Here is a 72,089-nt window from a genome sequence, read left to right as displayed (position 1 = left end):
TAAAAGTTATATATATTATCTAACATGCATGTGGACCAACACATGAATGCCAGAAGATTTGGCTGCTTTGAAGAATTAACTAGTTATATATATAAAAGAATTAACCACTCCATTTTATTTTTGCTTCTGAAACCACATGTATCCACTGTTACTTTACACGATGACCCTCTCTCCCTCTGTCACGACTTTCCACATTGACCCATTGATTCATGGAACAACCGAGACAGCTCATTCACATGGCTCTGTGGTTGCCCATGTGGACCCCATGCCCATATATTGCAGCCAAATCATAATATACAGTGTGTCAGTAAGTGCATCATAATTCATCTCTCTCTCTCTCTCTCTGTGCATCTCTGCCTCTCTCACTCGCGCACCATCTCTGTGGTACGTGTGTGAATGAAATATGTTTTTGAAAGAAAGAATAAGATGATCAAAAGTAACTAAACTAAATAAAGAGTATAAGGGATCAATTAAAGCTACCACTTGGAGAAGGAAAGTTTTGGCTCATTGGTGATTGTTGGAGTGGGCGATATCCAGAGAATGAGACTTCCACGGGTGTAGGATAGTACAGATAAGATGGTCCAGGTGATAGGCGATTTGCCTGGGGTGAGGAAAATGTGCTTCTTGGTGCTTGCACAGAGTAACCATAGTAATATGGGGTGCTCATGGTGGAAGATGATGCTCCATAGACTTGTTGATAGTATTGTGGTTGCTGAATCTGTGGATTGTACAATGTGGCCTGTTTTCATACAATCGATAATTAAGTTAGCATTATCCAACTGTTTTCCACTAATACTTGCTAAATTCAGATATGATAATTAAAATCTACATGTTGCCAATTAGTTAATGAGAGAGAAACAGACTTACTTGGTGGTGGTATCCATAATCAGGGGTGTAGGTTGTATAGCTGAGAGAGAGAGAGAGTAAAGTCGAAAGGAATTTAATCAGTGGGAAAATAAAAAAGGAAATGTGTAAATTGCATGCATTAGTGCATTTTTGTTTCAGAATAAAGTAATGATTCAAAATGGCATGCAGTTGTGAATTATGTAATGTTTTTAGGGTAACTTCAGTATACGTCGTATATTGTCGTGGGTCCCCCATTGATCAGAGAGAGAGAGAAATAAATGTTTGGCTGCTAAAATTGAGGCCTGGTACACATAGTTCCTAAGTTTAAATTTACTGTGACTTAATTGGGTGGTTGCTCTCTTTTAGATATAATGTGCATATTATGAACAATTGGTTGCCCAGTAAGCAGAAAAGGAAGGAGTATATAAAGAGAAGTAAGAAAGAAGGAATAGCTTTAATGTCAATATCTCAAGTATGTCAATAAGAATGACAAAGGTGGTATAGTAATTAATATATTCGCATACATGCATGAATATAGGAGCAAGTAAAATTCATAAGCTAAGCTAAGGTTAAGCTGATGACTCACCCTCTTTTTGAAGAAATGAAACTGTAATCACTGTCACTGTATATATGCAACTCATCAAATTGAATAACCCATTCAGAATCACAATAGTTGAGTATAATAGCTTTTCCTTTAGTGTAAAGCATCTAAAGTTAATATTAGCATTTTCTAGTCAAAGGTACCAGCTAGAAAAAGTCTGCATCTCTATACCTTTTATAAAATTTTCCCATGCCTAGTTTTGAACTTGAAGCTAAATTTTTACATTTATAGTATTTCAGAGCCCTGAAGTGTACATGGTGGTGTGAAAATGACTCAATGATCGAGAACATGCAAAAGTACCGAAACTGTGGGATTTATCTTGTACAAGATCATAAATTAAATTAATTGTTGAAGGACCACAGAGACATATATACACGTATACGCACTGTCAGGGGTCACATATATACTTAGCTGTTATCACTAGGACTTTTACTATTACGTAGTTGTATATCTATATCAATGATGCTACGTATGTAATTAAGTCTCCATACGCTTAATTCGCATTTACAAATTTAAAATTATTACTAACAGAGATGCTATACATACACAGATTTACTACAGAAAGATGAGGCCAAAAATAATAAAAGCATATGATTAATGAGGTAAGAAAATGCAGTTGATTAAGCATTAAGGAAGTGAGATGAGATTATGGAAAATAGAAGGAGAAATAATTAACGTTATGTGGATGTGGATGTGGATGGCAGAGCAACCTTTTGCCATTTGTACTTTATCTACGATATGATTTTTAGGCTGACACTGATGCCTACTATAACTGGTGAGGAGCAGTGAGCAACATATGCAGACAGTAAGATGTAGTGCGTCCACATGCACTTCACCATTAACATCATGGACCAGTTCCTTTTGACTATGAATGTGCTATCAAATTATGATTTATTATTGTCTCCACTGAATGAACAAAGCTAACTCAACTCACCCATATGGTGGATACAGAACAGCAGGTGCTGGCGGCAGCGACGGCGGCGGTCCCGCTCCCGGAACACTCTGTGCTGTTCCTCCTCCACCTTGAACTATATTCCTCCCTGCAATTCCACCCACCACAAACCTTGTCATACCAAATGACACAGAATATAATTTCTTATTTTCTTCTATTAAAAGTGGTGAACATATATTGATAAAAAAAAGTACTTGGATGTTCACATATCAAAAGACACACATGTATCAAATGATGCATTCCAAAAGAAAACTATGTACTAAATAACTCAGTTATACGTTAAGAGAGATACTAATATATCAAAGGATGTAAATTATAACCTCGAGGTGGTGAAGGTCGAGTCCTTCCCAGAGAAGCAATATTACAATTTGCTCTTCTGCCATCTATTATTGGATTTGGATCAGCACATGCTCTCCTTGCTGATTCTTGGTCGCAGAATGTTACCTGTTGTTTGATTCATATACAGTTCTGTTACTTGTAGATATATAAAGATGAAATAAATATTAACTTGGTGGCGTTGAAGGTATGTGAAGCGTAGAGATGAAGAGAAAGTGAGCACATACGAATCCGTAGCCTTTGGATTTTCCGGTGTTCTTGTCAGTGATTATGACAGCTTCAAGAATGTCGCCGAACTGCTGGAAATATTTGCGCATTTCTTCGGTGGGAGTCTCCCAGGCCAGTCCTCCCACGAACAGTTTGGTGAAGGTTGTGTCTCCGAAGGGTGACCGATAATGCGGGTGGTGATGGGCCATGGCTTCCAGAGAAGAAATGGGCCTTGTTTGTGCATGAAGACTTGCTGTCTCACTCATTGAAGCTCTTTCTTCTACTCTTCTGAAGGCCAAAATTCCATAAAAACTTTTTCCTATGTGCTATATATGTGTGCCTTCCTCCCTAGTCTCTTGGTTTTGGCAGCAGAGGAATCATTGCATTTGAAGAGGGTGAGAGAAGAAGGTGGGCATGGTTTATGATGAGGTATTATGGTTGTTATTTGATGGTTGTTTGGAACAGAGGCGTTGGTTGATTGCAACAAAAATATATAAGGAGAGTAAACAAATTTATTTTTAATAAAAGGGTGTGTGAGTGAGAGAGATCTGACAGGTGCCAACTCTAATTTGCTGGCAAAAAAAGAGAAGGAAGAAAGACAAGGGATTTGTGTTACTATATACTAACTATCTCACTACCAGTGTCAAGTGTGTCCTCACTGTCTTTGCATTAATATACTCACTCTTACTATCCTCTCACTTTTCCTTTTCCCCCACCTTACTACTCTTAATATGCTTCTCCTTCTCTTCTTCTCCCTTGTTGGATTTTTCGCTTCGCTTTTTCTGTAACTCAACCACATTTACCAAACTTCCTTTCTTTTTCTTTTCTCTTTGAAAATATTTTACAACCATTCCTCTCTACTACGCTCTTTTAAATTACCCTTTAACTCAAATAAAAGGAGATATGGACCCTCTCACCATAATTCAATTCAATGACTCATTTTACATTTTAAAGAGCTGGTGCAAATAATTGATTGGAAGGGCAAAGGTGCCTCTTTTTCTGATATAAGTAATTTTTTATTTTATGTTTGAACTTTTTATGTATGAATCTAAAAAATTCTTCTTAAACTATTCAGCCTTCTTGAGAGGACATTTTCCTTTGCTGAGTGAGTTGAAAAAATTAGATTGATGATAATAATATATCAAATCAAGCATTATTTGTCATTTGGTATATAAGCATGGATTGTTTCTCAAAGTTTTTATACTATCTGCATCTTTCCGTGTGGTTTGTTACCGGAGGAGTCAAAAGTTGTGCATGATAAGAAAAGTAAATATGATTTTAAATTTAAATTGAATCTCTTAAATTTCTTGTTCCTTACCAGTTTTGTATTATGTTTGATTATGGTAATAAGAAAGTACTACGGTTTTGAACTGCAGCAATCTAACACACCGTTTTCCTTTTATGTTGGGACCAAACATATCCCACATGATCCCATGTTCCTGTGGCTCAATCCGCAAGTCAAAAACTATCGGCAAATCAACCAAAACGAATAGGAACGGTAACAGTTGAGGTTTGATAGGAAGCAAAGAAAAGGATAGAGTTGAGTTGTAGATTAAGGGCAATGGAAAATGATGAGAAAACAAAATTAAATTCTGTTTTCATGAGTTATGTATATATGTAATATTGTATCTATCACCATCGTATCATTCCCTTGTCAATCGTGATTGGTGACAGTAACAATCTGTAATACCGACCATAACATAGCATAACATGGCACACATATATTTTATTAATAATGGTAGACCATTATGTTGTCCACAACCCCACGAGAAATGAGAAACACAATATTAAGAATACTTTTCGAGGATGATTCTCCTCCCACAGTTATAGTTGGATGATACATGTTTGGCACTCTGATGGTGTTGTTGTAGAACTTGGGTTTAATGATTATGCAGTGCATGACTTTTTTTACAAGTGAGCGTGAGCACACGCACACACACACATTGAGATAGACATATAAAGAGAAAAGAAGGAGTGATTATCTAAGTTGTTGGCAGCGTTAGGGACGAGGAGACAGCTATAAGGAGGCTTTAGTTTTATGTTAAAAACTCTGCAAAACAATAAGTTAGTCCGTGAACTGGCAGTCCTCTCCACATGGGGTCTTATCAGTGCTCAAGAACTATGAGCTGTATTTCCATCTACTTGCTTTTATACTCAAGGGATATTATTTTAGGAACATACACATTATATGTGACCCCCCAACCTAGCTTTCATCAACCAACACCCACCAATCAATCACCATTTAAGCTTGCAAAAACCCCTCTACCTTTCTCCATATAAACCTTCCTTTTCTAATCTTTTCTTCCACTTTCAGGGCCCTCTTTCACAAAACATGCTTCTTCTTCAACTCATCAACTCTCCCCCTTCTTCTACTCTCACTCTCACTCACTCTCACTGTCATTCAAACAAATTCCTTCTCTGTTTCTCGCAAACATAGATATGTAAACACCTTCACAATCTAATTAGTTAACATATTATATATATGTATAACATTTTTCTCTCAAATTCTTATTAATTCCCACATTTTACAATCTTTACACTAAAACATTTGTAACGTTAACTAACTCTACTTTTTTTTATACCTATTAGATGTAAGAAATTTTAGACTTTCACCTTATTTGTGTTGCCTGCTCCAACCAAAGAAAAAAAAGTAAGAAGACTTTGTATGTAGAAAAAAAATAGCTTCAAAATAGAGTTTTACAACCGTCATTTATCTTCCCTACAATGACAAGATGAGTAAGAAAGATAAAATAAATAATCATGTTTCTTCTATCCTTCTAGCTAGAATCATGATATCTACTCATTCTTCTTTAAATCTAAGCTCTTGCATTATTATATCTTTTTAGTTTTCTCTTTGGCTTGAGTCAAGAAAATTAAGAAAAAAAAAAATATGGTTATTCTCCCATTTAAGTCTTGGGCACAATATCTATGCATTATTCTTTAATGCTAAGTTCTTTATGTTTCTCTCTTGGGTTTGAGTTACTTCAAATTGAGGCTTCTCTTTCAATTTTAATAGATAATAATGTCTAGTGTTAGTGTTATGAAATTGTTTTCAATATTGGATAGAGTTTGATGACTTTTTACCGCAAGTGCACCGCGTTTGTCAGAAGTAATAATTGTCCCTAAGGACGGATATCGATCCCACAAAGAACAGTGAATCATTGAGTACAATATTCGCTAAATATAACAACAGAACAATAAAAAAGAGTGAAGTGATTATGTTGGCACTGATCAATAAGAAAACAAACAAAGAATTAGTTGCTTCAATTGGAAAAATTGGGATTAAGTTTCATCTCTCTCACTCTCATGTATTTTGATTAGCATGTTAATATTAAGTTCTTTAATTGAAATTGATGCCCGTATAAAAATCATTTATATCGATTCCTCGCATATAAAATCCTTAAGAATGTTCCCTACCTATCGATCCCTCGCATACTTATAAGAACAACTTAGAACGAAGCTCAGACGTTTAATAGCAATTAACATTTCAAGTCTATTCCTAGCACTCAAATATGTTAAGTATTGTTGTTTAGGTCCGAACCCTAAAAATACCTCCCGGTCAGATCGGAAAATTAAAAGTAAAACAACAATACCAATAATCAATCAAGAACTGAATATTAATATATAAAATATCACCTCAATACATAAGAGTTTGAGCAGATTACTCCCAATCCCAAAGGATAGAATTAGCCACGCATACTTCTATCACCTTCCCTTCTCCCAATTGGGTTACAATTCACTCTATGGTGTTTTCCTCTCAATCTGGCACGCTAAGGTTGAGCCTCTAGCCCTCTATTTATCCTAGTTTTCTAGGGTTAGGTTGTTTATTGTGTCGCGCTAATGGGCTAAATGATAAAACATAAAAAGGCCCAATCTTTCTTTCTTTCTTTTTTTCTTTCATTCTGGGACCTTCATAACATAAAAAATGTAAAAAGGTATAAATTCATAAATTATGGATTATTTTATATGTAAATTAGCAATAAATCCTCATAAGTGCCTATATTTTAATATGAAATATTACTGAAATTAGACACTTATCAACGAGGTTTGTTGAAATGACATCACTAGATTCAATCATTAAATTTGAGATATTGTCCACTTTAAAGTTTAAAACTCCGTCACAATTTTATTTTTAAAAGACACTTCAGAAGATTAAGGGAGGAAGATATATTTAAATTGTCATTGGTCTTGATTCCCAAGGGATGTGAGACTATTAGGTGTATCAGAACAAGACTAATGAAAAACATCTTTCTTAAAACACTCTTTAATAACTCTGTTTTATTTTCTTGATTTTAAAATTGTATACTCTCAAGGTCAATCTTTGAGGGTTTATCAAGATCTGGATTGCATTATGAGTTATGATTCCTCATTTTTATTTAAAGTCCTATAATAGATGGTTGGTGTTAGGGTGTGAGGATGGAAAAAAACATTTAAATTTAATTGGTATCTAATTAGTTAGCAAGGTTTTTGCTACCAAATTTAGAATATAAATAATTGGTAGTTAAAACATTGGTAGTAAAGTATATACCAATTTAGAAACTATTTATCAATAATAGAAACTGTAAGAACTAATTGAAGAAAATAACAGGAGGCAAAAAGTTGTAGCAACTGATTGAATATAATTGCACAAAATTGCAAAAATTGCAAATCTGCTGAACTGATCTCATTCATTTTGATTTACTTCAATAATATATATATATATATATATATATATATATATATAAATTACAAATACTGAAAGCTATAAAATAGGATACTAACTGCCCTGAGCATTAATGCAATAATAACAATGGACTCTAATTTAGTCACTATAGCAACTAATTATTTTTTTTTCTAAAATTAGTTTTTATTTAATAATTTTCTAGTAGTGATAAGTTAAAAAATATTGTACACATAATTGTTAATCTTTTCTTTATAAGCATTATATTAACTATTTTAATTTTTATAACAATTTGTTTGCCATTCATATCAATTACATGGAGTGAACTACAAATCTTTAAATTAAAGGTTCAAAGACTATTGAATTCTTGGTATTGTTGGTAGTTTTGTTGATTTGGATATTCTCATAAATTAACAAGAAAAAGTTTAAGTTACTCAACTACCTATAAGCTCTTAATCATGTACTAATACAATTTTCTCAGTTAGATCAAATTTTCTTACTTTTATTCATATTTTTAGCCTTAAAAAGTTTTACAAAGTCTTTATCCTTAAAAGAATGTTGAATTGTTAATTTTTACAACTACGATAAAAATTATGTTTTTTTGTTGTCACAATTGACAACTTTTTTGTAGAAAAATTAATGATGTTATTTTGTGCCTAAGAAGTGTAACATAAAGATACAAATTTCACCTTTACATGCCTTATTGACGAATACAATGAGAAATTTATTCTAAGATTTTCATGACTTTATATTTAGGATTTATTATATTAGTTACGGTTGGTTAACACTTGTATGATAATTTGTAAATGTGCAGATTGATAAATACAAGTTAGAGATAAATGTATATAACAAAAGATATAGTGAAAAGTTGATTTTTTTGGGATGACCAGTATATTTTTTTAATTTATATAAAAAAAAATTATTGAGCTTATATAATTAATGAAAGATGTCTATATTACAATTCTAACTCCTAATAGTTCATTTAAATGTGTTACTTGTTTTAACTTGCATATATGTGAAATGATTTTCTTAGAAAGGTGATGATGATCTTAATGTATCCAAATGTGCTAAACAAAATATTAACAAGTTAGTTATATATTAGACCAAATGAGGAACACACTTTAGTATAATCAATAAGACTTTTGTTGAATGCTCCAAATTTTATTGACCAAGTTTATGATTGGAAGAAAAATCATATTATCTTTCACATTTATGGGTGTAATTAGATATACATAATCAATTGTACTATCACACAGGATGTCTACTTATGGTCATGTTGTTTTTTTTTTACCCGTCACATATTATGGTCGAAAGTCCCGAAAGTCCAAATATTACTTGTTCCTCTACATTTAAAAGCTTCACCCAAACCTAACATATTGGCAAAATTATTCAAAATTAAGTTTTAAAAACCTTTAATTGATTTGAAAAAATAAATGTATAAGAGAAAATATTTACATATAAATAATATAACAATACTAATAGAATTAATCATGTTGAAATTTATTTCTTAATCAATGAATTTTCATTTATTAGTAATTATTTTTATCTTTGTGAAATTTTATATGTATACATTTATTTTTATCTTGTTGTTAATGTTATAGGGAAATAAAATCATTTCCACACAAATATCATAAATATCATGTGAATAAGACATTTTCGTCACACTTCACATAATACATAGTCTTTATGGTTTAACAAATAGATCTTCTATTTTTTTAGAACAACATATTTTTATAAAGAAAGGGGTTTCAAATTCATGTTTAATTTCTTTATTAGATTTTGAGTCCATTTCAAAAATTTGCTAACCTAATTAATTTTCCCATAACAAATTATACAAAAAAAAATTAAGAAAAATATTTTTAAATATGCAATTTTCACCTGGCTAAATAAATCCAACTTCAATATACAAATTTTTCATCATTTATTAACATATACTATAACTATATTATAATTTCTCAAGAGATTCTCTATAGACATTACACACTATATTTAAAGGTTTAAACATGCCAAACTTATAAAACTTTTGTGAATTAATACTCATAACTATTTTTACGTAAAAAAAATTGAGCTAATATAATCATATAAAACAATAAAATTTATCAAATATTTTTCTCTAATAAAGCTCAAAATAATAAAAGTAGTTATTTTATTTATTGTAGATACCAAATCAATTATTGAAAACCATTCACCCTCAAATCTCTATTCCTTTCCATTTCCACAGTAGAAAGAAAGACACGTTTTCTCCTCTTTTGCTTATTTTGTAGCATCAATGTCTTACTACACTAGAACCAATAAAAATGGACATCAACTATGTAACCATCAATAAATTTTCAGCTTAAGGAACCAATCCAATAATTTATTTGATAATTATTTAAATTTTTACATGTCAATTTATATTTATATTTATTTTACTAATATCTTCTATTTATTCTATTTACATGTAAATCTACATTTTTCTATATGCATGGTTAATTATATTTTTTTAGAATGTTATTAGATGTGGTTGACCTAGTCACTGTAAAGTCAAATTTCATTCACCATTACGTCGATGAAGAAAGGGTAAAATGTCTTTTGCTTTTGGAAATAACAAATAAGTATCTCTACTTTACTGTATAAACTAAGAACTAGTTTATAACTACGTTCTACTAACTACAAAGATTTCATATTTTATGGCAATGGTGTTTTTACAAAAATTGAAAAAAAAAGGTATAATTACCTTTTAAATCCCTATATTTAGGATCAACATTCAATTTAATATAGTGATTTTAAAAAAAATAATTTGGTCCTTTTTTGTTAAAGTTTCAACAAAGGCGTTAACTGTTGATGACGTAGCGCACACAGTGGTATTAGTTTGCACATGTGGATTTAACAAAATTTTAAAGTTTGGATATTGGGAAAACAAGATTAGGGAGAGGGAGGCAGAGGTGGCGGCGACTGTGGTGGTAGAGCCAAGGAAGAGACGACAGCGACTATAGTAATAGAGTTAAGGAAGGGACAGTGACCAAGGACTAACTGTTCTAGTTATTTATGATTTCTTGAAGGATGTATGCAACCATTCTTTCCATTTTTCTTGTATTTCAAAACGGGCAGATTCTTCTTGTCCTGTAAGTGGTTTCATCCAATCATTCTATGCAAGTTCAAACAATTCAAATTAATTATATGCTTTATAATTTATAATAATAATAACAATAATAATTCTTCCTTTTTCCTTTTAGTTTGTATTTGATTACAACCATATGGATCTTATGAAACTCTAGAAAATCTTGTTTCAGATATAAGGGAGGTCATGCTATAATACACTGGAAAGAGACACAACATTGCTACTCCCTAGAAGTGGAAACCAAACGTGTGTGGAATTATGTGGGAGATAACTATGTTCATAGACTTATTCAGTCCAAAACTTATGAGAATTTGGTTGAGCTGAACGCTCACTGCAATGGATGCGGAAGTTGCAGCTGTGAAGATAATGCCATGAGTGAGTTTATTCTTAATAGTAAAGTTGAAGTTGAAATGTTTTATGACTATTAGATTTATGTACTTTTACAAGGAGTTTTAATTTTTCATACATTAAATAAATCCCTTTTCTTTTTACAAATTGTCAATGAGTACAATGAATTGCTGGCTACTCAACTTGAAAACCAAAAAATAGTAAGGAGACTTCATTTGTCATTTGCTATGAATTTGCTAATATCTCTAAAAAGTGTATTGATTAATTTTTTTTCTGTGTCGAACTAAATTAAATCTAGTATTTCAAATCCTTATTAGAATAAGTAAAATAAGAATTTAAAAGAAAAGTTTTCAAAGTTGTTTAGAAGGCTATCACTCTTAAACAACAGAAGATTCAGCCCAAGATTGACAAAGGTAAGAAAAAGAATAAATGTCTGGATGGAGGGGAAAGATGGTAGGAGAGTTATTGTTTCAGACTATGAGATTAAAGAAGGGATTGTCTTTCAAAAATTGAAATAATCATCTTCAATTAGTGCTTCTCAGCTCGAAAGAAAATACACGAATGCCTAACAAAAGAATGAGTTATTTCATTGAACACAAAAATAAGAGTGGATGGATGTATGAAAACTTCCTAGTCGTCGTTCCTCCCTTGGCTCCATTACTATAGTCATCGTCGCCCCTCTCTTGGCTCCACCACCACAGTTGTCGCCGCCTCCGTCTCTCTCTCCCTCAATCTTCTTTTCCCAATTTCAAACCCTAAAATTTTGTTCAGTTCACGTGTGCAAACTAATGTCACTGTGTACGCCACCTCATCAATATAGGGTTTAGGGTTTAATTTCGTTGGTGGAACCTTAACGGAAGGTACCAAATTAAACCATTTTATAAAACCTTGGGATCAAATTAATTTTTTTTAAAACCACTATATTAAATTGAATATTGACACCAAATATAGGAACCAAAAAGGTAATTATACAAAAAAATAATAACTTATTTCATTAATATTAAAAGAGAGATAAATACTTATGGTGGAGTACCCCTACATTAAAACACTTCAACTCATTTTTACATGTTTTTCCTATCATATTTACATGTTTTTCCTATCATACACTGCAAGAAAATCATTAAATAGAAAACAATTTTAGAAACAAAAAATAATTAGTTGCTATATTATTAAATTAGAGACCATTTTAGAGACTAAAAAAACTTTTGGTTTCTAAATTAGTTTTTATTATTAAATAGTTTCTAAATTGGTATCTAAATAGCTACAAAGGTTTTTGCTACCAAATTTAGAATATAATTAATTGGTAGTTAAAACATTGATAGTTTATTAGATACCAATTTAGAGACTATTTATCAATAATAGAAACTAATTTAGAAACCAATAATTTTTTTAGTCTCTAAAATAGTTTCTAATTTAATCACTATAACAACTAATTATTTTTTATCTCTAAAATTGATTTTTATTTAGTGATTTTCTTGTAGTGATAGTCTTGATCACTTTCTTGTGGTGAGACAAGTATTAAGATTATCCTTTGATTAATCACCTTATCCTCAATTTAAAGTTCACCAATTTAACTTTTACCAAATTAATTTTAATAAAATAAATATATTATTTTAGCAAAGTCATATAATTTATTTATAAAAAAAAATCTCAAACTAATTTGAATATCAAACTTACATAATTCATGGAGCTTCATTTCGGGCCTCAAAGTTCCACCTAAGATTCATTTTATTTTTGTTGAGATGCTTTAAATTCCTCCACAAAAGAAAACCTCATGAGGAAAGGTACTCAGTTCCAACACTGACAGATGCCCCCTTCATGGAGAAAAAGAAGAAATTTGTGCTAGTGCTCATATTTTGTTTAGGTGCTCATATCAAGTCTTATTGTTTGACATGTTAATTCTCGAACATGTTTGATTGAAGGGTGAGAATTTGACAAAATATAATATAATGTATTTGGGGGATAAAATGGATACGAGCCTACTAGAAGTTGAACCAAATAACAAAAATGGGAAGAGAAACTTTTACCTATTATGGAATATGTGAAGCTACTTCAAATTGCCAAAGATGATTGCAAAAGGGGACATCAAAATCTCATCATTTTGTTCATATGGAATATTTGTTTTGTTACTTGCCTTTAGTTTGTGTCCCAACACCTTGTCTCTATTGAGATTTCTAATTCTTTATCTTGTGTCCACTATATTCTTTCTTATTATTTTTGTTGTTCTTCTCTTTATATTTGAGGTTGTAGCCTTGTTATGCTATTTCTTATACCACATTTATGTTATTATAATATTTTTCTTTATTGATGAAAAAAAATAAAGGATGAGATCAATTTTGTGGTAGAATGTGGTCTCACTTAAAGAATAAGTTTGTGAAGGATTAGATGTCTTTAATACTTTCTAAGGATGTAATTTAAACTTTATTATTTTTTATTTTATTTCTACTGGTACTATAATGCTAATTAAATCTTGTGTATCTAATTTATGTATTGTGTTTTGCTTTAAAGTGATTGTTTTCTAATTTATAATTAACTTTTGCAATTATATTTTAATTATTTTTAAAATTATAATGGTGGACTAACTCGTTTCTTTTCTATGCACGGTTACTTATTAGTTATTCAAGATGAGAAAATACTTTTGGGTCAATAATATGTTTTTTTCGTCTTCATTTACTAAAAAAAAAATCATGAAATACAAATCAATTTTTAGAGACCAAAATAATTAGTTGCAATAGTAACTAAATTAGAAACCATTTTAGAAACTAAAAGAAAAATTGGTTTCTAAATTAGTTTCTATTATTGTTAAATAGTTTATAAATTGGTATCTAATTAGCAACCAAGGTTTAAACTACCAATTATTTAGTTTTTAAATTTGGTCTCTAAAACCTTGGTTGCTAATTAGATACCAATTTAGAAACTATTTAACAATAATAGAAACTAATTTAGAAACCAATTTTTTTTAGTTTATAAAATGGTCTCTAATTTAGTTACTATTGCAACTAATTATTTTAGTATCTAAAAATTGGTTTCTATTTCATGATTTTCTTGTAGTGATTTAATAGTTTAAGTTTTAATAATTAGCTAGGAAGATATCAGAAATAGTTGTCATAGGCACTTCATAAGTTTAGCTAGATATATTGTTCACAATATTTTTTTAATATTAGAATAATTAAATAATTCATAGAAACCTATTTTTTGAAAAATAGAAGAACAAGTAAATACCCTCCTTAAAACAATTAGAAAGAGGCAAATACATTGAAAAAAATAGATAAAGTATAAGCTAACAAATGGTGAAAATTTTCTCAAAAGCACAAGTAAATCCGGTGCAACCAATGAAAATCATAGAAGCTCATTTAAATGTACTTGTAATCTCTCAAAAGGTCATAAATTTTTTGTTAAATAAAACTTGAGTGTTAGAGATACATAAAGTATTTTTAATTTATCATATGCGCTGGCTTGGTAATGCAAATGAAAGTGATCTTACTCTTAATAAAAAAAAATATTAACGTGATTTCAATAAGTCACGAAATAAATAAGAAATAATTTAAAGAGATAATGAGTATACAAATAATCGTACCCTTAGAAATGAAAGCTTGAATTTGTTAGATTAAGGATAAAATATGTAACTCTTTTGTACTAATCCCCCTTATATAAAACCTTTGCGCCCACCCAATGTAAAATGAGGCCAAATAATACAATTTGAAGTTACCAATTGGATTTAAAAGCTTGGACCCAAAAAAGCTTAGAGATCTCGTATGATTCTTCTTGTAACTCCATATATTCTTCTCTCATTCCATATAAAACATGAAAATACTTTTTTATTCTTTTCGTGTCATCCTCATATTTCGGATTATATAATCTGGAAATTAATCTTGAATTCAGAAATAGCTTACGCATTATGTAATTTATAATATATTTTTAAAAAATGGTATTCTGAATTATATAATTTGGAAGTCTGGATTTGATATTAGCTTTCGGATTTGTAATCCATACACGTATTTGAAAAAAGGCTTCCGGATTATTAGAAAATACTTTTGGATTATGTAATTCAGAAACTAATCATGGATCTGAAAAAAAACTTCCGGATTATGTAATCCAGAAGCTAGTTACGAATTTGGAAAAAGACTTTTGGATTACATAATCTAGAATATTAAAGAGGGACATTTTTGAAAATACGAAAATTTATGGAGGTGAAAGAAAAACATATGAAGGTGTAGGAAGAAACAGTCCTAAAACATATGCCGAAATATATCTCATATTCTGGTTGGGCTTCAAATGGAACCCAATGAATTAATCTTAGGACTGACTTCCCACACCCCTATAAATTTCAGGCTTTTTCTTCTTGCATCCCCATGATTACTACCTTCACTTCCATACTAACAAAAGAAAGATTAAAATACTCTCCCTCATTGCACCTTGTCACATTTGTCACCACTGCAACCGCCATCCCCGTTGCACCTCCAATTACCCCTTCATTCTCCATCATCGTTATACTCTTTGAGAGGAGGAAGAAGAGTGTTTGTTCTTAAAAACTCTTTTTTAGAAGATATCATATATGTTATGAAAATTTTGTTATAAAAATCCTATTACAGAGTGCATCTCATATGTTATGAAAAACTTTTTCTAGTTCACTGTGAAAAACATCTCATACATTATGGAAAACTTATTTTGAATTTTTTGTTCCATAATGTATTTTGTTATTATAGAAAACATCTCATATGTTTCGAAAAGTTTGTTTTAAAAATATTTATATCTATATATCTATATATAAATGAGATTTTTCTCTTTAACCGTTTTCAATTATTTTCTTATTTTATCTTTATATCAATATTTAGTTTTATTTTATTTTCATGGATAATAAGCTATTTTTTATTTCTTTTAAAACATTTTGTATATGTGACGTGAAATAATTTTTTTTTATATCTTCATTTCTTAAAAATTATAATTTTTATCTCATATTATTATTTAATTAATTAATATATTTTATTTAATTTTTAATGTTAAATATAACTCTGTAAATGATAAAAATAAAAAGTAAAATTATAATTTTTATCTCATATTATTATTTGATTTAATTGATATTTTTTATTTAATTTTTAATATTAAATATAACTCTGTAAATTATAAAAATAAAAAAGTGTAAATGATCTAAAAACTCTAGAAAACTTGTTAAAAATATCCGAAAGTCACAATTACGAAATAAAAGCACAAACTTCTTCTAGCATCTTTTATTCATTATAGAATAAACTTTTCATAATGTAGAAACTAATTTAAAAAAAATTAATACAAAATGAATAGAAATATATGAGACGAAATACGAAATAAAAACACAAGCTTCTTCTAGCATCTTTTATTCATTATAGAATAAACTTTTCATAATGTAGAAACTAATTTAAAAAAAATTAAATAGGAATATATGAGACGAAATCCTGAATCTTTTGCAGTTAGTCTAGGATGATGGACCATTTACACTAAACATCCATATATTGTAGGAAAGAGACAACATAAACATGGTTCTTAAATAAAAAATTTATATATTTAAATTTTATATTTTAAAATTAAAAAAAAAAATATTATACGACAATTTCTAAAAATTAATATATGACATATTCTCATTATTTATGTAAATTACAATATGCGTTGTTTATGTTAATAATATTACTATTAAAAGAATTATTTTTATATTAAAAAATCATATTTGTTTTAAAAAAATTATTTTGTATTAAGTGGCTTACAAAGAATAAAAAATATTACTAAATTGTAATGGACATATCATTAGTTTGGTGGGAAACAAACGAGAGAATACCTGAACTAAAAAATGCTTCAAAAATACAAAAAACAAACTTTATTTAGCTTTTATATGGCTCGAACTCTCAATTGGGGTGGTGGCGCAGTTGGCTAGCGCGTAGGTCTCATAGCTTCTGAGTGATCCTGAGGTCGAGAGTTCGAGCCTCTCTCACCTCATATTGTTTTCATTTTAAACTTTTTTTTGTTAAATTAAAAACTGGGTCTGTTTCTTGAGTTATCGAAGTAATTTAGACTGAGTTATAGAAAAAGACAGTTTTGTAATTGAATTGTTTTGTATTTGAAGAATGTAATAAATACTCCAAGTGGTAGTAAATTGACTGGATTTGAGTAAAACAGATTATGCTTACCAACTCACTTTTTATACTCTTTATTGAACATATTATGTTGTATTAGTTAAAATTTATCAAACAAATTATTAGGGTCACATTTTATTTAATAACTATATAATTATCAATAAAATATAATCTGTAAAATGTTGTAAAACTGAATCTATAATATCGCAAAAGATAGAGAATGAAGTTTTGATTCACGAACCCGATATTAAGAGTTCAGTTTCGTTGTTGTGCGATTTGCGAAAATTCTTGTGAAGGCGTTCTGATTCTCTTGAAACTCTTCTTGTGTGTGGGATCTTCTTCTACACTCACGATCTTTGCAAGGCAAGTGTTTCGCGCGCAAAATTGGGACTTGCAAAGACTCGACTATTCTTCTCGAGAAGTTGGACAGCTAGAAGGGGTTGTTGCATTTTTTCCACTATAAAGAGGGTTCATTCTCTCATCTCACTCCCACCTAGCTAGTTCAATGATCAGTCACACTTTGGAAAATCAACTTTATTAGTGTATTAAAATCTTGTTTACTAAATAAAATACATCATGAAAGAATTAATCATTACTTATTTGATAACAACTATATTTGGTAAAAACAAAAGAATAATATGGAGTTACTTACTACTTCAACCAAGTATGGTGTTGAAAAGTTAAAAGTAGCAAATAGGTGCAAGAAGACGCTTGTTAGGGCAATGCTTGCGATGGAAACTACATATCTACAATATTTATAACACATATACAATAAGTTCTTGCATGAATGCATGATATCAAAAATACGGATAAAGATAACACATAGAAGCACTCTCTAACAAAAGGTAATTTAATGAAACAGAACAAAATTCCACAGCAAGAATATTAAGTAAGTTTTGTTCTACATAAAAATTCTTAAGGAAATAACCTCAAAAATTTGATAGATACTATCCTACTAGAGTATCTATCAACACAAATAGAAGTCTCACTATAACAATTAGACACTTAGATAGTAAAAAAAGTAACAAAATAACATAGAAAAATTTAACATAGTTATGTTAAATTGAAATGTTAAATAATTTTAATCTATATCCACAATAAAAAAAATTATTAATTAAATATTATAATTTAAGGTTTTTCTCATAATGAACTTTGATAGATTAAAACTAACTTTCGTAAAATACGTTTAAATAGTTGGAGAAGACATGTGAAAAATTGGGGCGAACTATAATAACAAATCAATAAATTATAGTTAAAGTTTTTCTCTGACAAAAATTAAAATAAATAAATTGAAGCATTTCAGATATTGAAAAGGTTGCATATTCTCAATAATGTTCTATGTGGTTGTTGGTAGAATTTATATTTTTAAACAGAAATATTTTTATATTCTTATTATTCTGATATTACTTTTAGATGTAGTAACAGTTTCTTTCCCACTTTTTGAAGTCTTCAACGGTTAAGAAAGTTCACAGACATGCATTTATATGCATGTATATTTAATTTGCAGCTGTTGATTAGCCCTTTTGAAATCTTGAAAGGAATGTCAAACAGGTAGCCTCACGGTTGCGGAAGGAATGTTGATTTTTTTTCACATGTCATTTATGATGTTTGTTTGAGTTCTTTTTAATTTTGTTTTTCTTAAATTTTTTTACTATGGTCATAGTGAAATCATAATTTTACATTCTTTTTTAAACGTTACATTTTTAAAATATTTTTATTTTATTACTTTTTCTAAGATAACATTAATTACTTATTTGTTATTATATTTTTACACTTCACATTTTTAATTATTTTACATATTTATTCACTGTAATGTATAAATGAAAAGTAAATACATATTTTATTAAAACTAAGAAAAATTATTATTTTTAATTTCTCGAAAATTATCTTACACTTAAAAACAAGGAATTGACTTAAACTTGAAAAGGAAAAAACTGAGGGTGTAATTATTCTTTGTTAAGAAAAAAAACTATGGTTAATCCCTGTATAAGTGTTTTAGTCTCTGAAATTTATTAGGTTGGTGTACTAACTGAAATTCAAAATTTCCCTAAGCGTAGTTAAACACAATAAAGAATTGGTAGATAACCTATATAAAAATATTCTAATAATTAATTCAATACATAATTTACCCGAATAATATTATTGTAAGATTATGAGCCGGGTCCAATATATTATGTTGAAAGAATTTGATGTCGATTTTGTTTTAAAGAGACTTTATGCGTCTTGAGATAATCATGAAATCCATGAAAGTCAGCGTATAAATAAAGGAAAGCATTTATTATGAAGAATGATCAAAAATAAGACTAGATACAGCAGGTTGAATATATATATATATATATATATATATATATATATACTAGAGAAGCTCCTAGATAGAAACATACAACACATTAGGTTAAGAACACATTTGTTCTTGACCACCTTAAATATTCTAGGTTTTAGGTCGCCTACTAACTTGTCCAAAACAATTATGAAATAAATACCAACCTCATAATAATAGTGACTATATTTATAAGGTTTTAGGTCGCCTACTAACTTGTCCAAAACAATTATGAAATAATACCAACCTCATAATAACAGTGACTATATTTATAAAATTTCAATGAATTGAACTCTTTGCACGAAGTTTAAGGTTTCAAAAGAATATAATTTCTTTCTCATAACTTCATATTATAACATAGTCTTGTCTTCAAAATCTTCCTGTTAAATGTTATTCTAAGTTATTTAAATTTTTAATATAGAAGGTCTTTATATATACTGAATCATAAGTCCAAAATAAAGAATAGATTATCATTATATTGTTTTAAAAGTTTACATTTAAGTGTGAATCAAACTAGACTTAGAGTTTCATTTCATATCATTATTTTGTGTATGATAGATTTTACATTTTATTTTATAATAAAAAAATATTTCTTTATTTTTCTTTCATATATATATATATAAAGAAATCCGAGTTCATTAATGTATTGATGTAAGCGTATATCTAGAAAACACAAACATTATATATTATATGACTACAAAGCAAATAGAAAATAAGATCATTTCTTACTTATAAAAAATAAAATTTATTAAAAACTTAAGATATAATATGAGTAATGTATATAATATATAAAGAAAACATTTCTTTAAAACTATTTGTATATAATTTTTTTCATTGTTATATTAATATTTTATTTTATTATTTTATTTGAGTTGTTTTACTATTTTGTAATTGATAAAGGAGTTGGTTTTGAATTTTGAATGGTGACCGTTCATTCTTTTAGTTTTGAATTTTGAATTTTGAATTGTGAATGTTCTTTCTTTATCTTTCCTCTGTATGACATTTTGTTATAACATTTCTAAAAAATCTTCTAATTTCTCACATTTTCTCAGCTTCCACCTTTGATTCTTTATTTAAGTTTCAAAATATTTTAACTTCCCACTTTTTTTTATTAACCTCCATGTTTCTCCTTAATTGTTTCTTCCTTTAACTACTTGATTTAAGTGACACAATTTTTTTTAAAGAAATTGTTTTCAAATAATAAGGTGAAAGAAAGAGAGTGTCATTCTTTTTGTCCCTAAAGAGAAGCGTCATTCTTTTTAATTCCAAATTCTCCATATAATTGCTATAGTTTGCTTCCTACTTACACCAACTATCTCAAATTGAGTGAAATGACATTCAAACCTATTGAAGTCCACAAAAGATCTTCCTATCTATTTATTAGTCATCCACACCCTTAATGCATCCTTACAAACAAATAATATATGGGTACACTCTCCATGGTCAATCCACGTAAAATACATAGTTCATTCTCAACCTGTATTTCCCTATGCTGTAAATTTTCACATGTGACTAATCTTTCTTGAACAACCTGTCGAGTGAAGACTTAAGTAGAAGGTAAAGTCTTTGTTTTTCAGAAGATGTCAAAATTAAATCCTATTTTATAGATTCCAGTATGACAAAGTGGACTTTAAGCCTAACTCAACCCCATAAAACCGGCTCATAGGGTTGAGGTTTGCACCCACTTATATACAATGAAAGACTCTAATCTCTAGTCGATGTGGGATCTCCAACATCCAGTAATTGTAAAATGAATAAGATCAGTTCAGCAGTTTTGCAATTTTGTGCAATTACGTTTAATTAGTTGCTACAACCTTTTGCCTCATGTTATTTCCTTCAATTAATTCCTACAGGTGGTATCAAAGCCAATTTGTTATCATGAACTCTACTCAATTATCAGTCTCTATCCTTGATGGAAAAAATTACAATCGGTGGTGTGTGCAAATGAAAGTTTTGTTTGATTATCATGAGTTATGGGATGTCGTTGAGAGTGGAGTGTCTACAGCTAATGCAACTGAGGCGCAACGAGTAGCGCATCGTGATCAGAAGAAGAAGGACAATAAGGTTTTGTATCTCATCCATCAAGGGATGGATGACGAGACGTTTGAATAGATAGAAGGAGCAAAACCTGCAAGTGAGGTTTGGACCATTTTGTCAACCAATTATAAGGGTGATGACAAGATCAAGAGGGTGCATCTTCAAACCCTAAGACACCAATATGAATTGCTGTAGATGGAAACCATAGAGACTGTTTATATAAATAAAGTTTTTGCCTTAACAAATCAGATGAAGACCAATGGTGAAACACATTCGGAGCAGGCAAAGGTGGAGAAGATTTTGAGATCTTTAACTCCCAGATTTGAACATGTTGTTGTCGCAATTGAAGAGGCCAATGACATTTCAAAATGACGCCTGGTTCCCTATGAGCGCATGAGCAGCGGATGAATGACAATAATATTGAAAAACCAATTGACCAGGCTTTACAAGCACAAGCCTCAATTGGTAGCTCATATCATAAACACGGTAGTTCACGAGGCAGAGGACGGAGACATGGTGGTAGTTATTTTAGCAAAGGTCGTGGTGACCAGAATCATCGAGGCGCTGAGCAAAGCAACACTGGTTCCAATCACATTCCAAGTTCAAATAACTCTTGTCGCGGAGGACGAGGAGGCATTTATAATAGATCAAATGTGGAATGTTATAACTGTCATAAACGCGACCATTATGCAAATAAATATATATCAAAAGGTGATAATCATGCTTCCAATTGTGCTCAAGAAGATAGTAATCACAAACAAGATGATCATGCAGTACTAATGACAACCACATCAAATGAAACTCCAAACAATCATACTTATAGGACGGTTAGTATTCCTATTTTATAACTTCCAGTAATTGTAATTTTATTATATATATTATTGAAGTAAATCAAATGAATAAGATCAGTTCAGCAATTTTGCAATTTTGTGCAATTACGTTTAATCAGTTGCTACAACCTTTTACCTCCTGTTATTTCCTTCGATTAATTCCTATTTATGTTATTTCCTTCGATTAATTCCTATTTATGTAACCCTCTCCATGAACCATTCAAGTATGTTTTTCCATATACCTTGGTCCCTCTAATCAATAAGTCACACATGGCCTTAGCAGTAACACTGATCCTTGGAAGACAATCAAAGGAAACAATGATGAAATATTGTTGGCGTATGCGAGAATAAATTCAAGGATGCCGGAAGAAATTCAGTGCTAGTCATGTAGTATTCTGCACTACCATTGTGCTATATAACAAAGCTCTCATTTTTATTCACTTCTCTTATGTAAAAAAAGCTAGGGGTGTTGCCCATCTAGGAGGTTCAATGCCTTTTTTTCTGTTACTGGACTATGTTTTGTTTCCTCCATCGTCACATTCTACAACTTTTTTTATACTGATTGGTCTACTTCAACTTGCACTACATTTAATTTTATTATTTTTTGGCAATCAAATTTTTTATTTGTACTTAGTTAATTTGTTATTTAAAAGATTTCTAAGGACAAAAACTAAATAATACATTTTTTAATTTATTTTTATAAAATTATTAATCATATTTCTCTTAGAAATGTCATCTTTTGAATTACAATAACCTATTAAGGTGAGTTAACCGACACTCTTACCACCACATGAATCGATGAAAGCAATAAATTTGGACCCAGATGACTCATATGTGGTCCTACATACACCTCACTTTAGTTTTGCTTTATATGCTAATAAACTGATTTATTAGCACTAGATATATAACATATTCATTACACACTAATAGGTTAAGACTCTAAAGCTCGAAATAGTTTAGTTACAATTAAATCAAGCTTAAATCGATATTGGTACAGTAATTAAATAATATTAAAACATGATAGCATAATTTCATGATGAAAATAAAATTTTAAATATTTTAATTTTTTAACATTTAATTTATTTCAAATGATTTGTTGTTTGGATAACAATATTTTTAATGTTTTTAATTTACACAGAGATATGCAATATCTAGACACAACGAAGTGTGCATAGATCTACATTCATTACACAAAAATTAATATAAATTAATTTGTAGAGACCAAAATAATTAATTGTAATAGTAACTAAATTAGAGATCATTTAGAAACTAAATAAAAAATTGATTTCTATTATTGTTAAATAGTTTTTAAATTGGTATTTAATTAGCAATTAAAATTTTAGAGACTAAATTTGAAAATTAAGTAATTAGTAATTAAAACCATGATTATTAATTAAATATCAATTTAAAAATTATTTTTTATTTGATGATGATTTTTTTTAGTGAAGAAAAAGCATCAAAAGAAGAAAATGAACGTCATCCAACTCCATTTTAGTATATAAGGGCTTCCATTCTACTATGAATTCTCTACACAGTATCACAAACTCGAATTACAAGGTAGGGATCTAAGATCCATCTAGATTTTCGGAATTGCAAATTGTTTCTGCTCTGTTACATCAATGTTCTTGTGAAAAAAAGTCATTAAAAAGTTCACTTGTTTTACTTTTTCTATAGCTGCATTTATTAATCGCAGATCTCCAAAAGGGTTGACTCACAATGATTACCCATAAGGTTTGAAATTTAACTTTAGTTCGCTATATCTGCGCAGAAACAGTGGGTCATTCTTATGCACTGTTACTTGTTTTTATATTCATATGTACATATTATACAGATTATAATTAAAAAAATAATAATCTTTCATTAAAATTATACTGTAACATAATTATAAAATTAATGTCTTTCATTTTATAATTGTCAACATTTTGATTTAGTGTGGGAAAAAAAATAGATTCCTTCACAATTAATGAACTTATTTGTTATACTTCCAAGATCGTGACATAGGGCAAGTGTAACGGGGTTATAAGTACACCCTCGACAACACGATATTCCAGTCTCAATCACACATGGCCTTGTAGAATAGTAAAGCTAAACGCATTTTCATATGCTACTATAGTATATATCAATATATTTCTTAACAAATGTGATATTATGAAAAATACTGCGAATATTAGCAAAACGAGTATTCTTTTACCATAAGTAATGTTTTTTTATCAGAGCAATATGAGTGTGGGTTATGACTCATCTTTAACCATTTTCTTATCATAATTTGGAGGTTAATTGTCACAATCAATTGCAATCAATGAGAGGTTAATTGTGGCTCAATTCCCTAGCACCATTTACATCTTTATTTTCCTATCTAGCACCCTTTTGTTTTTATTTCCCTATTTAGCATTCTTTTATTTTTTATTTCCCTATCTAGCACCATTTTAAAAATAAATAAATAAATAATAAATTATCATTATTTTAATAATTTTAATTTTGAATGCATTAAAAAATAAATATTTTTAATGTTTAAAATAATTAGAAATATAATTAATGAATAAATGAGTTTTTACAAAATAAAAATAAAAAAGTAATAAATTAAAAATGTTTAGTTTAAAATTATTATTTTTTTAAATGAAGAAAATAAAAAATTAAACTCTACAACAACATAAAAGTTGAATCTATAAACATAAATTAGTATTTATTTTTATTATTATTGATGATGTAATCATGTTAATTTCAAGTAAAAAATACAGGACATATTTATAAAAAAAACCAAAGTCAATTAGTATTAATTAATAGTGGACACATAAATAATATTGAAGTGTTTACCTAAATGCAAAATTCTAAAAAAAACTAATACAAATGTTACACTTAATGCTTAAAAATGAGACCAAAAAAATAAGTATAAAAAATAAAAACAACAACAATAAAATAAAAACAAAAAATAGATATAAATAAAGAATGACAGAAAAAAATAACAACTAAAAACATAAAAGATATAAAATAAAGGCAAAACAAAATAAGATAAAGATAAAAGATATAAAAAAAATTCAAACAAGATAAAGATAAGAGATATAAGGCGATATTAAATAAGTATATGTTGATCATAAAAAGGAAAATAAATAAAAGATGATCATTCATTTGATATTTTCTTTACTGGTACATTAAATAGTTTGTGCAAAATGAAACATAATTAATGACGAGAATTGCACAATCTAGTAATTTTTTTATAATTTTAATTTTGAATGCATTAAAAAAATATATTTTTAGTATTTAAAATAGTTAGAAATATAATTAATGAATAAAAACATAAATAGAAATAAATAAAGAATGGCAGAAAAAATAATAATAACTAGAAACATATTAAATGAATGATCATCTCTCATTCATTTTACTTTTTATGATCAACATATACTTATTTAGTATCGTCTTATATCTCTTGTATTTATCTTGTTTTGATTTATTTGATTTTTTTTTATATCTTTTATCTTTATCTTATTTTGTTTTTCCTTTATTTTATACCTTTTATGTTTTTAGTTATTATTATTTTTTATGCAATCTTTATTTATTTATTTATGGTTTTTGTTTTTATTTTATTGTTGTTGTTTTTATTTTCTAGACTTATTTATTTTTGCATTTTTTTTCTTCTCATTTTTAAGCATTAAGTGTAACATTTGTATTAGTTTTTTTTAGAATTTTGCATTTAGGTAAACACTTCAATATTATTTATGTGTCCACTATTAATTAATACTAATTGACTTTGGTTTTTTTTTATAAATATGTCATGTATTTTTTACTTGAAATTAACATGATTACATCATCAATAATAATAAAAATAAATACTAATGTATGTTTATAGATTCAACTTTTATGTTGTTGTAGAGTTTAATTTTTAATTTTCTTCATTTTTAAAAAAAAAATTTAAACTAAACATTTTTAATTTATTACTTTTTTGTTTTTATTTTGTAAAAACTCATTTATTTATTCATTAATTATATTTCTAATTATTTTAAACATTAAAAATATTTATTTTTTAATGCATTTAGTGTAGCATTAAGTGTAGCATTTGCATTAGCTTTTTTTTTAGAATTTTGCATTTAGGGTAGACACTTCAATATTATTTATGTGTTCACTATTAATTAATACTAATTGACTTTGGTTTTTTAATAATTATGTCCTGTATTTTTTACTTGAAATTAACATGATTATATAATAATAAAAATAAATACTAATTTATGTTTATAGATTCAACTTTTATGTTGTTGTATAGTTTAATTTTTTATTTTCTTCATTTTTAAAAATAATAATTTTAAACTAAACATTTTTAATTTATTACTTTTTTTATTTTGTAAAAATTCATTTATTTATTCATTAATTATATTTCTAATTATTTTAAACATTAAAAATATTTATTTTTTAATGCATTCAAAATTAAAATTATTAAAAAAATAATTATTATTTATTTATTTATTTATTTTTAAAATGGTGCTAGATAGGGAAATAAAAAATAAAAGAGTGCTAGATAGGGAAATAAAAACAAAAGGGTGCTAGATAGGGAAATAAAAACAAAAGGGTGCTAGATAGGGAAATAAAGATGTAAATGGTGCTAGATAGGGAATTGAGTCGTTAATTGTCACAATCAATTGCAATCAATGGAAAGTTAATAACCATTAATTGTTGTCTCCTAGAACCACTATATATAGTGGTTTCCTTCAAGTAATGTAACACACATCAAACAGCAACACACTTGCTTCCTCTCTCTTTTTCTTATACTCTCTATTTCTGTTCTTGGTTCTTGGGTGTAAGTGTTTAACTCATATAGAGATAATTTGTTTTTGGGCTATTTATCATTAGTCTGAGAGGAATTCATTGTACTCCCAATACCATTATAGTGGAAATTTTGGTTCTCTCGCCGGTGATTTTTTACCTCTATTTAAAGTACGTTTCTGCACACGATATCCCTACCATGAGTATAAAAGAAGAAAGTGGAAAAATAAAAAGGGAGGTAGTTATTTAGGTTACCCCACCATGGTTGCAAGTTTGGAGGGTAGGCAATAATTGAGAATGAAGAAAGGATTAGAATGAATGGTATGAAGAAAAGATAACAGGGAAGAAGGCACGTAGTCCTGCAGTACGGTGTTTTTGCAGTGATTCTTCCATATATGTTCCATACTCAAACATGGACGAGGAAAAAAAGCACTGAAAACTCAAACAAGAATATAAGAAAGTTCAGAGGCAGCCAAGGTGACATAGAATTGCTGCATATTTAGTTTCATTCGAACGTTAGATTACACTTATAACAGATGATTAAATGTGTTTTTGAGCTCTGAAATTTATATTATTTTTGTGCTCAATTATCTAAATTTAATTTTTTTTTAAGTGACGGATTTTACTAATTCTTTATTTTTCTTCCTTCGTATAGTCGTCATTAGTACGTGACAATCAGTAGTTTAATCTCATAGTCATAGTTTGTCATGGATTTTAGCTGAAAATATTATTTTTATTTTAATTTAAAAATGATTTCTGATGCTTTTAACAATTCACGAGTAATAAATTACTTTTCAAAATGTATAGTTTGTCATAGGGATTCATTTATTGCAAAAAGGCTTACTTTACTAAGTTTTTTATTGGTCATACATAAATGGATTTTTTTTGCCATTTTTTCTATCAAATTGAAATCTTTGGCACACTTGGTTGTGTGTGGGTTTTTATTCTTGTAGTAGTTTTGCAATATTAAAGTCTTCAAAGGTTTTCGTTTATATTTGTAGAGTTTTGGTAAGGCATCTTATAATTATGTTTTATTTTCTACATATCCTTGGTTGAATAACTGAATTTTAATGAAAAAAAAATCTCAATCTATTGTTATACTAGATGTGAGATGATCTTATTTCGTGATTGGAAATAAACTTAATAAATATAATATTCTAAAGGTTAAACACTTTAAATATTCTCTTATTTTATTTTAATAATTTTGATGAATAATAAAATTAAATAATTGATCAATTAAATTTTGTGAGTATTTATTAGATAATTGAGAATTAACTTTGATATTAAATTTCTTTCAATTATTGCAAATTGATCATTATTGGCTTTGTCCGTATCTCATTGCAGCATTGAAAAACATATATTGCATTATATTTTTATTTCTCCATTTAGAATTTTTTAATTATTTATTTTCGATCATTTTAGAAACCTTAAATATAATCCTTGTTTTTGTTACACCCTTAGTTTCACATTTATTTATAAAAGTAAAATGATGGTAGGACGTTTTAAAGTAATAAATACGATTTTACCAAAAATAAAGTAATAAATACGAAAAATCCATTTATTAAAAAGTATGATAAAAAGATTAATTGCTTTTTTAGTTTGTTTATTAGAATTTAGAGTATTTTTTTAAGATACGAAAGATGGAGAGAAAAAGACAAAAAGAAATGAAAGAAGAAGAAAGGGAGGTTGGTATAGAAAAAGGAGGACCAAAGTCCAAAAATGAGAGTGAAGTTTAAAAGAGTAAGTAGTCTTAGAAATATAAAAAAAGTCGACTGAAAATACAACCTAATTAATTAATTATATTACAAATGAGTAAACATTTTGTTTGGAAAAATATCTCACGATCAATTATGTATTACCATAATTAATATAACAACTTTTTTCTTTGTCTTATTATAATTATTTTCTTTTACTTTCTTTCAATAAAAAATTGTGTTTCCTTTTTCTCTCTACCTTATTCTTTATGACTAATCCACCTTTATTTTTAATCATTTTCCTCACTTTTTTTTCTTCCATTCTCTCTTTTTCTATTTCTTTTTTTTAATCTCATATCAACTACAAATTAGAGTCTTTCATTGTATATAAGTGACTGCAAAACTCATTTCCATGAGTCAATTTTATGAGATTAAATTAGGTTAAAGTTCACTTTGTAATATGGTATGAGAGTCATTTCGAATCTATCTTATTGAGTATTTGTTAGGTTTATCAGACCACCACTCATAATATGTCATCCCACTTTCTAACATTCCTCTCAACCAAATTATATTATCCACTTTTAAAGAAATATTTTTTTATTAAAAAACTTATTATATTTTTAACTAGTATCATTTTAAAAACATGATAGGAAACGGGAGTTGAAAAACAGGGAAAAGGAACGGTCAAGGGTCCCGTGACATTTTGCGCCGTCACTACCTACCAATATTTAATTCCGCAACTTCAGAAGCGCACTTCACTACTACAGGATCTACGCAAAATTTTAAATTCTTCTGTTATTATTTTATATTGTGCTCAATAATTTTTTTGAAATACGCATTTATTTTAATTTATTCATAATATATTTAAATATTTAAAATACTTATTTATCATACAAAACCCAACACACCAGTACATGAACCTGACTGGTACGCCACGATTTTGTTCAACCGACAAAAAAAATGCCACAGATTCACCACTTTGAAAACTTTTAACTACATATTTTAATCATACAAGCAAACCGAATGTGCAATGCACTTATGTTAATTTTTAAGTTAACATAAAACAATATTCACTCCATTTAATTTTTTTTTTCCTTAAACTTCTTTCTATAATATTTCAAATTAACTGCTATTTAATCTCTTTTTTTTTCAATAAATGATGTCATTTTTCTATGATGTAAGTTACAAAACAATTCATATCTTAATTTATCTACAAAAAATAAATAATATAAAGACATTTTAAGAATTTTTTCTATTTATTTTGTAATGAAGATGGTTAGTCTGCCATATCATTATTATTGTATATGGATATGAACCTGGTTAAAAAGGTAACTCACAACAGAAAAAATCAATGTTAACGTTATCGTTTATTTAGCTATTGACACATGATGAGTAACGAAGAATATATATAGTTTTGTCTAATAAAATCTAGCATCAAAGTGTTATATATGGCAAATTAATATTTCTCTTTTATTTAGAAGATAGACCAACAAAAAATATTATTTTCTTAATTTCATGTAAAATTCCTCTATTTTTTTAAATAAATAACTTCCAGTTATTCATGCAGAATTCTAATACAAAATGTTTTAATCGACATTATCCTATTCAACAGTTCTATATATTTTTGTGCATAAGCTAATAGTTGTGTTAAAGGACCAGTAGACATTTTGGTTACACCACGTGTCTTGCAATAATTCCACGTGATTTTTGTTCCTATACATGTCTATGAAGTGCTCATGTGACAGAATTTTCTATACCAGGTCACGATATATTTTAATGGCTATTTTTTTATTTCAGCAAATTTGACTCCTTCTTCACATGTGATGTTTGTCGGTCACCATTGATCATGATCAAAAAATCCCTTAGAACAACATATCTTACTAAACGGTTTATAAATTGATTTCTTCAACATAATTTTACTTTTAAAAAATTAAGAACTTGCGTTTTAGCATCTTAATAATACTAGTGTATTAAATATATTTTTGTTGTATTTCGTGAAAAAAATTCTGCAAGTGTTTTTAGTAGCCAATGATATGTTTATGGTTGTAAATAATTGTGAAAAGTAATTACCTAAATTAGATTTTGGCTTGACTTACATATTGGTGTGCATTAATCACTAATCACTAACTCATTAATGATGAGATCTCACTCAAATAATGAATAAATATATCAAGTTCAATAAGACTCATGCACAAAATATTTGTGCCCAGTAGCAAAAGAGTTATTATAATCTAATGAAACTTAGCACTTATATAATCATGAGTTACTCTTATGTGAAAATATTTAATAATATATTTTATAAGTGTGATATATTAAATATAATATAAGTTTGGTTTTTTTTAAGTCAAATGTAATTTAATAAGATTTTGCTTTTTATCAGCAATAGAAAGAGTAAATAAATATGGAAATTTTTCAATCTTATTACAACTTATACATGTTATTCTTGCATAATTTAAAAAATCCAACAAAAAGAGAGTATCTTTCCAGTTACAATCAACATTCGATTGAACAAATTACATCTATTACTGTCTGTATGAATACATAAAAAGACCAAAAAAACAAAAAGTTTTATCTAAGAAAAAGTTTTTAGAGACTAACAAGAATGGTGTCTAATGTACAAAAATTAATTGTCCAACATAAAAGAAAAACTCAGTATTAACATATCTTGTCCTTGCTTCATGCATGTATCAGAGACTTCGAAAAACAGTTTTGGAGGTATTAATGACATTGCTTAAATGAGGTGCAGTGGAGCCAAACGTTGTAGATAATTGTTGAACTTCCATATGCATTATTAACCTCCAACCTTTTCATACACGCACACAAAAAATTTCTTACATGTTGTTGATAAGCAAATGACCCCATAATTCTATGTAGATAAATATTCATCACAAAAATTTATTTGTCTCGATAATCACTTAATAAATACTCATAAAACATTGATTAGGATGTTGGAGATCCCACATCGACTAGAGATTAGAGCCTTTCATTATATATAAGTGGGTGCAAACCTCACTCCATTGAGTCGGTTTTATGGGGTTGAGTTAGGCTTAAAGTCCACTTCGTAATATGGTATCAGAGCCATTTTGAACCTATTCTAGTGAGTATTTGTTGGGTCTATCGTGCCACCCGCTATCGGACCACCCATAATATATAGTCTCACGCACGAGTTAGGCTTAAAGTCCACTTCCTAATATAGGACAAGAAAACCAATCCAAAAAAGAGTGACTAAAGTTTGATAATTTAGTTTTCAACAAAATTCAAGCTTTTAATTAGACTGTATACAAAATCTCTTAAAAATCTATCTTCCCCTTTCACAAATAACTTCATTTTAATGTTTTGAGATACCCCCACAAAGTTGCTAACCACATCCTTTCTACCCCATGTTTTAGTAGGATTGTGTATAATGTTATATGATATTTACATATTAGAATTAATAAAATTGTAAATTTAAATTCTTTCATATTAATTTTCCCGTTATATATGTTTTGTCTTGTCAATCATATATTGAAAATTTGAGTAAATGTTACTAAAGGTTTAAGACGAACAGGTATACTAACTTAGACAATACATTATATTAAATTTGTTTTGTGTTGGAAAAATTAATTTCTATTGTTTTAAAATATTGTTTAAGTAAATTTGATTTCTTTTTATATATACATATAAGTTTATGTTTTATTTTTTTATAGTTATTTTAAGTTTTAACTCGAGAAGAGATTTCCTTTTGAGTAAGAAAAAAGAATTTCAAATATGTAAATTTTATTTCATTATATATATTCTTATAAAATATTTACAATTACTTTTAATCACTCTTGAAAAACGCTTTATATCTTCACAACATTTGAAATAAATTAGTACTTCTTTTTACTCATATTAACAATGTTATTTTTTCATCTTAACCAACTTAAAAAGAATTATTATGTCGAGTTTAAATTTCAGAAACTAGTTCCAATGTATTTTGATAATAGAATAGATTCGTATCAACTGCTCAACCGTGTTTTACATATTTTGTAGAACTGTATTTATATATACCAATAGAAATACATGTGCTTCATGTGTACCCACTATTTATGACCACAGAAAATAAGAAGTATAGTTAAAAATCAAACATTATAATAGTTGTTAAATTAAAAAAGTACTAGTAAAATTTACATTGAAATAATAATAAAAATAAATAAAAACATAAACTAATATATATAAATGAAAAAAATTCCTTATTACTAATGATTAAATAATTTGTTTACAAATAATAAAATAAGTTGTGATTAATAAAAATAAAGTAGATAACATTTATATATTGAAAATGGTTATAAGAAAAAACTTCCTTATTAATAATTATAGATAGTTAAAGGTGTATGTATAGTTATGTATGTGTGTATATATAGCAATACAATTTTATATAAATTTTTATTTAATATATATTATTTTATATAATAATATTATATTTATAGTGGTATTATTTACTTTTAAGTATCTTATAGAATTATAAAATATAAAGTATAATTTAAATTCCTTTATTGTTTAATTACACATGCTATTTGTACTAAGTTCTACAAAACTGGGATAAGATTAAGATTACTCCCATGTGCTCAATTTCTGATTGAAAGTTGAGCAGCATTTGGAGGCTCATCCATTATTCTATTATTATTATAGCATTTCCAACGCTCTGTTCTTGTGTTTCTATTTCTATTTTTGTCCTTAAGCAATTCCACACTCAACCAAACCTACGTGGCAATTCACATGCACAAACTATTCTTTTGTTAAGTAGCAACACCTGCTCAACACTGAAATAAATGTTTGCCACAGTGGAAACACTCGATTACAAAAAAAATTACTTATTTGTTTTCTATTTATTAAAAAAAAAATGCGAGTCATACATTTTTTTTATATATTTTTTACAATTAACCAAAGTTTTCTTTTCGTATGATGAATATTTAATCAATAAAAAATATAATAGAAAACATATTTTTACTTATTTTTAAAAAATGGAAAGAATATTTATGTTATTCATTTAAAAACAGAACCCAAGACAAAAACATGAAGGAAAGATTCTAGGTGAAGCTATCCCTAATTCCTAACTTTAAATTTGTTCCTTTTTTAAACTGACTGTGATATTTGTCGAATCCACCTTGTATACATTGCATCATAAATAACAAAAGATTTTAAATCTTCTTGACATGAAATAGTAATTACCAACAAAACAAGAATAAATGATAAAAAAACAGAAAAACATCATTATCTCCTTTTTCCACCTTGTCCATGAAAATGATCATGGTCGTAAAACATGGTGGAAGAACGATAGAATTTTTTTAAAAAAAAATCTAGAAATTAAGAATGTAAAATTGATAAAAAAATTATTAATTAAAAAAGTTTAGAGAAAAAGAATAATAAAGGCAAAAAATAAATAAGGAGGGGTGTTGTGTTGTGGGTGATGTTCCCCTTTTCGTGCTCAAGTCAAAACGCAGACAAGATAACCTTACATCAAATTAAACTACCAAACAACACAACCGAACCAATCTTTTTGTTTTTTCTTTCTCTCTCTATCAGATCTACCATGTGGCTACCCTTTTCTACAGCAACTTAACAATTCCCACTTTCCACTCCTTTATTTTTCTCTTCACCACATAGCTTTAGACTTTCTAAAAAACAATAAGGGATTAACTTTTACAATTTGCATTAACAAAATTCATGATTTTAATAATATACACACGGTTTTGGTTCAATGATCAGCATAAATGCATTAAGAAATTATAATTAATGACACCTTAAATTAATTACTAAAAATTTATTACACATATTAACTTCTAATTAATGACCTCCAAAGACTGTTTAATGCCACACAATTCATTATATTGAACATAAAGATGCATTAATAAATTTACTAAAATGAATATTTAAAACCCCCATATTAGTTATATTAATTAATCATGCATTAGAGAAGATGTGGGGCTTGGATTAATTTCGTACGGTTTCCCACAAGATGCGTGCAATTTTTTTTCTATCTCAAAACATGACATAATTAGCGGGAAACAATTCCTGTAGAAGATTGATTAATTAGGGTCCTTTTTAGGTAGCTTCCTATTTCTCACTTTTTCTTCTGTTCATTCATCCCAAATAATTAATACAAGTTAATCTGCAATAGTTACATTATTTACTGCTTGTCTTAATTAGCACTAGAATTAATATAAACACGTAAAGTTTTTAATCATGGTTATTAAATACTCGTATTAGTTATTTATTTGTGGAATTTAATTTTATTATTGCTTGGCCTGGGGGGTAGTGTCACGAGTCACGATCGGATCAGTACAAAATCTGGTTGCTTATGTTTCGTTCGTTTGTTTCACAAGCAGAGTTAGTATTGGAAGGTATTAGTGTGTCTGTGTGAGAAAGAGAAAGAGAAAGAGAGAAATATACGTTACAGAGGGAAACCAAAGCAAAATCTAAAACCAGAGGGGATAGAGATAAAGAGCGGGCGGTGGTGTTGTGTTGTTTCTGTGACTGGAGTGCACCAAGCAACGAAAGTGCCCATAAAATTCAACCTGCTTTCTCGGGATTCTTAATTTTCGTCTTCTTCTTCGTTTTTTCCTCAAACAAGGAGGAGGTACTCGTCATTGCTCCTTCCAAAGCTCTTCCTTTTCACTGCCTTCGATCTGACGTTTCTCCCCAATTTTTCGCCCGTTCATGTTGCTTCCTGCATTGATCTAAATGGGATTTTATTTTTCCTCTCTCAATTTCAATTGGGGTACGTCAAATTGTTCTTTTTCGTTTTGGCTTTCCTTTTTTTTTTTTTTCAAATAACAAAGCGTGCTTCCGCTTTTTTATGACTCGTATCTGGGTTTCGATTGGGATGGCTAACGAAGGTGATTTCTTTTCTTTTTACGAAAATTACCATTTACTATCTTGATTCGGTTTTGGGTTGCGATTCGGTAACGCAATGACGATGATTTTTTCTCTTGAAAAATAAAAACAAGCTTATGCTTTAATGAGAGTCTAGTTAATGTTGATGGAAGTAGCTGAAAGTGATTTAACTCTTGTGTTATCCTCCTACCTATGTTCTTCTCTACTTCAACTTTAACTTCTTCGCATCTTGTTCTTTCCGAGTTCAGACTTGTAATTGCCACTCAAGTTTATCCTTTTTTAATGATTTAAATCTTTTGTTGATACCTATGCAACTCAATATTGGGTCTCTTATGGATCTGGTGGTGTGAATTTATTAACGGTCTTTCTTTCACCTATTCCCATGTTTTTGTTCTCTGAATAGGAAGTTTGTTTTGTTTATTTGCTGGATTGATGTTTTAAATTACTTCGTTGTTTTATTTTAAATGAACACCACCATTTTCCTTTTTGATGTTAGGTTTGTGCATGCTGAACTGGAGGGGGATTCACTCAATGTTTTTCTTTACTCACATTGAATGATGCTATTGGTTTCTGGGTGTATTCATAGAGGATTTGCACGCTAAGCATCGAGCTTATTGGTTATAGAATGTCCAGGCATCTACACAGAGGGGTATCTATTCGGATCCCTGAAAGAAACAATGACTCGAGGGACTCTCAATCCAAAGATAAGACAGAAAAGGAAGGTTTTGATAAAAGATTTTCCTCTCCTCACCCCTCACCCTTGAGGTCTTTGCTTTTATCAGATAATTCTAATTCCAAATTAGGTATCACTGAGAATGGTTTACTATCTGACCCCTACATTATTGGCACTCCAAGAAACAGGCATAAGTTGATTCTTTTTTTCTTGAAGTTTAGTTTAGTGTTTGTAGTTATTCTTGCTCTTGCGGGGTCTTTTTGGTGGACAATATCGATTTCAACTGCGTCAAGGGGTCACATTTACCATGGCTATAGAAGACTCCATGAGCAACTTGTATTGGACCTGTTGGATATAGGGGAGATATCTTACGCTCCCTCAAGGCTGAAAGAACTGGAATTTTGTTATAAGGAGTTTGAAAATTATGTTCCTTGCTTTAATGTTTCTGACAATCTAGCTCTTGGTTTTTCTGATGGCAATGAGTTTGACCGGCAATGCAACCATGAGCTCAGGCAAGATTGTTTATCACTCTCACCACCAAATTACAAAATTCCTCTTAGGTGGCCTACTGGAAGGGATATTATCTGGGTTGCTAATGTTAAACTCACTGCACAGGAGGTTCTTTCTTCTGGAAGCTTGACCAAAAGGTGAGTGAGTGATATGTCTTTCCTACTTGCTGTCATACATTGAGCTATTGTTTCATCTTAAAGTTTTCATGTATTTTATTTGGTTATAGGATGATGATGCTTGATGAAGAGCAAATTTCCTTTCGCTCAGTCTCTCATATGTTTGATGGTGTGGAAGACTATTCACATCAAATTGCTGAAATGATTGGGCTCAGAAATGAATCTAACTTCATACAAGCAGGGGTAAATGAATATTTATTCTCCATTGGAAATGGTGTAATTAAGGATTTGTTGTGGTGTTCCTCATCAATTATAGTCATATTCCACTAATTCAGTGAACTTCAGTTATAAAAACTTAAATTCATCAACATTACTTAATTTTGATAAATGGGTAGCCATCTGCATTGAGTTCATTGTAATTCTAATAGTACTAATACTGAAATAGATATCATTATTAATTATCTTGAAGGTATTTTGTTCAAACAATTAGTGAAAATTCAAATATTCTTCCTTTGGTTGAAATGTTCTTATTTATATCTGAACTGTTCTATTAGCAAAAACCTTACCCTGCAAAGATACAATTGTTTGTCTTTAAGTGCCATCCCATGGGATTATGGAATATGTCTCTTCACATTTTTGGCTAAGCAACATGTCCTCATCTACTTGATGGGTCCTTGTATTCATAGTATTTATGTACCCTGCACTTAGAGGGTTTTGTGATATATTTTCTAACGGATTATAGAGGTAGTGAATGTGAACTTAGTTCTTAGTTTGATTATAATATTCCCTTGATTGAACATGTTGGGATTCTAAATATGCAGGTTAGAACAATACTGGATATTGACTGTGGTTACGGTAGCTTTGGAGCACACCTTTTTCAGAATCAGCTTTTAACCATGTGCGTTGCAAGCTATGAGCCTTCTGGCAGTCAAGTTCAGCTTACACTTGAGAGGGGTTTTCCTGCTATGGTTGCTTCTTTCAATTCAAAACAATTGCCATATCCATCTCTCTCCTTTGACATGTTGCATTGTGCCAGATGTGGCATTGATTGGGACCGAAAGGGTATCTTTGAAAACCTACCTCCTACTATTTTCTATAAGGTCAATGTAATTCTGTCATTCTGCATATTTATTCCGCAACTCCAAAGAAGATGTTGGACTATGATTGCCTGTGGAAGGAGAAATTAGATAACAAATAAAAATAAATAAATTGTTCTTATAGACTTATAATACTTACTCATTCTGTTTCTTCAAGTTATACTTTTTCATTTTTACATATTCAGGAATTGAACATTGAGGGCTGGTTGTCCCTTGTGGTACTGCATTGTTTCACAAGTGAACATAGACCATCCATCAACACTCTTTTGGAACCAGGGAAAATATTAACTGTTGATTGATAGTCATATAATATTTATGGTTATCTTACAAATACGCTTCTACATGGATTTTCCCATTTCAATCTAAGTATTTTTTTTTATTGCAATTCTTAGGTTCTTTAATTATTTCTTTTTGAAATTTTGAACACAGTTCATATGTTGATTTATGTCAACCGGCTGTTTCCTCCAGTGTTGTATTTTTATCCCCACCTATGTCAAATAATGGTAGTTATATGGCCTTTTATGTTCTTTCTGGTTGTTCCAACTAATCCAATATGTTTTTCCCATTTTGATTATTAGATTATTACTCTATCCATTTATGTTGATTACGTTAAAAATATTCCATGAGATGCATGAAAGTCCCTCCCACCACTCTTTCTTTTTTGTTGCGTAATTCTACTTTTGAACTGCAGAATTATTTGGGGGTGGGAGGGTGTATGCTGTACACTAGGGGAAACAAGTTCTTTATTGTAGGAATTTCTTAAAGTTAAATGTCTGTGTGAAACCATCTCAAACTAAACATTGTACTTAAAATATTATTTTTTGTTAGTATTATAAAATGATTATTCAGAACCATAGATTAGAATTATTATAAAATATCATTCCCGTCCTCTAATTGCAAACTTCATAATAGCATAATATGGTCATACCTTCAATGTTTATTTTCTTAATCATTGAATTTTCCAACAAACTGGAGTTTACTGGCTGATGTATTCCTCATATTTCTGCATACATTTTATCCATCAAGCTGCCTCTTTTTCATATTATTATTCCCTTTTCAAAGTTTAAACTCAAGAATCTGAAAATTTAGTTCTAATATTTAAAACATTGGCCTTAATTTTTCTGCATTTTGTAATGGTATAGTACCTTGTGGTCAGTGAGGTGAATTCGTTGAATATCTGGACTCTTCTTAAATCTTATTAACCTTCATATTCAATGGCATAGATGGCACTCTCATGATTGAAGCTGATAGGCTTTTAAGGCCAGGGGGCTATTTTGTCTGGACTTCACCGCTTACAAATGCTCGTGACAAAGACAGTCAAGAAAGATGGAAGTTTATACAAAGTTTTGCTGAAAATCTTTGCTGGGATATGATGTCACAACAAGATGAAACTGTTGTATGGAAGAAAACGAGTGAGAAGACTTGCTACAGTTCAAGGTATATCACTGCTGTGACATGTATCGATCAAAATATATTACACTTTGTATATACTGGGAAGAAATTTTTAGCATCCAGGATCTGCTTTATATGAATATGAAGTTGTGTTAGTGGTATTCCAGAGGTGATGTTGGTATTTAACACCCAAGAATCTTACATTCTTTAAAATTGTGCAGAAAATTTAGAACAAGAGGAAGATGATTTAAAACTGAATTACTCTTTTTTTTTCTTTCTGCTTACATTCTGTATGACATTCAAAGACATTTTAGAGATTGAAAAATACCTTATTGCTATAACAATGCTCTAATAGTTACAAATCTAAAGAGTCACATGAGTACTACTAAATATTTTTTCAAAAAAAATCAATAATTATTCAATCTATGACAGGACATTATTCAACAATTTGTATACTACATAAAGTTTTATAGCTGTCCCTAATACTTAGCATTTCTTGTCTGTTTGGATTTCCAGAAAGAATACTTCTCCCCCTCCTTTATGTGGCAGAGGCTATGACGTGGAAACTCCATATTATCGAGAACTGCAAAACTGCATCGGAGGAACAGATAGCAGCCGTTGGATTTCTGTTGAAAAGAGGCAAACTTGGCCTTCCAGAGATCAATTGAACAAGAAGGAGCTTGAAAACTTTGGTAATTGTTATATTCTTTAATATTTTTATGTTTCTCTTATCAGAAGGATTTCACTGTACTATATATCTGAATGAAATCTGCTATCAGGTAGGTTATCTAAATACGTATCTATTTACTTGCATTAGGGTTGCAATCTGATGAATTTGCCGAGGATTCTGAAAGCTGGAGAGCATCAGTGCGTAATTATTGGTCTCTTCTGTCACCTTTAATATTTTCTGATCATCCAAAGAGACCTGGTGATGAGGACCCTCCGCCACCATATAACATGCTAAGAAATGTGCTAGACATGAATTCTCATTTTGGTGGTTTTAATTCTGCTCTGTTGCACGCTGGAAAATCTGTATGGGTAATGAATGTGGTACCTTTGGATGGACCCAACTACCTTCCCTTGATCCTGGACCGAGGTTATGTTGGCGTTATGCATGATTGGTATTTTAAACTCCTTTCTCTTATTTTAGAATTTCATGATTCTTTGTTTGCCCTTTTCTTGTTTGGCTGAAATTCACAGCCTCCTGCTAAAAATCTTTCTTCCTTGACCTTTCTTTCAATTTTGTTTTAACGTCATCATTCCAAATATATAGAACTATTGATTTCCTTATATACAATATAACCATTAAGGCCTTGAACTAGGTTGTGTACTTGTTAGGCTCAAGAGATTTCACACACAAATGAGACAGTTTTACTGACAAACCCACTAAACGCAGGCCTAAGCCCTGACTTATAGTTCTCTCTTTCAAACACACATTCAAACTGCCATATATCACTAAAACACTTATAACGTATAATAACTACCCCGTAAAATAGTTGACACATAACTGATAAAATAACTGTCATCCACACACAATTGCCCCTCTAAACTAACTTCTTTCAGTTACTCAATTTTTCATTGTGACATAAGCTTTCCATGGGTTGATGCCTATCATAACTTACATAAGTTCTGGTGGGGAGGATATAACATTTGCAATTAGGTTTGGGTATTCTCTGTTTTTTAGTTTTATTTGATGTAAACTAAGTAAAAAAAAAATTTCTGACTTCTGTCAGAAACAATATTGTAATCCAACAACAAAAGCCTTATCTCATTGGGTAAGATCGACTGCAAGAATTATGTGTCATCATTTGGTTTTGTAAAAGACAAATTCCTTGGAGATAATCATTCACCATGAGATTACTCTTAGCAGCCTTTTCCATTGTCCCTCTTTGATTTCCTTCGCCACCCCCTTTCACATGACTACAATTCATGCAATGTATTCTCTTTATTATTGATTATTGATTCGAATGGCCTCTTTCTACATGTCAAAACACTAGTTTATTTCCTTAATTTTTTCCTATATTTTCTTGCATACAATCATTTTGTATCTCGTCCTTTCTTGAGTGACCACACATCTATCTTAGTATTTGAAATATTGATCCCAGAAATTTAAATTTCAAAACTTGTGGTATGGCATCTCCTCCCATTTTTATTTCCCTAAGTTTTGTTTTGTTTCTTGGAAAATTGTTGATAGATAATGGAAGCTTGAATCTGTCAAGAACTAGTTTAACCTATAAAGCCTAAGATGCTAGGAGAGAGCAGTTGAATGCTTTATATCTCTAACTTTCCCTTAATGAAAAAGCTATTCGGGCTTGAGCATGAACAGTGAACAACCTTATACCACTCACTCAATGCGAAAATTAAATTAAATTGTGAATAGGAGCAGCAAGGATTAAATTCAGAGCACTTGAAGACCATTTGAAGGACCGACTCATCTTAAAACTTAAGCTTTTAAACGGTTCCTTAAGAATGGTTTAGAATCTTTAGACTCTATCACATGCCAAAGTTTTTGCAGATTAAAACTAAATATTCTAAACTTATCTTCCTTGTGAAAAGGTCATAGTTAATTGAAAAGGGCACTGTTTGTGAACACTTGTCGCCACTTATATATTTCTTACAATTTTGGTCTTCTGTGGTTTCTAGGTGTGAGGCCTTTCCAACGTACCCTAGAACCTATGACTTGGTGCATGCAGCAGGACTTTTATCCCTTGAATTTGCTCGGCAGCGCAGCTGTAAGATGCTTGACCTGTTCATTGAAATTGACAGGTTACTTCGGCCAGAGGTATGTAAATATACTCCGCGCTTTAACTTTTCATTTGTGGTCCTTTATCTTTTTAGTTGTGTGTTTTCCTACTAACTTCATCTGATTTTATGAGGTATAAGTATATAAAGCTATGAACAAACGTGAATCCGTTTTTATTAAACACTCTTTGGAGTGAGGATAACCGTTTCAAAACCTTAGCTAAACACTTAGCAAAGGAAGGAGTCTCTTGATTTCACTTTGGTTGGGTTTTATTATCATAAAGTAATGCAATAGATTCTGTTTCTTTATTAAATTAAATCATAATGGCCTGGATTTGATCATATGATCTAATACTAACTGGATATTGATTTCGCTGAATATTTATCGCCAGTTTGCCTAATATTGTGTGATTTATGGCCTTACTTTTGTAGCTATCAGTTTCCCTGCCTATAGGGCTTTCCCCTTTTTTTGAAAAAACGCCAGTTTTAAAATTGTACTATCAGCATGATATTGCATATATGTAGGGTATGCATCCCCATTGTGTAGTCAGTTCAATGTTCATTTGAGAACCACTGGGGTCAGCCTAGTAACTCTAATGTCATCATCAAATTGAGATGCATTTGTGAAAGCTTTAACTTTATTTTTTTCCTTGTGGAAACATAAGGCTAAAATGGAATTTTCTCAGGTATACTAAGGGGAAAATAGAGAATTGTTAGATTTTCAGGAGGCTATCACCAGATAGCCTAGGTACTTCCTTTTGAATGGATTGATATATTTTTAAGCCATTTGATATGGTGACAATTGGTGATGATGTGTGCAGGGTTGGATTATAATTCGTGATACAGCTCCTTTCGTAGAGTCAGCCAGAGCTCTAACAACAAGGTTAAAGTGGGATGCTCGAGTTGTAGAAATGGACAGTGACAGCGATCAGAGACTCCTGATCTGTCAGAAACCTTTCTTTAAGAAACAGGCAAATTAATTCATTAAAAGTCCACAGGAAATTAGACCATAATATTCATATATTCATTTTCACAGTGTTCATTTATTATCATAATGCTCCGCCATAGAAGGTGGGGATTGAAAATTTTGGACAGAAAAAAAAAAACATAGAGGAAACAGTGATTTCTCGTCAATGATACCACCACAACTCCTATGTAGCCGTAAGGCATATATACATAGGGCCTTGTAATTATCAAACGAGGAGCAGAGCAGAGCGGATGAAGAAGTATACTGGTTGATTCAATTTTTCATGTGATGTCTGATTACAGTTATACACATGATCATTTCAGATTGGCAAGATAAATCATGATAGAATAATTTATATATATTATATATGTTTGCTGTGGTGTATAAAATGCTCAGCAATTAATTCCCCCATATTCGTATACAATTATTTTTTCTGCTCTCATTCCTGTAAAACCCCAGCAAAACCATATTTTGATAAATCTTGTCAGTATTTATAGTGTGAAATCAAACTCACTTTCAACATTAGCCAGTGTAAAAATACCTAATTGGTGGAGTTGACATTACCCAGTATGATTAAAACCAAGTTATATTTCCGTGCCTGGAGAATCAGTTTTTCTGCACCCTTCACGTTAACGAAATGACATAAATGACCTCAAGGGGTTATAATTAAGTAGTAGGTTTTTTTTGTCTGCAAACCCTTTCTTTTGTAGCACTGTTACTTTATTTTATCTTTGGAGGAAAAATATCAGTTAGGAGGTTAATGTGAAGAGTAGTTAACATTTAAAAGGTGACCACAATGGATCTTTCTAAAATGACTGGGGTATCCACATGTGAGATGAGTCATGTTCCATGAAAAGTAACTAAATTGTTTACCATGTTAGTATTCTAACTTATTCTAGAAATATTGTGATACTGATGGTGGAGAATGAATTGGAATAATTTGTAGCTTTCATCTATTTATGTGATATTTTCAAAATATTATATTTTGTTTCATGTACCAAAAGTAAATATAGGAAAGTGAGAACAAAATAATATCATATCAAAATAATATAAAAATCATCTTTTATAATTTTAATAATATTTTTTTTTTTTCATATTAGGAAGATTTGAATAAAGTTTGTAGTGACTAATCCGGAAAAATGAATTTTACCATGGTTGACATAATAGTACAAGATGATATCATTTTGAGCAATATTTACTCATTTAAATTCTCAAGATCAAATCTTCATCAATCATGTTTTCAAATCTTTATTTATTAATAGCTTTATTATATTTGTAGAATAACTTTTTTTTAAATTATTTCTATCATATTCATTTGTTGAATAAAATAAATAATAAAAATTATATAATAAAAAAATACATATTAGCGAGATAATATAATTAAATCAATATATAGAGATAAATTAAATGGATTCGTGTGTTAGTGTGATTAAAGATAAAATAAATAAAATTGACTAGTGTGTGACGAAAGAGAATACAAATAGAATAAATAAAATAGACCAATATGTGATTAGGGAAAAATAATATAAATAAAATGCATCAGTATGTGATTGAAGATAAATAATATATATAAAATAAATAAAATAGATTTGTGTGTGATTGAAGATAAATAAAATATATCACTACATAACTAAAAATAATATAAATGAAATAAATAAAATAAATGAGGTATGTTACACCATATTTATAAATAAAAATAAATAAATAAATGATATCTCATTCCCTTATCTTAATTATTGAAGTGTAATTAAGGTGTTGAAATCTCACTAAAAGTTTATACTATTATTTTTTCCCCTTCTTCTCTCTCTTATTTTTGTCCCTTCTCATAACTCTTTTTTTTATGGACAATAAAAAATCAATAAATGTGAACTACTTCAGGAATGGTTCAACCTGTATAAAAAAAAAAAAAACTCAAGCCCTTCTCATAACTCTATCCTATCCCCCTTCCCCTCCCTCTCCAAACATATAAGATTAAGTCACATTAATTGCAACACTCATGCTTATATCTTAGAGATAAGTCTTTATATCTTTTTTTAAAATTAATTAATAATAATTTTCTTTTTAAATTAATATTTATTATTATTTTAAAATTAATACTTATTTTTTTTTCAAAATTAATAATTTATTATTATTATTATTATTTTAAAACTAATACTTATTCTTATCATTATTATTCCTTGAAGTCTTAGAATAAAATATTTATAAATAATACAATTCTAATACATGTGTGGAAAATATTGCATTATAAATCTTTAGATGTACAATAAACATTTTGTTCATGGAATTCCAACAAAAACATAAGTCTCCATGGGGTCTAAAACATTCTCTTTAAACTCCATTGTCCAACCTCAACCTTACAAAGGAAAACAAATATTAATAGACTTCGGTTTTCAATCACAATAATATATGGTTAAAAGACGTACATGCATGTTACTTATTGTGTTATCTAAGTGTATCACCCTATCCATCTATACCTTAACAAATTTTCTTTGTGGAGAATTAACCAAGTAGCACTGACATGTTCAACAGATATGGGTCATGGAGAACAAAAATATTTAAATGTCAATACACGAAGTTGAAATCCTTCTACATGATCACATTCCACAACAGATCCCATGCATCTCTTGGATGCACTAACATTTTACACTTTGCTTTCACATTTTTATCAATGTGAAAACGACATAGAAGATTAAAAGCTTCAGAAAACACAACATTTATTGCATTCATGAAAGCAATATCTCTATCACTAACTATGAGCCTTAAGGAATGCATAAATTCTCAAAAACAACTTGTTAAGTCTCTTAGAGGTCCACACAAAGTTATTTTCACATTTAGATTTGAGTAAAGGAGATGCAATAGAGAATGTCAACCCTGTTGAGGTAACACCAATAACTTCAAGTAAAGGCATCTTCTACCTGTTAGTTTTGTAGGTATTATCCATCATCAACACAATGTTAAAAAAATTAAGTAGTTTCACTGAATCAGGGAGTGTCCAAAACATATTTTGTGCCATATTCATGTCTTCAATAAACCTAAACTAATGAATATACATGTATCGTTGAAGTAACATCATCAATTGTTGCATTTCATTTCTATGACCTTGTTTTGAGATTAGATACACAATAATGACATTATAAACTTGCTTTTATAGTGATGACATTCTCATCATTATGCTCCTTCATTGTTAGCAAAATAATTTTAGGTTTTATTGAACTTTTTGTCATATCAACAAGCACAAACTTCTCATTAAGTGTTAACCTAGCAACATATGAATGATCTACCAACGTATATGTCAAATCATAATTATGATAGACACAAAGTAATTTGACAATCCATCATTCACCACTTTTATTGGGTTCCCTCTCAATCTAAAAGGATAATCACATTTTCTACTTTCACTTTCGGTAACATTTATGTTTTTTTTATATTGTCTACATTTACCTCATCTATCACAACATAATAATACATATGTCCATTGACAATTGATGTATCCAAACTTAATATAAAAATACAATCGGCAACCTTTCTTGCCCACTTTAAGAGGTCATTCTGAGTAATGAATACCTACAAAAACTTATGGCAACTTTATACTTCATTCACCAAGTATGGTTCACGGATACACAATATGTACATCTTTTTTTGGTAGTAACTTTTACCTCATATGTCCTAGATGCATCAATACATTCATGGGTCCTACACTCATTATCTAATGCATTATAATATATTGATTGTTTCATATTAACATCATTTAACCCCTTCCAAAACCACACGTGAACCTCATGTGAATTTATATTAAAATAATATTTTTATAAATAATTGTAAATAACTCTAGTAGAAGATATTTCAAGGATTGATTTTCCACCTATATATCCCATCTAATTAGTTTGTAATTAATAATGAAAGAATTTATATTAGTGAGAATATTTATGGAGGAAAATAGCGAAATAAAATTGTAATTATTATATTAAAAGAAATAAATAATAATTTATTTAGAAAGTTATTAAAAGTTTAAATGACACATAAGGATGGAGTTATTAATTAAAAGAGAAGTCCCTGTTGTTATACAGAGATTTGGAGGTAGAGCAGAAAATGCACATTTAAAATGAAATTATTATTCTTTATATTAACTTTAATTCATGAAACTAATCCATCGTCCGACCTTAGCTCAGTTGGTAGAGCGGAGGACTGTAGTTGTGAGTCAGATATCCTTAGGTCGCTGGTTCGAATCCGGCAGGTCGGAAATATTTTTTGGTAATATTTTTTTACAGTCGCTTACTCTTGGATCATCTAATCACCGTTGATCGCTATCCACACATATAAAAGCGTTGATGATGGATGATTCAAGTCTCAATTCATGGCTTGGCGCTTATTCTCCTTCGTCTCCACCATCAAAACCTCAAATACTCTAAACCCTAACCCTATCTCCTACACAGCCCCATTCTCTACCTCCTTCCTTGTAACCAAAACCCCCAAAAAGTTCAAGAAAAAGCGTAAGTCCAAGCCCAGCCCTAGAACCACCCTGGTTCAGACTCAGCCCAACCGCATCCCCTCTTTCGAGCGCATTCTCCACCGCGACGCCCTCCTCCGCTTCGTTACGCGCTCCAAACAGTTCCTCTCCGCCCAGCCGGAGCACGTCATCCGCCTCGATGACGCCGGCAAGCTCCACCGAGAGCTCGGATTCCCTCGCGGCCGCAAGGTCTCCCGTTTCCTCCAGCATCACCCCCTCCTCTTCCAAACGTACCGTCACACCGACGGCAAGTCCTGGCTCGGTTTAACCGATCTCATGGAGGACCTTCTCGCAGAGGAACACTCCCTCATGGACGCAATGGAACTGAACCGCGTAGAGAAGGTTCGCAAACTCATCATGATGTCCGCGCGCAACCGCATCCCTCTCAGCAAAATCCACCACTGCAGAACCCTCTTCGGCATCCCCGACGATTTCCGCGACAGGGTCTCCAAATACCCCGACCTTTTCAAAATCGCGGTTGACGGCGACGGCAAGAGGGTGCTCGAGTTGGTGAAGTGGGATCCACTTCTCGCCGTGAGTGCTCTTGAGAGGGAGTTCGTTGTTGACGAGGATTCGGCTAAGCGGAAGTTTAGGTTTCCCGTGAAGCACGGGAAGGATTTGGATTTGGAATTGGACGATAATAGGAAGCTTGATTTGCTGAACTCGCTTCCCTTGGTGTCTCCCTATTCGGATGGGCACAGGTTTGATCTGTGGACGTTGGAGGCGGAGAAGTATAGGGTTGGGTTGATTCATGAGTTCTTGAGCTTGACTTTGGAGAAGAGGGCATCCATTCATCACCTTGTGGAGTTCAAGGAGGAGTTTAGTTTGACCAAGCATACTTATCAGATGCTGCGGAAGCAGCCACGAGCGTTTTACTTGGCCGGGACTGAGATGAATTGGGTTGTGTTCTTGAAGGATGCCTATGATGAGAATGGGGTTTTGATTGAGAAGGACCCCCAGGTGGTGTTTAATGAGAAGCTTTATAAGTATGCTCAGGTGGACCAAATGGAACCTGATCTGGGGGTGGAAGAGCGCATTTGACTTGATGCTTTTGAGTTACTTGCGGTGTGCTTCCCAGGAAGAGAAATTTGTGCTGAGTTAGGAGAATGAAATGTGTCTGGAAGTTAAGAAAAGAAAGACTGATTGGAATTTGGAACTCTTCAATTTAAGGGTTCTCTTAAACAGAAATCAAATGACTTTTTGATAATGGAATTGAAAAAGATTAGAGTTTCTTTTGAAAATTTAGTCCATGTCTATGCTGGTTATTGGCTTCACGGGTCCTCTTGGATTCCACGGAGGAATTGTGAAGATTGGATAAGTGGCAAGGATTTTAAGTCTCTCTGTCATTTTATCTGGGTATACAAGGTTCAGTAGTTTCAACTTTCTATCTAGATTTGGTTGTACTCCCAATCCTTGTATATTTTTCTTGAGTTATATAGCCACAAGGTTCCAAAGTTTCAACTTTCTATCTGGGCATTGAGGTTCCATAGTTTTTGTACTGCAATTCTTCCTTAGTTATTAAAATAAAGTAAATAATATCAATATTTTCTCTATTGCTTAAAAAAAATCAATAATTTTTCTCTGTTATTGATTGAAATTTGTTAGGTTTGACTTCTTATTTCAAGACTATATCTCCTTATTTAAATGTGAGAACCACGATATGTGGTGTTTTTACATTCCTCTTAAATTTGCATTATTTTTGGTCTATCTTCTGCTTCTGCTTGAAGAAAATTGGTGTCTGTGCCCCAGCCTCCCCCCACCACACAAATTGTTCCTATTCGCGGCAGAAGTGTTTCATTTAGTAACAAATCAAATACCTAAACAATGATGTTGCTTCAGAAGTTCTTTACTATTGCATACGTAACATTGTGTACCCAACAGCCACTGGTGTTGCTCAGGTGGGCAATTATTTAGAAGTAATCTACACATCATAAAATAGTGCCTGGAAAATTATTAATTTAATGGGTGGGTAAATAGTCTATCAACGAAACCCTTTGAAACTGTTATGAAAATGTTGGGGACGCAAGCATCAGTATCTAATATTTGATCCATTTATTATAGAAAATTTCCATGAAATTAATAAAATGGAAAATGATAATTTCATTAAAGAATTAACAAAATAGAAAATGGGAAAGAAGATAAAAGAGACATTACGATCTTAATGGTTAAGTGTAAGATCTGTCAATTTGAATTAATTCAAATATAAGAATTTAAAAACTTAGCGAAGTCTTTCTCACAACTACAGTAACAATATATTTTAGACGATGAACTTTACTACTTAAGTTTCAGTAAATTTTATACCATGAACTTGTAAGTCACTAAAAATTAAAAACTATTTTTTAAAAAGTCTTTAATTATAAAAATAAACCCAAAATTCTGAATTTGTTGTTAATAGCGTCGTTCGGTCGTTCCCAGGGGTCAACAAAATAACTGCTACGACCCTATCTTCTTTTTCTGCTGTTTTTATATGTATATATCTAAGATCACATACCTCTCTGTTTTATATGAAAAACTCTGTTATTAGCCTGTTTACAAGCTATCATCTTTAGCTGGGCTACCTTATATTATTCTAGGACTCAAATTCTGTGTTTCGGATTTGACTTTGTTCGTAATGAGCCCTGAAAAACGTGGCACTCGAGAAGTACTATGTTTATTAGCAACCGCAAAAATCCACCTGCAAGTTTCAAATTGTGCGATTGAAATACGACCTCGTGAAGAGCAGTAGCCTAAAAGAAATGCCGTCAAGCAGACTTGATGTTTATGGATCATAACTTGGCTCTTCGGTTTCAGAATCTACTGCCATATTTGAGAAACTATAACAGATTTGGCGACAATTTGATTATGTAGTGTTTCATGGAACATTCTCTATTTCAATTCCAAATTTTTTATATCCAACATTGATCACTACTAATGACAATGACTGAGGGAATTCTAGAGCAACTTAAAATGTTCAAACCTAGTGTCGCTTTGCCAAAAAAAAGACAAAAAATGCTGCAGAAAAACTTCTTCAAGATGGAAATCCACAAATTTTCATCTCTTCATTATTCCACTTTTAAGTAGTATATAGGGAAACCAGCCAAACGATGAAGGCTGTAGTACTTCCATTCCAAGTCTTAAACCAAGAGAATCTCATGAATAGAGCGATCTTAATCAAATACCCAAGATAACTAACAGGTTGAAACGGACTGATAAACTCCTCCACTTTAGAAATAGACTGATAAATTGCACCTTTTACCGAGAACTAATGACGCTTAGTTCGGCTCCTTGACCTGTTCCTGCTACTGTGGGAAACACTAGCACTTCCTCTATGCACACTGGAGGAACTTGAGCCTCCTTGGCCACCAGCTTTCTTTAGTACTCTTCTGTAGGAGTTGTGGCCGCTGTTCCCAAGGGCAGCTTTGGCAACACTATCAGTGAGTATTTCTCGTCCCCTTTGAGGCTTGATAGATTGCTTGTTCAGGTACACAAGCTTTGGAAGAAGACCACTAACTGCTTTGCGCAACTGGTCATCGCTGATGTTGCTTTGAATTGGATTTCCTAGCAGACTCAAGGCCTGGAGTGAGTTGTAGTTAGCCACCAGCTGGCCTAATGCTTTTGTGGTTGCGATCTTGTTAAAGCTCAAGTCCAGAACTGTTAGCTTCAATAACCTGTGTAGCCCTTCAACATCACCTATCTTGTTTCCGGCAAGATATAGCTCTTTGACAAGGGTACAATTTGATAATCCTGATGAGAACATAGTGGATAATTTTATTATAGAAAATAATGCACATGGCCAACAAATTCGAGAAGTGACATCCTTCATTTAGCATCAACCAATATAGAAACTAACCTTGTCCAATTCTTGAAATGCGATTATAACTTAAATCAAGTACCCGCAGCCGGGTTAATTCTCTGAGGCCCTCAATAGTGCTGATTTTGTTTCTTGACAGATTCAGTGTATGAATACCCTTTGGGAGAAATCCAGGCGTGATGTGAACTACAAATCAGTTTAGTTAGTATTATTATTATTATTATGAGTAAGTGATGTAAAGGGTAACTTTTTTCTCTCAGAAAAGCGTACCTATAAGATTGCTTGACAAATTGACAGAGCGGAGACTGAAGAAGTGTGAAAGGGAGGGGATGGCTTTTATACCAATGCCTGATATATGAGCTGCAGTTGAGGCTGGGTTCAGGGATTGGACCAGACTATTGGCATTCATTATATCTTTTGAAATATTGGCATCTGGATGTCGAATCAACTCAGATGTGCTTCTTGCAATTGATCTACCATCATCAGGAGAAGGTGGAAAGGCAATGCTTCCAATGCTGTCATCACCAAAATCATCCTCAGGAGGTGGCTGCTGAATTTCGAGATCTTTCACCCACTCATCCACTCTGCTAAGCGAGGATGATTCTGTTGAGAAAGCCACCCATTGATTTTGTGGCCAAAATCCAAAATTCTCTTTCTGAAATCTGCTCCACCTTTGATTATCAATATTTTGGTCATCGCAGCTTTTCTGAAAATATTCCCCAAAAGATGAGGTTGGTGAGGGTGATTCTTCGTGTCTCAATGCCTTGCCTTGTTTTGGTTCAACGGTGTCGGAGGAGTAGCCACATTGACTACTTAAAGCAGCAATTGCAGGATGTATTTGTGTCGACTTGCTTAAGTTAGATCTATGTATATTCCTGTGGCTCCACAGGAACAACTTCCACCACAATCTTTTACTTCTAGAAGGGAGAACTTGACTTGAGGAATGCCTTTTCAACATCACTCTATCAGCACTGCAGTGAGTCATCGCAGACCTGGGGCTTAGATTAACCATCTGATATGCTGATAATCCTTTCAAATCCTCAAAAGACTGTGACTTAGAAGTTGGAAAGAGATGAGAAGTCTTCATAAATACATCCCTTCTTTCCAGGTCAGAACAAGATCTCTTGAGCTCTGGAGAAGCCCAAAAGTCAGCCTTGCCAATCCCAGGATCACTGACATGTCCACTTTGGATTATATCATCACTCTTTTTGCTGTATTTATGGTCTCTGTCTTCGAATTGAATGTTAGCTTGGTCTTCATACGGACTGGGGTATTCTATCTCTTCATTTGATGGATCATATCCTCCTTTGCTTGCAGCAGCTTGGTGGACTTGAAGATCAAAATCAGAGAGCTCCCTCTTGATGGAAGGAGACTCCTCATGCTCGTCTTCCCCTTCATAAGCTTCCTCCACCTCAGTCTTCACAGGACTCTCAAGATTCATGATCCTCACATTTCCCCTTGAATTCTTCTGCACACCAAAGGGTACCGTGACATCGAGGGTGGCCGGCTTCAAATCACGACTCTCTGTTGAAATCTTCGGGTGCTGTATTTCACCAAGTTGAGCTTTAAGGTCCCCTGTTAAAGGCCCTTCAGCAGTACCCTGAAGAAGTAAACAAAGCAGGTAAGATATACGGGTTGCTGAAGCAGGTAGAGTGAGATATGAGCTGAGTGTGGATATCTGTTTACTATATTTGTTTTTATTACAAAAAATAGTTTTTGAAGATAGAAATCGAACACACCAAATACGATTTTTGAAATAGAAATCAAGCACACCCAATATGAGTACATATTTGTTACCTTGTTTCCCTCTTTCTTTCCAGTAAAGAAGGAGAAACACCTGCACAAGGCCATGACAGAAGATAAAGCTTGTTCTGAATCCTTTTTATAACTTTATTCAATCCTCTTGCGCATTCAAACTTCGCACAATTCCTATAATCCTATGGCCACTCACATCTTGTTTGACTCAGTTATATCATAGCAGTAAGATTGAAGCAAGAGTGAGTCAAAAGTTAGCCATAGTCGATGGGAAGGTGCAGAACAAGAGATAGAAGCCTGTCAACACAAAACCGCGAACCACAAAAGGAATAATGACCAACACCTTCAACAGTTGGTGAAAATATTTCTAGAGAATTGGCCAGAGTTGTAGTATATGACGCAGCTACTCAAAGCTCCGCGAATATTTGTATCTTGAAATAGACCTGCGCAGTGGAAGAAGACCAACCAACCATTCAAAAATTCAGATAAACAATATATGCCAACCAAGTAAAACTTGCAGTACAAGAATAAAATCTTTGAAAAAAATATTTATATACTACATCTCGAGCTTGCAGCCTATACTCATGCATCTATCAAATAAGAATATATACTGATTTAAGGCATATGCCAGGAATTCAACATCTGTGCAAAACATGAACAGCAGACACCTGGCGATTGTTTGAGGGGTCAAAGACAGGGAACAAAAACACTAACCTGACCAAAACAAAAACACCTGGTGATTGTAACACAGACACTGTCCCAGGCACATAAAGAGGGAACATGCGTGGTAAAAAACGAACCTTCTGAAGGGATGGTAATTCGGCCCAAGATCTGTTGTGGCTGTGCGGATAACTGTCAAAGGAGCATAATTGTGGTGTGTGGGAGAGAGAGAGAAAGATTATTAAATGGTGGGTGGTGGTAGAATTTGTTCTGAAAAAACAATGAGAGAGAAACGCGCAATCCACACGGTGTCTTCAGTCATCATGCTGATGGCTGTCGAAAGTTCCTTGGGAGGGGTTGTGACCATGGCTTGCCCTCTGCATGTGCCTCTTCATAACCAAATGCGACAACTACATATATCAAACTAGGAAAGTGTTACTTTTTTACTCTCTAATCCAATTTTTAAATTGTTCTATTGAAAATCTCACAGATCCACACAGCACATTTCATTATATAAGTGGATTATATATTATATATAATTGAATTATATATAATTGAATTATATATAATTGAATTATATATAATTGAATGTAAAAACTCATTTCACTAAGTTAGTTTTATGAGATTGAATTAGACTTAAAATACACTTTATGATAATTTCAATAAAATATTCATTCTCTTTTAATTGTAATCAGTGTAATATATCAACACTTATCAAAACTATATAAAATTCACTGTAACTTTTAATTCAAAATCACTAAATTACTCGACAATTTCTTTATACAAGTGTTTTAAAAATAAAGATATTATTGTCATATTTTAAAAAAATTACTTATTTATGGAATTCACATTAATGAAAATTCTTGTAAAGTAACTTAGATGCTTTAAGAAACTTTAAATTAATTCATTTTTATCCGTTTATCTGTTAATTTATTAATTTTAATGTAATTACCTTTTAAAAGATCTCTAGTTGAAAATGTTTAAGGGTGGCACTTTAAAGTCGTTTGAGAAAATTATTAATTATTTTCCTAAGTTAAGAAAAAAAATTCACTTCAGGAAATCAATATTATTATAAATTATATTAATAATACTTAAAGATTAGTGTTTAAAATATAATAAATTTTTTTATAAAAAGGGAATAAAATTATTCTATTTTCCGCCTTTTACATATATATTTTTTAGTTTCCAAGTGCCGGCATAAATAATTAAAGGTGGTATTCTTGGAGTAACTCTCGCATTCGGATTCCCCACCATAATTTTTAATTTTTTTTTTGTAAGGCTTAGCTTCTCTTTATTTATTCTATTCATAATCTACAACGAACCTCAATTATTTTTTTGTCTTTATAAAATTTCAGCAATGCCGTGCTTCATCACATGGTTTGACAATGATTGTTTCGCAAAAGCTTTTTTTTTTAAAATAAAAAATTATTTTTTGTACTCTTAAAAATAATTAGTCCAAAAAGCATATTATCTTTATTTTCATTTTAATTTATCCCGTAAATAAAATAATACATGTTCATTTAATTTTCATTTTATAAATAATTTTATCCGAATATTTATGTGTATATAGCGAATTGGGTACCTTAACTTTATAGTTAAAATCAATTAATGAAGTAATTTGGGTGAATTATTGCGTTTGTGTTTGAATTGAAGCATGATTGAAGATCTCTTTTAAATACGTGATATATATTGAATTGGGTGTGGGCCTATGGATTAAGAAGTAATCCTGATTTCTCGATGAAGGAAAAGAAGGATAATAAGTGATAAACAATTCAATGTACATAAGAGAAAAAGACAAACAATTCACATTTTTTAAAAATTACATATCTTACACATGTAATTAGTGCACTTTTCTTACTCATATGAATTACGTGGAAGTTTAACATAGAATATTAAATTATTTTAAACTAATTAAATTAAATATTATTTTAAAATATACAAAAAAATATGAATATTTAAAATAATTTATATTATTAATAAAAATTCTAAATTTTTTATAATTAATTAGATATCAATTTAAAAATTATTTTTAATAAATTTTTTTAATAATTTTTTATTTTTTAAAATAATATTTAATTTAGTTAATATAATTAATTAACTAATTTTTCTTTAAATTTGGTTTTTATTTAATAATTTTTTAAAAGAATGTTTAGTGAGAAACCCATTTTTAGTGGAAATAGTAAAAACACATCGTATAAATAAAAGGACATGATTATTTAAAAATTAAATTATTCATTTATATATATATATATATATATGTGTGATAATCACTCTTCTTAATTAATTAACTAAAATAAAAATATATAAGTTAAAAGGCTTATTTAAAAAATATTTATTTAAAAATTTGTTAAGATCGATCTAACATAATCTTCGAATTTTAAAAGTTTTATCAAATAAAAAAAATAAAATATCCAATTTTTTTTCCATAAATAACTTAATTATCATGTTAATTTTACTTGAATTTGATATATTTTTTTATCATTATGACTATTAATTTATTTTTATTATTATCATTAATGATTATCTCTCATTATTGAATAATGATAGAGGAGAATACCACAATAATAATAATTATATTAAAAAGAATAATAATATTAATAAGAAGAATTTCATTAATTACCATGACAATAATAATGATTATAATTATAAGAGTTCTCACTAAACAATAATCACTATTAGAAAATAATTAAATAAAAAAGATAATTTAAATTATATACTATTTTAAAATTTAAATAAATTATTGATATATAGAATAACTTCTATTATTGATAAATAATTTATAAATTCATATATAATTAGCTAACAAAGTTTTAACTATTAATTATTTAGATTTTAGAGTTGATAGTTAAAACTTTGGTAGCTAATTATATATTAATTTACAAACTATTTATCAATAATATATAAAATACTTTATATACTAATAATTTTTGTTAATATCTAAAATAATATCTAGTTTGTCCAGTATAACAACCAATTAGTTTTTATTTAATGATTTTCTTTAATAAATATTAAACAATAGATTCAGATATTAATTTGAGTCTATATAACCTAGATATCTTATATACACTAAAAAAAATCATTAAAAACTAATTAGTCACTATGTTGATTAAATTAAATACGTATTACTTTATAGACTACAAATATTATTAGTATCTAAAGTGAAATCTATTATTAAAAAAAAATTATAAAATAATATTTAGATTAACATATAAATTAACTATAAAGTTTCCAACTACTAGTAGTTTATATTTTAAATTGGTTCTTTTTTTCATCAATAAATAAATTAAATTAAATGGGACACTTAAGAGATATCCCAACCCTTATACAAAATTAACTCTAATTTGGTTTCTATAAGGTGAAGATATACTAATTTAGAATATAAAGTAACTAAGAATTAAAACTTACCAATTTATAAACTACTTTATATTTTTTTTATTAATAATAAAAACTACTTTATATACCAATAATTTTTTTATAAAATAATACATAATTTAGTCATTATATTAATTAATTATTTTGGTATATATATAATTTTTGTTATAATAATATGGTTTAATGATTTGATTAGTACATGAAGTTTGAATGAATTGTTAAGTAAATATTTGAATATTGAAATTAAAAATAAAAATAATAATTGTGGTTTTGATATAAGGATATTTTAGCCTGTGAATTGCAAATAAAAGTAGTGAGAAGAGTAGAGAAAGTATTAATGTGCAGTTTGAAAGCAGTTGCAACAAGTACAACAAGCTCCACCATCCACTGCATGCGCACTCCTCCTTCCTTTCTTCTTCTTCTTCAACCTTTCACAAACTCAGAATGTGGAAGATCAGGAACAACCACACCAACTTGTTGCTCACGTGTCACACACAACAACGTACGGATTTCTTGTCTTGTCGGATGCTATCCTGGTGTCGTCAACTTTCAAGTTGCATTTCGTGTTTCTTCAACAAATTTTTCTGTCTTCTCTCTACTCTATACCATGTTTTCCTATGTCTCCTACCTCTTCTGCAACCAACGCCAATTAGTTTCAACTCATTCACCTAATAATAATAATGGCAGAGAATACCAAATAGGATCAATGGAGGATTCATTAAGAATATCGCCACTTAGATTTCCTTTACACAATATCTATTCACCTGTAGTTACCTATTTTAATAGTTTTTTTATCAAACAAATTATGAGAACTTTATATTATAGAAATTTGGATTAAATTTGTATTTTTAAATGTTATGTTTGAGTAAAATAATTTAAGTTTAGTAAATTTAATTTCATTATTTAGATTTTAATTATCTTTGTCCGATAACGGTCCAATAGCGGGTGACCTGCTAAAAAAACCCAATAAATACTCGTTAAAATAGGCTTGAAATGACTCTGATACCATGTAAAGAAGTGAGTTTTAAGCTTAACTCAACCTCATAAAACCGGTTTATGAGGTGAGATTTGCACCCCACTTATATACAATGAAATGTCTTAATATCTAAGTAGATGTGGAATCTCCAACAATCTTCAAATATCAATAAAAAATAAATACATTAATTAAAAATATCACTTTATGTTATTAGCATATCTTAAAAGAATGTGCCAATTTCACAGAAAAAATTGAAAAAAAAAAAAATCTAGTATATGAATAAAAGTAAATAAGAAAATAACTTTTTCAAACATGGACTAAAATATTCTAATTTGTATCAATCTATATCTCATTGTTGTTAATAAAATTTAATTTTCAATAATAATAACAGAAATAATTTTGTAAGTATTACTCGAAAAAACCTAATTAAATATAACTGCGACTTCATCGATAAAAAATTCTGTTTAATATCAAAATTGTGTTTGATATTAATGAAAAAGTTGTTGATATTAACAAATAAAGTTTTTACTAACGTCATTAAAAGATAACATTGATTGGTATTAGCAAAAACTACATTAAAATACAAAATAATATTTTTTTAATGTAGTTAAAAAATTATATTAATCAACATATATTTTTATTTATACTGCAGGTAGTTTTCAGTGTATATGGGAGGTGGCTTTATTTTGTTCGACATTTTTACCATAATAATATAAAACATTATTTTATTTTTTATTTATAAAATTTAAAAGAAAGTGTAAGAAATGAAATAAAAACAGAGTACATTTGTGTAATCATAATAAAAATATATGGAAACAAACAAACATGTGGTTTTGCTTTTGCGATAAGAAAGTCCTCAATATTGTAAAATAATGGTGTGATGTTGTTCTTACAAACTGTCTTCATCTTCCACCTGTTGACCTCTCGGCCTTCGCTTCCGGACTCCCTTCTCGGTGTGATCTTTCGGCTTACTCGTTCTTGGTTTGTATTTGGTTTGAAAATCTTTCACGTTTTATTGAATTGCTTGACTGACACTTCCCGGTCAACTTTAATTTACTCCATTCGATCTTTCGGTTTTTGGTCTCGGCATCCTCTCACAGATGGGTGTGCGTACCTGAAAGGTGCTCCGATGCCAAAGTTAGATTCAGTTTTACAGGATATTAAAATGAATTCAACCTCCCTTACCTCTCAGGATGACCCTCTATTTATACTGCTCTTTTATTGGGCCCAGAAGTTATTTGGGCCTTTTCTTTTTGTATTAAACATTTACTATACATACCTACATATTTGGGCCCCGTTTCATGGGCTTTTGCTTAATAATAATTTCCATTCTATTTTATTTCTTTCGTTATTTAGTTTACTTTCGGTCGGCTTAGTACACCTTGCTTTCGGTCGGCTTAGTACACCTTGCTTTCGGTCGGCTTAATACACCTTGCTTTCGGTCGGCTCAGTACACCTTGCTTTCGGTCGGCTTAATACACCTTGCTTTCGGTCCAATCTCTTGGCCCAGTACACTAAGCCCCCCAGGCATAAGGAGGTGTAGACGACGAAATGTCTATTAGAAGATAAAATGCTACCTCTTGTATTTTTTGGAGGGAAAATCAATTTTGAAAGAAAAGAGAGAAAAACTTGAATGGTGTATTAACTATGAAAAGACAAGCTGATGAGACCGCTTGACAGGACAAGCTGGAAGTGCCAACCATCGGATGTAAGTAAATCTGATGGTCACTATGCCATGACTCTTCAGATTTCACCACTCTTCCACCACTATAAATCTTCACTTCTATTTACCTTATTTCACAGTTTCTCCCTACATTATATATTAAAGCTGAAGCAAATATTCGCGGAAGGTATAATGTCCTCATCAAGTTCTGTTTCCGTTTCTTCTGAGTTTACGGAATTTTCGAGCACGAGTAATGAATCTACTGGGAGAGTGATTGAGACCAATAAGAATGCCAACCCTGCTTTGTCACCTGAAACGGTTTCGTGTCTGAATTCGTCAAGCAAGGACGGCGTAGATGTTGAGGTCGAGGAAAAAGAAGTGGCCGAACAAAAATTAAGCCTTCGGCGCGGGTACGAATGGGTTAATCCAAAAGTTCGGGAATATTTCTCTCGGTACCAATTTACTTCAACCCTTCGTAACTTCCTTTCTAAAATTTATGTGTATTCTCCTGATGCCACTGAGGAAATCATTTCTTTTCGGCGAACTTGTGCCATTGATAATGTTTGTCATGGCCGTGAAGGCGACGCACACGAATTTTTTTATTTTTATGAATGTCTCTTTACTGATCTCCATATTCGGTTTCCGTTAAGTGAATTTCAGATGGGTGTCCTGCGTTTTCTTAATATTGCTCCTACTCAACTTCACCCCAACGGTTGGGCTTATATGCAAGCTTTTAGTATTTTGTGTAGATACCTTTCTTTAATTCCGAGTCCGAAAACCTTTTTATATTATTATAGCTCTCGGCCCGGTAAGAAGCCTAGTTGGTTGTCCCTGATCAGTAAGACAAAAGTGTGTTTCCTTTCTCCATTTACTTCTTCGTATAAAAATTTCAAAGGAGGCTTCTTTAAAATTCTAATTGAGGAAACCGGGAGAAAGTACTTCTTTGATGGTGATATTCCAAAATTCCCTTTTTACTGGACCCGTGCTCCTGTGAAATTCAACTCTTGTTCTTACCATTCGATGACTACCGAAGAGAAGCATAGTATTGCGGTTCTAAGTCACTTCTCCCATAAGATTCCAACTCGTGCTCTGCTTCGGCTATACGTTTCTCGTAAACCCCAAAAGGATTTCATGGGTATGTGATTCTTTCGGATTTTCTCTTTTAGTAATAAGAATTTTAACTTTGCTGAATCTATTGGTGATGTCCAGGTTTAATGGCGGCCACAAAACCGAAGGATCGTGCTTATTTCTCTAAGCTGTTTAATCAGGCTGGAGGTTCAACTCCTCGTTTTGAGAATGAAGCTCCAGGAACAGGAAATGAAGTTGTTGAGCCTACCCCTCGCTTAGAGGTTGAAATAGCCGCGGACGCCGGAATAGGACCTTCTAGAAAGAGTAGGAAACGAGACAAGAATAATAGAAGGTCACACTCCTCTAAAAAGCATCGTCATGGTTCTGGGAGTTCTTCTGAATCGCTTTTTGAAACAATGTTCACATCGTCCACACGCTTTTCAGACTTTGTTGATTGCAACCTTGATTCCTCTGCTCGGGATATGTTCAAAGTGGTTTTTGTTCCTTCTCTAGCTGATTCAATGTTTGAATTGACTAGCCGTGCTTTTTTGATTAGTGAAGCGATAAAAGAAAAAACAAAGAGCCATGTTACTTCTGCTGAATTTGAGAAATTGAAGAGGGAAGCAGCTGAATCGAATGAGAAAATCGTGTTACTAAATTCGCAAATTGATGAACTTTCTGCGGTTAATAACCGACAAGAAACTGAGAAAGAAAAATTGAAGAGTGAAAACGTCCAGCTCTTGGCCCAAACTTTGGCACTTAACTCGGAGAATCAAGAATTGAAGGTAGACGTTGCTAAACTCACTGCTACGAAGAAAATCGATGCTGAAAGCATTTCTCAATTGGAAGGAGAAGTAAACAAGTTAAAGTTGAGAGTTGGTGAAGCTGAGAGTTTTGTTATTCAACAACACCAGTTGGGTTTTGAGAAAGCTCTTCAACAAGCCGAATATTTCTACAAGATCCCGTTAGATGCCGGTAACTTTGATGTCGGCAAAGACTTCTATAAGGGCAAATTAATTCCAGTCAGTGATATTCCTTATGACGGATCTCCAGAAGATGAGAGGGAAAATGAAGGATGAAAAATGAATGACGAGGCCGAATAGTAATCTAATTAGGATGTTTTTTGTTTTTTGTAATAGCTCCGAGTAAAAACTTTCGGACTTTTTAGGACGTTTTGTCTCTGTAGTAATAGGAATTTTGGATATACGGCATCAAATTATATGATAATATTTGATGTACTTCGTGTCTATCTTACGTGATCAGTTCCAGCTATTTATTATCTTAATTTCATACGATAAATGTATTCTATTTAATCGAACAAGAACGGGCGATCGGCCATTTAATTGTGATCTTTAAGCGAACAACTAAGGATAGGTGGCCAGCTTACTTGCGATGTTAATCAAGCAAATTTGGTAAGCGTTCGACCGGCACTTGAGATGTTACGTTCAGCCAATATTTGCGATGTTAATCAAGCAAATTTGGTGAGCGTTCGGCCGGCACTTGCGATGTTACGTTCAGCCAATATTTGCGATGTTAATCAAGCAAATTTGGTGAGCGTTCGGTCGGCGCTTGCGATGTTACGTTCAGCCAATATTTGCGATGTTAATCAAGCAAATTTGGTGAGCGTTCGGCCGGCGCTTGCGATGTTACGTTCAGCCAATATTTGCGATGTTAATCAAGCAAATTTGGTGAGCGTTCGGTCGGCACTTGCGATGTTACGTTCAGCCAATATTTGCGATGTTAATCAAGCAAATTTGGTGAGCGTTCGGTCGGCACTTGCGATGTTACGTTCAGCCAATATTTGCGATGTTAATCAAGCAAATTTGGTGAGCGTTCGGCCGGCGCTTGCGATGTTACGTTCAGCCAATATTTGCGATGTTAATCAAGCAAATTTGGTGAGCGTTCGACCGGCACTTGCGATGTTACGTTCAGCCAATATTTGCGATGTTAATCAAGCAAATTTGGTGAGCGTTCGGCCGGCACTTGCGATGTTACGTTCAGCCAATATTTGCGATGTTAATCAAGCAAATTTGGTGAGCGTTCGGCCGGCACTTGAGATGTTACGTTCAGCCAATATTTGCGATGTTAATCAAGCAAATTTGGTGAGCGTTCGACCGGCACTTGCGATGTTACGTTCAGCCAATATTTGCGATGTTAATCAAGCAAATTTGGTGAGCGTTCGGCCGGCACTTGCAATGTTACGTTCAGCCAATATTTGCGATGTTAATCAAGCAAATTTGGTGAGCGTTCGGCCGGCACTTACGATGTTAATCAAGCAAGCGGGCAATCGTTCTTTCGGGAAGGATTTCACCTGGAGTGAAAGCGTCCAAGACCGAGAGTTTCTAGTTGACACTTAGAACTTTCAACAAAAGATCTTAATATACAATAGTTAGTGTTCTTAAATACAAGCCTTAACTGAAATAAAATTTTAAGTGACTCATATTCCAAGTTCTGGGTATTGGCTTTTCGTCTAACGTTTCCAACCTATAGGCTCCATTCTTCAAGTTTTCTTTTACTCTGAACGGTCCTTCCTAGTTTGGTGCTAACTTCCCTTGTGCTGGATCTTTTCTTGCATCAGTTCTCATTCTCCATACCAAATCTCCTTCACTAAAAGTTCTCGGTCTTACCTTCGCATTGAACCTCTTACATGCTCTTCTTTTCACTGCTTCTTCTCTGATTTTGGCTTTCTCTCGAAGTTCTTCAATCAAATCTAATTCTGCCTTTAAACATTCATTGTTAACACTCCAATCTTCTATTTGGCTTCACAATGTTGGTTCAATGACCTCTATGGGCAACATAGCATCTGTTCCATATGTGAGATTAAATGGTGTTTCTCCAGTTGATGTCTGCGGTGTGCACCTATATGCCCACAATATTTCAGGTAACTTCTCGGCCCACAACCCTTTCGCACTTCCCAATCTTCTCTTTAGTTGACTGAGAATGACTTTGTTAGCTGATTCTGCTTGCCCATTTGTTTGCGGATGTTCAACTGAGGTAGTTGTAGACTTGATTCCCAAATCCGCATAGAATTCCAGAAGCTTTTTATCAATAAACTGTCGGCCATTGTCGGTTATAATAGAATGTGGAATGCCGAATCTACAAATTATATTCTTCCACACAAATGTTTGAACTTGTTGAGCTGTTATTTTTGTCAACGCTTCAGCTTCTATCCATTTTGTGAAATAATCAACCGCAACAATCATGAATTTTGTTTGTCCTCGGCCTAAAGGGAATGGGCCGAGGATATCCATTCCCCATTTAGCGAATGGCCAAGGAGAAGCAATGCTCTGCAACTCTTGTGATGGTATATGATTGAGGCTTCCAAATTCCTGACACTTCTTACAGGTTTTAACGTATTGATTGCAATCTTCACGTATTGTCGGCCAATAATATCCGGCACGACAGATCCGTGTTGCCATTGTTCGCGCACCACAGTGCAATCCACATAGTCCTTCATGAAGTTCGCGGATTACTGTTCAGCTTGCTCATGAGAAAGACACTTTAACAAAGGAGTTGAAAACCCTCTCTTGTACAGTTCATCCCCTATGAGGATAAAATTAGCGACTTTTCTAGCCATTCTAACATCAATTTCAATTCCTTGTTCTTGATTGTTAATCACTTCTTTGTATGATCGAATCCAATCATCTTTCTCTGTGGTAACAATCAAACATTCTTCCACTCCAACTGTCGGATTGTGCAAGGTTTGTTGTAAAATGGAGTTGTGCTGAGGTTGTCTTCGTTGACTTGCCAACTTGGATAGAGAATCTGCTTTTGTGTTTTGTTCTCTCGGAATGTGTATGATCTCGGCTGTGATAAAGTTTTCCATAATGCTTAAGACTTTGTGATAATACCTTAATAACAAAGGATCTCTTATCTGGTATTCACCTCTCATATGTCCCACCATTAATTGAGAATCACTTCGGCATATAACATTTTGTGCACCCATGTCTTTGGCTAAAACCAACCCTGCAATTAAAGCCTCATACTCGGCTTGGTTATTTGAAGTTTTGAATTCAAATTTCAGAGCCATTTCCAAATGAAAGTTCCCTGGTCCTTCTAGCACGATTCCTGCCCCACTCCCCTTCTTGCTGGATGATCCGTCAACAAATACAATCCACGCTTCATGATCAGCTTCCATTGTCGGCATTTGGATAATAAAGTCTGCTAATGCTTGTGCTTTGATTGCTCCTCGCGGCTCATATTTGATTCCAAATTCTGACAACTCTACTGACCATGCTACCATTCTTCCCGCAAGTTCAGGTTTTCTTAATACTTTGGCTATCGGGCAATCGGTTTTGACAATAACCTGATGATTCTGAAAGTATGGCCGAAGTCGTCTTGCTGTGTATACAAGTGTTAAAGCAATTTTTTCAACCCGTTGGTATCTAGTTTCGGCGCTTTGGAGAACTCTGCTCACAAAGTATATAGGCTTTTGTTCTGGATTTTCTTGTATCAAGGCTGCTCCTACGGCTTCGTGAGAAGTGGCAAGGTAGACAATGATAGGCAAAGTTGACATAGGTTTGACCAGGATGGGAGGTTTAGCTATCGTCTCTTTGATCGTTGCAAAAGCTTGCTCACATTGTTCATTCCACGTGAACGTTTCGGCCTTCCTCAACAACTTCACTATCGGTTTGGACTTCTCGGCCAGTATCGGCAAAAACCTTGCCAATGCATTTAACCTTCCTACTAACCTCTGAACTTCTTTCAAATTTATCGGATTCCTCATATTCATTATCGCTTCACATTTATCTGGGTTTGCCTCAATTCCTCTGTTAGTCAACATGAAGCCGAGAAACTTCCCACCTTTGACTCCAAAAACGCATTTTTCTGGATTCAATCGCAAGTTATACTTCCTTATCTGTGCAAATATTTCTTCAAGATCTTTCACATGGTTATCTACCGCATGAGACTTAACAATCATATCATCCACATACACTTCCATATTCTTTCCAATTTGTTTTTTAAACACCATATCCATCAATCTTTGATATGTTGCTCCGGCATTTTTCAAACCGAAGGGCATGACCTGATAGCAATAGTTTGCCATATCGGTAGTGAATGCAGTCTTCGGGATGTCAGGTTTATACATTTGTATTTGATTGTAACCGGAATAAGCATCCAAGAAACTCATCATGGCTTGACCAGATGCCCCATCAACCAACCTGTCAATACTCGGCAAAGGATAGGAATCTTTCGGACATGCCTTGTTCAAATCTGTATAATCAGTACACATTCGCCACTTTCCGTTTGCCTTCTTGACGAGAACTACATTTGCTAACCAAGTCGTATATTGGATTTCTTTAATGAAACCCGCCTGTAACAATTTTTCAGTTTCTTCAAGAGCAGCTTTTCGTTTTTCCTCTCCCAACTTCCTTCGTTTTTGAGCTATCGGTCTTGCTTCTCGGCAAACAGATAATTTGTGAGAAATGATGTTATGATCAATTCCCGGTATGTCTGATGCCTTCCAGGCGAACAAATCTTTGTTCATTCTTATCACTGCCACTAAGTCATCAATCATTTCTTCGGGCATACTACCCCCAACATATGTACATTGCGTTTCATCTTCGCCTAATTGAACCGATGTAATTTCTTCTCTTGGCTCTATCCTTTCATCATCATTCATTCTGGGATCCAAGTCCACCGTTGCAACCATGTTTCTTGCTTCCATACTTCCGGTCGCCACTCTCGGCTCTCGGACCATCTTCAATCCGGTCACATAACACTCTTTGGCTGCTTTTTGATCAACGTATATGGTTGCTATGTCTCCCCGTTCAGTTGGAAATTTCATTGCCAAATGCGGCGTCGACACTATAGCTCCCAACTTATTCAACGAAGATCTTCCTAACAAGGCATTATAGGAAGTACGAGTATCTACCACCAGGTATCTGATTGTAATTGTTTTCGTTGCATTTCCTCTACCAAAGGTTGTCGGCAAATCAATATATCCCTTGGTGTCAACCTTTTCACCTGAAAACCCAATTATTTGCTCCTTCAAAAGAACTATGTCTTGTTCTTTCAAATGTAATTTTTTGAAGGTTTCCCAGAACAGAATATCGACTGAGCTCCCTTGATCTACTAGAGTTTTCATTACCGCGTACCTGGCAATTTCAATTGTTATCACCATTGGGTCTCGTTGATCAGGATCAATATCTTGGAAATCTTCATCAGTAAATAACATAGGTGGCAAACTTCTTCTTTTGAAAACATAATTCACGGTCATGGCACCTCTCAAATATTTCTTTCCCATCGTATTATATGTTTCCTTTTCCGAAAAACCTCCAGAGATGGTATTAATGAACCCCCTGACTGGCCTTCCCAAACTGCGTTGTCGGCTCCTTCTCTCTTGAGAATGGAGGTGGCTTCCTCCACTTCTTAAATCTCTTTTTTCGTCTCTTCCTCCTCTTCTCTCCTTTCGATCGTTTTGTATATCAGTCGTTCTTCCAAATTTTTCTCCTCTACTCCTGACATCTTGTTCTGGACTTTGACTAGCCTTCATTCTTCCGACTCTAACAAAGCGTTTTAATTGCCCTGTCTGAATCAACTCTTCAATTCGGTCTTTCAGCGCTATGCATTCTTCAGTGTGATGGCCATGATTTTTATGGTACTGGCAACGTCTGCTATGGTCAGCTCGATCTGGGGTTCGTGCTTTCCTTGGTGGCGGTATTACTGCGGTTGCCATCGCCTCTTAAAGTATTCGGGTCCGAGTTGTGCTCAATGGTGTGTATTGTTGAAACTTTCGGCCACGGGGTTCCTCTCTGAAACGTCTACTTTGATATCCTACCTCTCTTTCATTTGTTTTCTTCTCGTTCTTCACGTCCATCCTTGCCTGATTCCTAAAGTCCCTTAACTCCTCCATCTGCATGAACTTTGCTGCGCGCCGTCTTAATTCATCAAGGCTTACGGCTGGTTTTTTGCATAAGCTATCGGCAAATGGTCCCGGTCTCAAGGCAGTTATCATATGATGCATAGAAACTTCCGGACTGAGGTTTCTAATACTTAAAGCCATCCTTCCAAAGCGTTCCATAAAAGCTCGCAGTGACTCATTCTGTTCTTGTCTTATGTTTACGAGAGCTATAGATGTTAAGTGATGTGGTATACTTGTAGCGAATTGAGCTCCAAACTTTTCTATCAAAGTGTCAAAACAATCAACAGATAAGGGTGGTAGCCGGGTAAACCAGCTTAGAGCCGCTCCTTTCAAGGTAGTTGGGAAAACCCTACATAGAATGGCGTCGTTCCACGTGTACAGACTTATTTGAGTTGTGTATATTGCAACATGTTCATCTGGATCTGTGCTCCCATCATACTTCTCTATTGTTAAACTCTTCCAATTGTCAGGTAATGGGGTCTCTATTATAGTCTCAGAAAACGGGTGTCTTCTGACTGGCGTTTCCACAGCGACACCGGAAGTCTCAGGTATCTTCCTTTGTGTAACCCCGAAACTCTCTTCCTTGTTCTCTCTTTCATTAACAAAGTTTCTCGGGGAAGTATTTAACGCTGTTTCTCCATTCAATCTTTGTCTCAGGTAAGCATTCTCAGCTCTCAACATGCTCAACTCCTCTTCATTACTCTTCTTCAGTGTCTCAAATTCCTCTTGCAATTGCATTAACATGGCCATAGTCATGGCGTTCTGACAATCTTCTTGTTCTCTAGAATGTTCTCCTCTTTCGCTCATTTTGTTTCTCGGCCCCACGGTGGGCGCCAAAATGTTCTTACAAGGACCTAGAAACAAACTGTCTTCGTCTTCCACCTGTTGACCTCTCGGCCTTCGCTTCCGGACTCCCTTCTCGGTGTGATCTTTCGGCTTACTCGTTCTTGGTTTGTATTTGGTTTGAAAATCTTTCACGTTTTATTGAATTGCTTGACTGACACTTCCCGGTCAACTTTAATTTACTCCATTCGATCTTTCGGTTTTTGGTCTCGGCATCCTCTCACAGATGGGTGTGCGTACCTGAAAGGTGCTCCGATGCCAAAGTTAGATTCAGTTTTACAGGATATTAAAATGAATTCAACCTCCCTTACCTCTCAGGATGACCCTCTATTTATACTGCTCTTTTATTGGGCCCAGAAGTTATTTGGGCCTTTTCTTTTTGTATTAAACATTTACTATACATACCTACATATTTGGGCCCCGTTTCATGGGCTTTTGCTTAATAATAATTTCCATTCTATTTTATTTCTTTCGTTATTTAGTTTACTTTCGGTCGGCTTAGTACACCTTGCTTTCGGTCGGCTTAGTACACCTTGCTTTCGGTCGGCTTAATACACCTTGCTTTCGGTCGGCTTAGTACACCTTGCTTTCGGTCGGCTTAATACACCTTGCTTTCGGTCCAATCTCTTGGCCCAGTACAGATGTGATTAAAGGCATTTTAACAATGTCACACATGGACCTGACTACTTTCCAAAATTATCTTTTATTCCGAATGAAAAATCAGAATTTAAAAATATCTTAAATCTGAAATAGATTAGTGTGTTTTAGAAATAAAATTTTAGAATAAAAATTAAAAATCAAAATTTTGTTATGAAAAAGCAAATCCATTATATAAAAAATCTAAAAATTAAAATTTAAAAATGAATTTCAGAAAAATATTTCAGGAATTCTGAAAATTCAAATTCGAAAACGTATTCCAAAAATATTATTGATATTATAATAATATGCTTCCACACATAAATCTAGTGCAGGTTCAGAAAGTAATTGCCAAGGCAAAACTACCAGTCCCATTCTCATTATTGCTGGCCCATGCATGGCCCATCACAAGCCTCCTATTTATTGCAAATTTTAGTTCATATATTTGTACATACATATACTAATATTATATATATATATATATAATATAAGTGGAACCAAATTACAAATAGTAACTCTTTTCATTAAATTAAGTTTTATTAATTCAACAGTTAATTAAAATTTGATGGACTATTCTCTTTCCAACCCCTTCTTAACTATACTTCTCCTTTTTCCTTTTTCATGCTTATATTTTATTTTTATATTTTTACCCCTGACCACAACTTAATCAATTTTACCCCTTTTTTCATTATTTTCAGTTTTAGACATGTAACGATATGGGCGAGAGCGACCCCTGGTTTTCCTGATCGAGACCCACTTGACTGCCCGAGACCTGGTCTACCTGGTCAAGATCTTAGAGACTTTGTCGAGACAACCGAGACCAGGGAAACCTGGTTGAGACCCGAGAGACTTGGCCGAGATGACCGAGACCGGGGAAGCCTGGTCGAGACCCTAGAGACTTGGCCGAGATGACCGAGACCGGGGAAGCCTGGCCGAGACCCTAGAGACTTGGCCGAGACCGACCCCTGGTCTCCCTAACCGAGACCCACCTGGTTGCCCGAGACCTGGTCTACCTAGCCAAGACCTTAGAGATTTGGCCGAGACGACCGAGACCAAGGAAACCTGCCCGAGACCCGAGAGACTTGGCCGAGACGGCCGAGACCGGGGAAGCCTGGTCGAGACCCTAGAGACTTGGCCGAGACCGACCCCTGGTCTCCCTGACCGAGACCCACCTGGCTGCCCGAGACTTGGTCTACTTGGCCGAGACGACCGATAGCAGGGAAACCTGACCGAGACGGGGGAAGCCTGGCCGAGACGGGGGAAGCCTGGCCGAGACGGGGGAAGCCTGGCCGAGACCTGAGAGACTTGGCCGAGACGACCGAAACTTGGGAAACCTGGCCGACGGCCGACCCATATTACCGCTAATGCTCAAACCAAGGTCAGTGAAGTTAATTCGTCATTAAGAATTAGGTAATACAACCCTAAGGAGGGTCCACTCCGATAAACGGACCCAACAAGGTAGGCCCATTAGAATAATATAAATAGTACACATCCCAAGGAGTAAGTTATGTCATTTATTACTGTTCACCTACCAGAACACCATCACGCGCTTTACTAACTTGAGCGTCGGAGTGCCTTCGCAGGTACCCCACCATCCGGTGTTCACCGAGACCGAGTGCCGAAGGAGAAGCATGAGGACAATAAGAATCCTAGTTCATCACCTAGCAACCTGACCGACCGAAGGAAGGAGAAGAAGACTTCAACAGTTCTCTAGGTCTCATCTCCCTAGTAGGAACAAGACATCTTTGATTAACACCATCAAGAATATTTGGTATCAAGTAATTTTTTTCATTTTCATTAATAACAAATTTAGTTAATTATAATTTTTAAATGATAGAAGATATCACTAATAAATATTTATATAAAAATTTAATAAGATTTTTAAAAATCAAAAAATTAAGTTGTTATTTTTAGTAATTTTCTCTTGCCACGTAAATTTTTTAAGTGGGTACTAAATACAAGTCACGGTCCCGCACTCAGATTCTCACTATCTCTCCTTCGTTTTTCTTTTGGACTCTTTTTTTTTTAGTTTTTTCCTCCGTCTAATTTTCTATATTTATTGAAATTTTGTTTTTTAAATGTTGTTGTATATGCCAAAATTTATTTTTGAAATTTAAAACAACTTTAGAAAACTAATTTTAGAAATGTAAAACAACATTTTGTAAACTTCTTTCCATAATTACCAAAATTAGTTTTAAAAACTAGTTTCTTGAATTAATCAATTTACATATTGGCTTGCTACATGACATATGTGTAAGGACCGAGAAAAATAGTCTTAAAGTAGAAATAGTACAATTAAAATGATATTGAAATATTTTATTATTAAAGTGAAAAAGCTATATAAATAGAAATTTAGTTATTTAGGTTTCATTATCATTTCTCTATAAGTTTCATTTTACTTTCATCTCTTATCTTTAAGATTTTGACCTTCTCGCTCATCTGTTTAACGATTAGATTCCTGACAGTGAGATCTACAAGAATGTCTGATCAGAATCTTTGATAGAGTAAGTTCATTTTTGTTCCCTTCTTCCTTTCCTTTTTCTTCTCTGTAAGATTAGGATATCCTTGCTTATCAGTTTGACGATCGAACTTTGTCATTGGACTCCTGGTAGTGAACTCTACGAGATTGTCCGATCAAAATCTTAGATAGAGTAAGTTCATTATTGACTCCTTTTCCTTTGAGTTAGTTTTGCTCTTAGTTAATCATGCATGTGATGTTTGTATCTTCAAAAGTAGTCTTTGTTAGCTGAGAATTTGAGTGATATAGTTAGATTTGTGATCAAGATTCTGTGGTGCAGGTTAGGCTATCCTTAAGCTT

The 72,089-nt window shown here is 31.9% G+C and overlaps 5 protein-coding genes and 2 non-coding genes across 11 annotated transcripts in view; 4 read left to right on the top strand and 3 right to left on the bottom strand.

Annotated features, from left to right (window-relative positions):
- Positions 1 to 3,787, bottom strand: part of LOC137821787 (uncharacterized) — a 4,859-nt gene extending 1,072 nt beyond the window's left edge. Inside the window, exons 1-5 of the mRNA XM_068626539.1 lie at positions 2,963 to 3,787; positions 2,720 to 2,843; positions 2,382 to 2,487; positions 868 to 907; positions 481 to 739 (exon numbers count right to left, since the gene is read on the bottom strand). Coding sequence (XP_068482640.1) covers positions 481 to 739; positions 868 to 907; positions 2,382 to 2,487; positions 2,720 to 2,843; positions 2,963 to 3,208 — 775 coding nt within the window. The 5' untranslated portion in view covers positions 3,209 to 3,787. The remainder of the gene's footprint in view (positions 1 to 480; positions 740 to 867; positions 908 to 2,381; positions 2,488 to 2,719; positions 2,844 to 2,962) is intronic.
- Positions 3,788 to 16,929: 13,142 nt separating this feature from the next.
- TRNAM-CAU (transfer RNA methionine (anticodon CAU)) lies at positions 16,930 to 17,014 on the top strand. The gene is given in 2 exon segments: positions 16,930 to 16,967; positions 16,979 to 17,014. It is a non-coding gene; the product is annotated as a tRNA-Met (tRNA).
- Positions 17,015 to 35,024: 18,010 nt separating this feature from the next.
- On the top strand, positions 35,025 to 43,576 carry LOC137820520 (putative pectin methyltransferase QUA2). Of its 4 annotated transcripts, none has more exons than XM_068624649.2 (9): positions 35,025 to 35,523; positions 36,136 to 36,959; positions 37,049 to 37,181; positions 37,760 to 38,000; positions 39,259 to 39,472; positions 39,944 to 40,119; positions 40,245 to 40,548; positions 42,071 to 42,209; positions 42,991 to 43,576. In XM_068624649.2, exons 2-9 carry the CDS (start codon positions 36,265 to 36,267, stop codon positions 43,147 to 43,149), a joined length of 2,061 nt encoding a protein of 686 aa, XP_068480750.2. In that variant the 5' UTR covers positions 35,025 to 35,523; positions 36,136 to 36,264; the 3' UTR covers positions 43,150 to 43,576. The 4 variants fall into 4 exon arrangements, 2 of the variants coding, with proteins under 2 accessions (XP_068480750.2, XP_068480751.2); XM_068624650.2 differs by having other exon boundaries at positions 35,034 to 35,382; XR_016515522.1 differs by having other exon boundaries at positions 35,048 to 35,523; positions 37,760 to 38,038; positions 42,991 to 43,420.
- Positions 43,577 to 47,290: 3,714 nt separating this feature from the next.
- Positions 47,291 to 47,376, top strand: TRNAY-GUA (transfer RNA tyrosine (anticodon GUA)). The gene is given in 2 exon segments: positions 47,291 to 47,327; positions 47,341 to 47,376. It is a non-coding gene; the product is annotated as a tRNA-Tyr (tRNA).
- LOC137820522 (Ubiquitin carboxyl-terminal hydrolase family protein) lies at positions 47,343 to 49,109 on the top strand. Its single transcript, XM_068624654.2, has one exon. The coding sequence runs from the start codon at positions 47,491 to 47,493 to the stop codon at positions 48,682 to 48,684; it is 1,194 nt and encodes a 397-aa protein (XP_068480755.1). The 5' UTR covers positions 47,343 to 47,490; the 3' UTR covers positions 48,685 to 49,109.
- A 1,378-nt stretch (positions 49,110 to 50,487) lies between these two features.
- On the bottom strand, positions 50,488 to 54,334 carry LOC137820521 (Outer arm dynein light chain 1 protein). Of its 2 annotated transcripts, none has more exons than XM_068624653.2 (5): positions 53,989 to 54,334; positions 53,231 to 53,631; positions 51,704 to 53,033; positions 51,473 to 51,619; positions 50,488 to 51,366 (listed from the first exon to the last, which is right to left on the bottom strand). In XM_068624653.2, the coding sequence occupies exons 2-5, from the start codon at positions 53,282 to 53,284 to the stop codon at positions 50,885 to 50,887; spliced, it is 2,013 nt and encodes a 670-aa protein (XP_068480754.1). In that variant the 5' UTR covers positions 53,285 to 53,631; positions 53,989 to 54,334; the 3' UTR covers positions 50,488 to 50,884. The 2 variants fall into 2 exon arrangements, with proteins under 2 accessions (XP_068480754.1, XP_068480752.1); XM_068624651.2 differs by having other exon boundaries at positions 53,903 to 54,322.
- Positions 54,335 to 67,612: 13,278 nt separating this feature from the next.
- Positions 67,613 to 68,548, bottom strand: LOC137822178 (uncharacterized). Its single transcript, XM_068627079.2, has one exon. The coding sequence runs from the start codon at positions 68,546 to 68,548 to the stop codon at positions 67,613 to 67,615; it is 936 nt and encodes a 311-aa protein (XP_068483180.2).
- Between the last annotated feature and the right edge of the window lie 3,541 nt (positions 68,549 to 72,089).

The sequence above is a fragment of the Phaseolus vulgaris genome, chromosome 9, assembly GCF_051622355.1.
Source record: "Phaseolus vulgaris cultivar YP4 chromosome 9, ASM5162235v1, whole genome shotgun sequence".
NCBI lineage: Eukaryota > Viridiplantae > Streptophyta > Magnoliopsida > Fabales > Fabaceae > Phaseolus > Phaseolus vulgaris.
The sequence above is the reverse complement of the archived record's forward strand: the minus strand, read 5'-3'. Positions and strand labels throughout refer to the sequence as shown.

What these genes read in the sequence shown, in the direction of transcription:
- LOC137820520 (XM_068624649.2), top strand. Translation starts at nt 36,265, where the DNA reads ATGTCCAGGCATCTACACAGAGGGGTATCTATTCGGATCCCTGAAAGA. An exon ending in AAGACTTGCTACAGTTCAAG is followed by an intron (nt 39,473 to 39,943) that starts GTATATCACTGC and finishes TTGGATTTCCAG; the next exon opens with AAAGAATACTTCTCCCCCTC. An exon ending in GAAGGAGCTTGAAAACTTTG is followed by an intron (nt 40,120 to 40,244) that starts GTAATTGTTATA and finishes TACTTGCATTAG; the next exon opens with GGTTGCAATCTGATGAATTT.
- LOC137820522 (XM_068624654.2), top strand. Translation starts at nt 47,491, where the DNA reads ATGGCTTGGCGCTTATTCTCCTTCGTCTCCACCATCAAAACCTCAAAT.
- LOC137820521 (XM_068624653.2), bottom strand. Translation starts at nt 53,284, where the DNA reads ATGGCCTTGTGCAGGTGTTTCTCCTTCTTTACTGGAAAGAAAGAGGGA. An exon ending in GAAAGAAAGAGGGAAACAAG is followed by an intron (nt 53,034 to 53,230) that starts GTAACAAATATG and finishes TTACTTCTTCAG; the next exon opens with GGTACTGCTGAAGGGCCTTT. An exon ending in TTTGTCAAGCAATCTTATAG is followed by an intron (nt 51,620 to 51,703) that starts GTACGCTTTTCT and finishes ACTGATTTGTAG; the next exon opens with TTCACATCACGCCTGGATTT.
- LOC137822178 (XM_068627079.2), bottom strand. Translation starts at nt 68,548, where the DNA reads ATGACTATGGCCATGTTAATGCAATTGCAAGAGGAATTTGAGACACTG.